Source organism: Amphiura filiformis, chromosome 3, assembly GCF_039555335.1.
Source record: "Amphiura filiformis chromosome 3, Afil_fr2py, whole genome shotgun sequence".
In the NCBI taxonomy this organism is placed as follows: domain Eukaryota; kingdom Metazoa; phylum Echinodermata; class Ophiuroidea; order Amphilepidida; family Amphiuridae; genus Amphiura; species Amphiura filiformis.
This window is the reverse complement of record NC_092630.1, coordinates 25,992,103-26,053,050: the sequence shown is the minus strand read 5'-3', so window position 1 is coordinate 26,053,050 and position 60,948 is coordinate 25,992,103. Positions and strand designations below refer to the sequence as shown.

The 60,948-nt window shown below is 37.1% G+C and overlaps 3 protein-coding genes across 3 annotated transcripts; 2 read left to right on the top strand and 1 right to left on the bottom strand.

The window, feature by feature from the left end:
* Positions 1 to 8,530: 8,530 nt before the first annotated feature.
* On the bottom strand, positions 8,531 to 14,082 carry LOC140148272 (uncharacterized). The gene is made up of 5 exons (XM_072170167.1): positions 13,161 to 14,082; positions 12,260 to 12,429; positions 11,346 to 11,429; positions 10,865 to 10,941; positions 8,531 to 9,733 (listed from the first exon to the last, which is right to left on the bottom strand). The coding sequence occupies exons 1-5, from the start codon at positions 13,909 to 13,911 to the stop codon at positions 9,685 to 9,687; spliced, it is 1,131 nt and encodes a 376-aa protein (XP_072026268.1). The 5' UTR covers positions 13,912 to 14,082; the 3' UTR covers positions 8,531 to 9,684.
* Positions 14,083 to 20,527: 6,445 nt separating this feature from the next.
* Positions 20,528 to 40,207, top strand: LOC140147150 (polynucleotide 5'-hydroxyl-kinase NOL9-like). Its single transcript, XM_072168930.1, has 13 exons — positions 20,528 to 20,543; positions 20,927 to 21,061; positions 21,979 to 22,468; positions 23,015 to 23,447; positions 23,677 to 23,906; positions 25,058 to 25,155; positions 25,480 to 25,513; positions 34,440 to 34,576; positions 35,986 to 36,211; positions 37,204 to 37,450; positions 38,148 to 38,226; positions 39,053 to 39,183; positions 40,025 to 40,207. Exons 1-13 carry the CDS (start codon positions 20,528 to 20,530, stop codon positions 40,127 to 40,129), a joined length of 2,361 nt encoding a protein of 786 aa, XP_072025031.1. The 3' UTR covers positions 40,130 to 40,207.
* Positions 29,251 to 33,876, top strand: LOC140147815 (fibrinogen C domain-containing protein 1-like). The gene is made up of 2 exons (XM_072169563.1): positions 29,251 to 29,425; positions 29,757 to 33,876. The coding sequence occupies exons 1-2, from the start codon at positions 29,251 to 29,253 to the stop codon at positions 30,494 to 30,496; spliced, it is 915 nt and encodes a 304-aa protein (XP_072025664.1). The 3' UTR covers positions 30,497 to 33,876.
* Positions 40,208 to 60,948: the final 20,741 nt, after the last annotated feature.

Below are 60,948 nucleotides of genomic sequence, written 5' to 3'. Positions count from 1 at the left end.
TTTAAGGAGGCACACAGGATCACTAATTATCCATTATTATTCACCTCATAACTCGAAAACTATTTATGTAAAGTATATAAAAGTATACATTTTTTGAACGGAAACGAGCTCATAAATCCATTTAAAATGTCAGTTTTGGGTCAAAAAGTACAATTTTAGAGAAAATCCCAAAAAACGGCTTTTTTGACCAAAAATTTTTGGTCCGCCATAAAAAAATTATTTGAAAATCAAAAACTGTAAAACATGAATTTTATTAATTTAGACAAATAAATCTAGAAAGTGTTTTTTTATTTTTTCGAAATTTTGCTTAGTTTTTAAAATATAGGCAAAAAATCAGTAAAAACTTGTGACCCGTATTAAAATTTTTGAATCATGGGTGATAAAAAAAGTTCTAGGCCCTAATTTAAAAAAATGAAAAAACACTATCTAGATTTTGGCCATATCTAAACGCTTGACTTAAAAACTTACCTCAGTGATGCTTCATTTAGACGCTGTGGCGGACCAAAAATGGTTAAAAGTGGTCAAAAGTGAACTTGCCGAAAATCGCGATTTAGAAAAATACAGCGGATTTTAGGTCCATTTTTGAAGATTATTCCATGAATATATAATCCGGTGACTTGTGACGGTTGGTCAAGTTAGAAAATGAGAAGGGGCGTCCAACTGCAGCAGATTGGCATTTTTTTGGTGATTTAGAAGGTAAAATATACAATATGAAAAAATTATCCGTGCACATTCGGCATATGTTTATCCACATGGTGTAGCCATTTTATTTACTGCAGTCTTGTTTCCATGGTGCAGCAGAGCTTCCGGCAAGGCCGCGACGTCGCGTCAGCGTTTGAGGAGCGACAGGGCGCGCGGACAGACAGACAGGTTACGCGAATAAGTTGCATAGTGCATGGTCGTGTTGCCGCGAACGAAACCATGATTATTTAAGTACAATTTTGTCCTGTTCTGTATAAAAAAAGATCATGCTCTGTAGTAAAATTTGCGGACATCAGAACATTAAAATTAAGATAGAATAACTGACAAGCAATTATTTTAGCAGATAATCAGGAAGTTTTATGAAATGAAGAATAAATTGAGACATAATCATGATAATTGCGATTTCTGTTTCGTACTAATTTTCATAATTTTGCTTTAAAAATGCAATGTTTTTAATTTATCGGTTTTGGAGATTTTCTTTTTTTTCTTTTTTTTTTTTTTTTTTTTTTTTTGGTGTTGACAAATATTGCATTTTTATGTTCATTGTCCTTTTCTGAACCGCAAATATGATGTTGTTATATACTACTCGTTGCTTTTTCTTTTTAGTTGGTGCTTGAGAGGCACCACAGCGGCCCGTCAGCGCCAAAGATAGGCATTTTAACGCCCGTTATAGCTAGGCCTACACCACAGGAATCCCAAGTAAAATTTTAAAAGATTCTGATGTGTCGCATTGCTCAATATTCCGTTTTTGTTATTGTAATTCTTTGTTCTTATCATATTTTATTTTAAACTTTTACGGAATATCAAACACGTACAAAAGTCATAGGCCTATTATAGGCCTAAAGCCACAATAAAGTTGTAAAATATTTTGTACCGCATAAAAAGTGAATAAAATACAACAACAAAAATTAAAAAAGTGTGTCTGTTGTTGTTTTCAATCAAATAAACGTGTAAAAAGTGGGGTAAAAGTTGTAATATGTCTTGAATAAACTTCTTGTAAAACGGACAAAAAGTAGGCCTATAGGCCTATATATGTTAAACGGGCAAAACACGGAGAGGTCACAAGAAAACTGAAAAACACGGAAATTTACATAGCCTAACAAAACCGAATTTCAAAAGTAGAAAACGAAACACTTATGGCTATAAATTAGATTGTGGTTTATGCAGTAGGCCTACCGTATATAGGCATCATGCTATAAAGAGCGTTTTAAAACACTACATGAAAACATTCACGAAAAATGCTTTAAAGCAATTAACCTTTTAAAGTATGCAGAAAACATTATAAACGTGAAAGTTGAAAGCCAGACAAACATTGCAAATAAAAAGGGATTCGGCCAAAACATTCGCAAAAAGTGTTGTAAAACCAAAAGCTTTGATCGCAATCATGGTATATGGTAGACCTAATAGGCCTACTAATGGAAATGTAGTTAAGATGGGTTATGATAAAAGCACGAATTTGCGTTTTCGATTATATTTCTCGTTTGAAATTATTATTTAGCATTAAAACATTCATGAAAATGCTTTCATAAACGCGTACTCGCTATGCCGATTTCAAATATCGACATTTTTGACATAGAGTTGTAGGCCTATGCCTAGATGGTCGATATGATGTATTGAAATGTCAACGTTTTTGACATTGCGTTAATAGCGGGGTTAATGGTCAATCAGGAGTATAGAGAACGTTTGAAAACGAATCTTAAATCCGTGTTTTAATAACACTTTGAACATTATTCAGGGCCTTAGGTATCTAATATAGGCCTACCGGTAGTAACTATATTTTTATGGTCTTCAAAATTAAGACGAGACTGAACGACCGCAGAGGCTCCCGAACCAAGGCTGGGACTGCATATAATATAAGCTAATATAGGTCTATATTCTTGTCCAACTACATCAACTTGGTAAATCAAATAATAACAATGAAACGAATGAATGAATGAATGAATGAATGAAATAAAACAAATTTTTAAACATAACATAATAAGCCTAATGATGTACTATACGGGCTAAGTCTAGCCTACTAGCAAAATATTTAGGGCCTACGTTTTCTATCGTATCTACCAGATTGCGTCATCATTACAGGGCTTCTTACGGGTAACTACTTCTTACAGATAAATTTCATCTTTTCAAGTTTAGAATGAAACTTGAAAAACAAAACAAAAACAAACAAAAAATTCACTATTATGTTCAAATAAAAAAAACCTATAATTTATACCACTATATCAGGACTTTTTTGGCGAAATTTATCGCGTGAGGCCTACTGATTCTGGGACGGGGACGGTGGTGGTCTGTCGGCCCGCAGTTTCGCAATGTAATGGTGCAAGCTTTACCTACCTTGGAAGAGATCAATACGATAAAATACGGTAGTGATCGCGATTGGCGACTCCAGCGCCTCAATCAATAATCACCTCGTCCATCCAGTTTACCATGTGTGCGTGTCTTTGCTAGCTGTACGCCGCAGTACGCGATACGAGAACGCGATCTATTGCGGGAAAACAATGATTTATTTGCTTTTGCATTTTGACTAATTTTTAATGAAAAAGGGTCTTTAAAATAGCTTTTCTTATGGTTCAAATTTTAAGATTTCTTTAAAATCTATTAATGACAAGATAAAATACGGTTTGAAGATGACATTAGTGATGAAAACTCAATTTTGGCCATGTAACACTTCAGTGATCCTGTGTGCATCCTTAGGGGGTACTACACCCCTCGATAAATTTGTGTCTATTTTTGCATTTTTCTCAAAAACTAATAACACATTGGTAACAAAAGTTATGCATATTATAGGGGCAAGGAATCGAATTACTGCACTGGAATTTTAGTCACCCAAGACAAGCGGTTCGTTATTTATGATAAGAAATAAGGTACCGCTAGGATGTACCTCATTTCCTATCATATATACTGACCTGCGTGTCTTGAGTCACTGAAATTTCAGTGTAGTAATTGGATACCTTACCCCAATAATATACATAACTTTTGTTACCAGTGTGTTATTATTTTTTGAGAAAAATGCAAAAATAGTCACAAATTTACCACAGGGGTGTTGTACCCCCTTAAACAAGTCCGAGTCAATGACCAAAACTTACTCAAGGTTTTGCTAAATAAAAGCCAAAATGGCAATTTTCTATACACATGTACCCTACATGTACATTGCATGATTGTATATTCTAGTACTTAATACTTTGAGCAACTATGAGCAACTTAATTATAGATATGCCACAAACATGCATAGACAGTACACTACTTCTGCATGCTTATTTTGGCCTTAGATCATTATTGATGAAACCATTTTATCATAATATATGAATGTTGTCCAAATATCAAGACAACTCTGAAAACAAGACAAGTGAATTTTAATCTGTAATTGATGCATATAATTATTGTAAATTGGAATGAAACATATCAGTTAAGTACTACAAAAAAGAGCAAGTAACAACAAACATGCTGAACATTGGTAGAAAGATATGTGTACATGTACCTTCAAGGCTTCAAGGAGTACCAACTTCCCTTAACAGTCACTTTTGTGGACTTCAAAAAAGCCTTCGACTCCATCAACAGGTCCGTCATGTTTTCAGTGCTGCGGCATTATGGAATACCAAAGGTTGTGGTCAATGCCATCCAGGTGCTCTACAAAGACTCCAATAGTGCCGTTATGGTAGATGGCAGTATCTCAGAGCCTTTCCAAGTAACAACTGGAGTGCTTCAGGGTGATGTGTTGGCACCATTCCTGTTTATTATCCTGGTAGACTACCTTCTGATGAAATCAACTTCTGGAATTGACGCTGGAATTGTTACCTACCCACGCCGGTCAAGCAGGTATCCTGCCAAGATGCTGAATGACCTGGATTTTGCTGATGATATTGCCCTGCTGGAATCTTCCATAGACCGGGCCCAGTCACAGCTTACTAGGACTGCAACTGCAGCAGCAGATCTAGGCCTTGTAATCAGCGCACCTAAGACAGAATATATGACTGCAAACTGTAACGCCCAACCAGCACTTGAAGTCTATGGTAGTACCATCAACCATGTCACAGACTTCAGGTATTTGGGTTCCAAGATGGGCTCTAGTGTTGGAGACCTAAAAAGAAGAAAAGCACTAGCCTGGGCAGCTTTCTGGAAACTGGAACGCCTTTGGAGAAGCCCGTCCCTGCCAATCGAAACAAAAATCAAGCTGTTTCAGACAACGTGTGTTACTGTCTTTCTGTACGGGTGCGAGTCATGGGTAATTACCAAGGACATGGAAAACAAGATCAATGCATTTGCAACATCTTGCTACAGAGTCATGTTAAACATCAAGCGTGTGGATCGGATTCCAAACGAAACCATCTACAACCTGACCAACACCACTCCACTGGTTGCCAGAGTCAAGATTCATCAACTCAAATTTCTCGGCCATATACTGCGTCTTGAAGATGGCGAGCCTGTGAAAGAATATGCGCTTTATATTCCACCACATGGGAAGAGGAAACCGGGACGGCGCACAAGACACTGTACTTACAGTATGTCCAGCACCTCCTGGGAGATACTGAAGGGATGCTGCAGCCAAACAAAATTGTTTCGCTTGCCCAAGATCGCATTAGTTGGAGAAAGCTTGTAGTCGCCTGCTCCGCAGCCGACTGATGATGATGATGATGACATGTACCTTTTTTCAGATGTCATATGAGTGGAACCTTAAATCCATTTTGAAAAATGGTCACAACAAACATAGACCACTGGTCAGACGTACATATGTGCGTCATCCGACCATCGTTTTCTTTACCATGGCCCGACTATAGTTGACTAAACAACACACGGTCACATGGCAGTGTATTACAGTCAGATAATGCTTTGCCACGCTTGCCTCACCCCACCCAGGTGCAATGGGAAGCTGTTAGGGGTAGTCACAGTCATTGTACTGATGGACCCTGCGCCACTTGTAGGCTGCAAACGTGGTTCCGACATATTCTAATGACGGCGGAATAAATGTAAAGAGCTTTGAGGCTGTTTACGGCATAAAGCGCTATATAAATATCTACATTTATTTTATTTTTTATTTATTAGAGCTTGAATTCATGCTAAAATGCATGATCGGATGATGCACTGTGCAGGTCACACGGTTGGTTGTGTGTACTAACTATAGTCCTGTTACCATCCCAGCATTTAAGAATGCCAATACCCATTTAATACACCTGGGTGGAGAGGAGTAATTGAGATAAAGTGCCTTACTCAAGGGCACAACACGATGGGGCCGCCGGGGCTCGAACCTGCAACCTTCCAATTATGAGTCGGCCACCGTGCTCATCCGCTAAATGGTTATCTAAATAATTTGTAATCACATATCAATGACTCTCTACTGAGTTTTTTTAGTTTTGTCCTGAAGAAGTCCAAGCTAATCATGACATAAGCTTGACAGTTTCATAGTTTGGCAGTAGTAACAAAAAGGTACTGTTGAGCAATACAATTTTCAAGTCCAGAGTTTTTACCCTGGCACAGTCACAATGTGAATAAGTCTGCTTAAAATACTCTCCTAATTAAAAGTATATAGAACTAGCTCTCCAAGCATGTTTGTGTGATGCATGCAAACAATTCCGGGGCAGATCCAGGAAAAATTCTGGGGAAGAAAGGGGAGGGGTAATAGGGAATGATTACATGTCATGCTAGCAGGGACTGTAACAGGCCCTCCCTGACATTAAAAAATGCACCAGTCTTGCATGCAAGCGCACTCAAAGGATGCTTTGTTAAACCCCTCTTGTGTGCAAGGAACTGTTCAAATAAGTTCTATGTTCTACCAGATATTGAGCTGATTTAGCATGATTGTACAGATTTGATGGGGATCACACATGCAAGCTACAAATCTCATAGACATGTTCATGTACCATTGGTCCTAATAAATGCATATGATCATATGTTATCAAGCCACAATTGGGTTACAATTCATAATTATAAGGAGTTCAATATTATAAAAATGTCCTGCTTCATAAGAGCTGATCAGTCTCAATTACACTAGCATGTACTTCCCACGATTTGCTTGCAATCTTGAAATTCGAGGTTTGGGAGGTAAATGTACAATGTAGAATGTGATTGAACATTTTACAAGTATTCAAACAAGGACCCTGTTCACAACAGGGAAATTGCTTCATTCGATGAGTGTAAAAAATATATTTTAATGCACATCTCTTCTTCATTCAAAAACTAATGAAGATCAAATGAAGCTGAGGAGGTTCATTGCTATTATTGAATGAAGTAATTTTGTAGGGTGAATGCATGCTTCATTCAATTAAGGGAAGTACTGTTTGTGTTTCCAGTTACAGTACTTCATCACTAGGCAAACACACATGCCTAAGCTTGATTTAATCTTCATTAAGTTCTGCTACATATTATGAGCGGGACTGTATCTTCATTTAGCATAATGTGAATGCAAACTTACTTGAAGTTTAACTACTCTTCATTGAATGAAGGCATTCTCTGGTGTGAACACGGTCTATCCATTGGTTCATTTTTGGGAAGTGACCTCTTCAAAATGGACTATTCCATTTGAATCCATACAGCCCTATGGAAGACATAACCTTTACAAAACAATGTATCTCCCACAATCTTCCAAAGTACATGTAGGTGTATAGATTTCAACTTGAATAGCCCATATGCATATGATGTTAAGAGATGTACCTTGCAAGGCTACTTCTGTATAATAAACTGGCCTCAAAAAGAAACTTTTAATATTGCACACTGTCATATCTTAAAATCCTCTCCATAAAAAATGAACAAAATTGCACACAGGATTACTTCAATACTCTACTCTAAACACATGTCAGTAACCAAGCAGTTGTCCAACTGACACAACAGCAAAATGCACTGACATGGAACACCTTTGTTGGGTTCCAATTATTTGCCTGTACATGAACAAAATTTACACACAGGATAACTTCAATACTCTACTCTAAACACATGTCAGTAACCAAGCAGTTGTCCAACTGACACAACAGTAAAATGCACTGACACGGAACAGTTTCCGGGACCACATTCACAAGCAAATTTTTATGGAGAAGATTTTAAGATATGACCTTGTGAAAAATTATAAGTTTCTTTTTGAGGCAAGTTTACAAGGAAAACTATACTTAAAACCTTGTTAAAACTATACCATTCATATTTCTAGACTTTCTAACCAGTACCTTTCTCTTCTACCTTTTTACTACACTCTCTAGATAGGCCTACCTAACAAGAAATTTGCAACTCAGTTTGAATACCATTAATTAACAAAAAGCCTCAGTCGCAAAGTCTGGTGGCATACAGTGCAATGTAAGAAAAATGAAATATAAATTTGATAGCTAATATACACTTGAGTATCTGTTTAATTCACAATCTAAGATTGGTTTCCTAGATGTTACAAAGCTTTCTTTACCAGTTTTCTTGTGGCAGTTTGCAAATGGCAGTGGTCTCATTGTCTTCCACACTCCACTGTTCCTATTATATTGATTCCATTGAGGCTACAAAGGTTGCCTGGTATTCTCCAAAGAAATGGAACAAGCAGGCTCCAACAATTTTTTTCAAAATAATTGTTTTGTCCTCGTGCCCATACATCAGTTGCCTGACTACATGTATACCCAAACTTGGCACCATTTTATTATATCTGGACCTATTTTCTTGTGTATAGTTCGGAAATATCTTATCAATATCAAAAAGATTTTTAAAAACTTGCTGCAAAACATTCCAACATAATGTTATTTAAGTGTTGACAAAATATTTTGCAAAAATGTTTGCCACAACATATTTTACAATTTAACATTTTAAAACATAGTTGTAGTGTTTTTTCATATAAAACGTTTTTAAGATGTTTTAATTACCTTTGTATAACACAACATTTAATTAAAACATTTTGACCCAAACCAAAACAAGTTTATAACACCTTGTAACGTTTTAATTAAAAACATTTGTGTGTTTGCTAGGCTCCTCCATAATTTTCTTACATGCCCTCTTTACTATTGCACATACATTTGCTGGTCTCAATCATACAAATAACATTTCCATTTAATGAACAAAAATCAAGTTATATATTGTAATAACACAGATAAACTGTACAATAAGAAATATGCTGTACATATCATATTGCAGTGCAGTGTCATTTGAAATTTGTACATGCAGAGCTAGCAACTGCAATTCAAAGCTCCACAATGTTGCAAAATATTACTCAAAACTTTGATTTGCTTTGCTCTCTCGCACTATATATATAACATTGCACCACAAAATGTTCCACTCAAATAGTATACAAATACTACATGGTTTGAAGGGAAATAGGGGAAACTATTTTTCCCGAGGGTTCGAAGTGGTAGGCCTGTAGCCAGTACCGAGGGTAAAATAGTGACCCTATTTCCCTGAAAATACCATAGTATTTGTTTTATTACACCTCATACATATTTATGAGAGAATGACACCAATTCATAACATTTTAATAAGAAAATAGGCACTAGGCTCTGTGGTCTTCATGAAGTTTGAGAGCTCCTCTAGGCTCTGCACACACGATTCCCTTCTCCTCACAATACGTCTTGAACAGCTTCACAGCTTTATGAATTATAAATTGGGCGTTTAGTGCATCCTTTTGCAGAAATAGTTTGGTAATCTCTAGCTGCTCAAACAGCAAGGACTTCTTTCCATGGACACTGACATTATTGTTGTAATTCCCGTTTAATCATACAGAGAACCATGATACAATAAAAAATGCCAAGTCCTACCTTCGCGGATCGCAAAACAAAGCTTACAAAAGGGAGTACGAATTTTTGTCTCTAAGGATGATGATATCGTGAATATGGGGAAAACTATCCGCCGGTAAGATAGGTCATATTGATGGGGATTGGGTTGTGTCAAGTTGTGACTTGCGATTGACCAATGAATTAGTGTCATTCTCTAATGAACATGTATGAGGTATAATAATGTAATATATCTTCTAGCATGATAAAGGTGAATAAATATAACAGACACTGGCAGGTATCATACTGTACATGTTGATGGCAATCATTTGCATACTGCTTCAAACTCATCAAGCTGCTTTTTGATGGATTTGCTGTGGAAAATCTGTTAAGGAAACAAATAATGTTTTGCATGGTTAAATCAATAAGCCATTCATTGTAAGGCCATAACATTTGCCCTTCTCAATGTTCTCAAGTACATAGGTACATATTTTTAAATACATATACCCCTACAAATATACACACATACTCTTTTATAGAACCCAAGTGTGGAGTTTCAACTGTGGAGTTCCATACAACCACACCTATGGAGTTAAACCGTGGAATTTTACACATACAAGTACATACTTGACTTACTGTGGAGGTCTTCGTATCACAAAATGTGGGGTGTTATACCCCTGGCTTAAAGACACTGTTTTTAAAGCTAAATCAACTGTGGAGCTCTGCAGTTGGATCAGGCTCCACAGTTGGTATGTATATAATATGAGAAACTCCAGTTTTTAATGCAGATATAAACATACACCCCCCCACACACACACACCTTCCGGCGTCAAAAAAAACCCCAAACGATAAGAGTATTTTACTATCCAACCAACTTTGAATTTTTTTTTTGCCTTACCATGGCTGTGGTTAAGTTTTTACCCTCCAAGTGCGGACTTACCTTATACCGGCCACTAGGTTCATTAGCTATGACACTTCCAAATGGTGTTTTACATACAGAAACACTGTCTAGGAGCTATGGACATCCAAAGTTACTTTTTGTCAAATGTTGTACAGAGATTTCTCATGTGTGTCCTTGTTTGCCGATGTTTAGAAACACACTGATTTTTTATTATTTACTATGTATTGTACAACCAACTTGCATTCTTTATCAGAAACCTGCAGACTGCTGCTACGTGTACACAATACACTTTATGTATATGATCAAAATTAGTCAGGTTTGTTTTGAAGGAGTAATAATTCTTTGTTAATATGTAACTGCACCCAAGACCCACTAAATTTCTATCAGAACCCCTTGATTTTAAGGGATAGGGACATGGGCCAATGGACAGTGAACAGTCCCCTTGTATATTTTGCAACCCCCTCATTGTATGAGCCCAAATTTAAGTGGAACTATGTCCTGTATTAAATGTGATTGTAGATCACACAAACACATACATATAGAAACACAGAATACACATTACACAAACATGCTGTAAGACAATGTACACAATGTCAAAGGATACATTTGTTTGGCAAGATCTTCTACCGGCACCATGGTCCTACTGAGTTCCTCACATTTGGCAATGAGAGCATACATAGCCTGAAATTAAAAAAACAAAACAAATCAGCTAACTTTCTTGATGGTTGATTTTAATAACTTTCTTGAAAAAAAATCAAAACACACATCAGATATGAACAATGGACATGGGCACATGGCATGAATAAACATATGTTTGAAATTACTAAGGACAGACCTTATGTGTTAAAAATGCTTTTTTTCTCAAATGCATTGCAAACTGTGTATGTTTTACACATTGTTCGCAAAATGGATAAGATAAATGTTAATTAATAGTGTAAAATGCATTTTTTCCTATTGCCATCATTTTACTAGCAGTATTTCCTTGTAAAATTTAGCTGAAAATGGCCAATGAATCATCAAAATAAGATCCAGGAATAAGATTCACTCTGTAAATTAATATTTGTACCTACATGTTAAGTACTTACTTTTACACTTTGGTCTACTGTTAGTCCAGCTTTATCTACTGCGTCCCTGTACGTTTGGATGTGGCCAACACTAATGGCAGACATCTAGCAACAAAACAAATTTAAAAACAAATAAATAGTTAGTAATCAGTCATTTTCTTTTTCCTTTCTTTCAAAATTTACAGTAACACTACAAAATAGTTAACACCCTCATCTTCAATCTATTTATGAAAAAGGGGTCAGAAGGCAATAAGTTAAAAGAGAATTCATACGGTACTGGTCAGTTATTCTGGTCAGTTATGAAAATGTCTGATTGTCTGTGATTTTTATGCTATGTAGATTGAACATTTTTACTAATTTTATAGCAAGTATGGGGTGTATTTTAAGATATCAGAACATTTTTTGAAAGTAAAATTGATAAAACAAAACACCCACACAGAAGTATGTACTTGGTAATTTAAGACCTAATACTTGTGTAAAATTATGCTGTTTGCATGTTACAATTTTTTTCCAAACCCCATCTTTTCTGAAACAATTTGAGGGTTAACATACACATCTGGCTTTTCATTTTCTTTTCACAATCCTTGAGAGTTTTAGGTGTTGAACTCCTAAGTATTGTGATCACTTACTGCTTAGAATATTAATGCCATCCTCACAGCTCACCTTTTAGTCTATTTGGACCATTCACCTGAGGCTTTCAAAGACAAGGATTGCATCTCAACGGCTCAGTGCCAAAAGTGGTTAAGTGCAAATAGCTGCCATGTGTTAGTAGATGTGTACAATATACTGTGTGTACTGTAAATTGCCAAATGCTCACAGGGTAGCTATTGCACTTACCCACTTCTGGCACTGAGCAGTTGATCTATCCTCAATAAAACACATTTCAATGATCTTTGTCAAACAGATCAGAAAATGGTAAAGAAAGTTAAACTTACATTATGTAGTGTGCTATTGAGATGTCCCATCATGAGATCAAGGCTATCAGCTACCCGTTTGGAATGTTTCTCTAAATCAGCCAAGGCTGTGGGATCAATTGGTGGTATTGCACTGGAAGCAAATGAACTACGCGAGGAAGATTGACTTGTGGTTGAAGGACTACTGGCACCTGATGTGAAACAAAATAAGTGTAAATAAAATATATACATGTACGTATGTACTAGGGTACTTTAATTTACAGTTTAATTACCAGTAACTATCAAGTGCATGTAATCTAGTAAAAGGAAATTGATTTATCTTAAATTCTTTATAGTTATACCACTAAAAACAAACCCATCAAAGTTTGATTGCAACTGGTACTCAAACTACAAGAGAAAAAAGTTTTAAAAAAATTAAACACATATTTATAATATAAAAAAATAACTCAACTGAACTGTTAAAACCAATTGTACATTGACAAATCAATCAATCTTTCCTAAAATGGAAAGTAAAATTATCAATAAAATTAAAAGTTAATAGTTTACAATGAAATACAAGCGTGACAAAACAAACTATTTAATGCAAACAATACGTAGCTAGTTATGGGTATGCCTAGAACAAGTTGCAATATCCAGGATGTCTTGATAAAAATAGGCCCTGAGGATTGGGGGACTTATCATATTGGCAGTAAATTTAAAAGTTCCATAAAGATTAAAGAAAGTTTTAATTTTACTCCTGATATTTTAAGTTTCAAGTCCCCAATCGGCCAATCCACAGAGCCTTGTTTTATTGAGGCACCCTGCACAGTAGAAGCTCCCAGTGGAAGCTTCATTTGAATTGTTTGCCTATCTTTAAAAATGTATTTCAATATTCTTCAGATGAAGGTTATTTGGCTTTTAAATTGCTGAACCTTTTGCTTACCCCTTACTCGAGGACTAGCACTCCTACGTATCTTTTCCAATAAATCATCGGCAACGTAAGAAACCATTTCCCCATCTCTTGTCACAGTTCCGTCAAATGGCAATGACCCCACTGAGCCAGTTGATCTTTGTTTTGATCCAGCACCTACAGATGAAGAAGTTAACCCCTCTGGCCATGTTGCATTTCTATGGTCTTTGGGCCGTACTGAAGGCTGTGGATAGCTGTGAGCATACTCAGGCCCTATACTCATCCCACTAGAAGTTGCACTAGAAGTGGGACTACTTGCTCCCGACCCTCCTAGACTATGAATAATGTCAGATTCCGATTCCGGATCGGGGCCTGATGTGGTAGGCGAGTCTATGTCTACACTACAAGTACTGCTTATAAAAGAATCTGGAGACAGAGGTGGCTGTGGAGGGGGACCCGCAGCAGCAGCATCCCCTTGACCTTGTCCGTCCATTGACATTGTCCTACCGAGTGCTAACGCATTCAATGAATCGTTTATGCTAATAATAGGACCTGTTGGTAAGCTTACAGGTACCTTAGTAGAAACTGTAGCCTCAGCACCAGAAGCTAATTTGTTAACAGAGTCGGTTCTTTCTGCTTCACCAAGACTGCTTGAACGAAAGTCTTTGGGTCTGCTCAATCTACCAACAGCTGTTGATGCCGTATTCTTCTCCGTTGGTAAGCTTACTTTTTCAACAGAAACTTCATCTTTTTGTTTTACAGTTTTCTTCTTATCCATGATCATCAAACGATTTCTGAATTTCCCAGTGGGAAATTAAGAAGGTAGTACTAACATCTATCGCATTTTGTACTTATAATTTATCTTGCTATCGCTGCAAACAGCGAGAGAAACCGATGTCCACAGGCACTAAAAATTGATCAAGATTGATGTTTTTCTCGCCTGACCTAGCAGATGACACAGGTCACGGAGTCTGCGCTTCGCAAGTCACATGGACCTGAGCACATTGCGGAATAATATTTAAACTTTTTAAAAGCTATTAAAAGTCCTTTCTTTTCACCACAACCGCCTTGTTTTCGTTACATAGTATTAGAAAATACTTAATTATTTGTCTTTCTGTTAGTTACTTTCCGTAAATTCGAGAAATATTTAGTTTTACAGTTCAGGAACTTTATAACGCGTGCATTTATAATTTTATTTTTGGCTGTGTTGCAAGGCCCAGGTATCAACAATCTCACGTGTACGTGTGGCAGTGTGCGAAAGTTGAGCTCAGAACTGGTAAGTAAATGTTTCGAAATTGATATGAAATAAATGATGTAAAATAGAAATTGGGGATTATTCAGTATAATTTCGTCACATAAGTTACAAAATGACACTACTGGAAAAATTATCTGCTGAGCAGAACAAGCAAATAATCGACTGACTCAGTGACTGCACTTGCCACTGGCACCACTGGCACTGCATGCAGCACATGTCATGAGCATCATATTCATTCATTGCATGAGCATGCAGTCGATGATTTCAGCACACTTCCCACATCATGACATGCTTCCTGTGTATATGTGTGACTATTGCATGATCAAGTATGTATAAAATGGTAATTTTCAAGAGGGTTTTATTTTTGCAAATGGAATTCAAATCGCGAAATCAACAGCGAAAATATGTATTGGAAGCATAAAATGATATGCACGATTGGGCAAGTGCAAAAATATCAATTTATTTTAAAATTAAATATAAATTCTGAAATAAATGTTTCTCTCAGATACAATTTACAAATCGCGAACAAAAATTACCGGTATATATATCGTTCCAACTCCCATCGGATGTGAGTCAGACACACTACTTGTGCAAGAGCTCAGTTCCTTCCGTTCCTTTTTATATCATGTAAATAGCCAGCATACAAACCATGCCAGTGCCTAGCCTAGAGACTACAGTCAAGTCATGCAGTGCAGCGAGTATATTAAAAAATGGGGTATTGGGCGAAGTTCTGACGAGGTGGTTGTCCAAGTTTTGCAATGAGGCCTATTGTGTCATTTTTGTCTTCTTTTTGGATGTTCTATTTTAATAAAACAAGGAAATACATTTAGATATTAAACGTTGCAATTTTGCATGTTTTGCAAAACACATGCCAGGCTAGCAGTAGCAGTTTCCCACTGGAAATGGCAACTGAGTTATCACTTTTTCAAAGAAATTCAATGGGCGCTCCACAAGAAAAATTGTTTTTTTTATTACAATTTTGTCATTGAATGAAACGGATATTAATTTTGGTCATAATTCTTGTAATTTCATGTTATGCATGCAAAGCAGGCCGAAAATTTCAATTTGAATTAATTTTTGGCCATGCAAAATTTTTAATTAGAAATGCCCCAAAATAATTTTTCCATGATGAAAATGCAAACATTTAATATTTAATAAATTTGTTAAAAGTAAAAAAAAGTGAAAAGGCCCATTTCAATTCTGTTTGCTAGGAGCTTAAGGGGGTACTACACCCATGTGGTAAATTTGTGACTATTTTTGCATTTTTCTCAAAAAATAATTACACACTGGTAACAAAAGTTATGTATATTTTTAATATGTAACTTTTGTTACCACTGTGTTATTAGTTTTTGAGAAAAATGCAAAAATAGACACAAATTTATCGAGGGGTGTAGTACCCCCTTAACTTAATATATAAATACCAAAACAAGTTTTTAAAACCTCATGTTTGAAACAGCTTGTTAATTAATGAATATACAAGAAACATGTAGCACACAACCTTCTGGCCTTTTTTGTGTTTTATTTGTACTTGTCCAACACAGGCGCTGTTTGTGCAGAAAGTATTTCAGCGCCGTTCTACTTCTTTGCCTTTGATAAGTCAAAGATCCTAAGGATGTACAAGTATATTGATAATAATAGTATGAAACTGCACAATAACGGATTCCCCATCTCCTCCTCTCTCTTCTCTCTCTCTCTTTCTTTTTTTCTGCCTCCTCTCTCTTCTTTTTCCTGCACTGGGGGGATGGGTGGCCCAAATAGGCTATTTTTGCCAGGGGGCAATTTCTCCCTGCTCCCCCGGCAGCTACGCCACTGTCTAACACCTTTGCAGACCCTTGTATTTCCGACATAAAACACTGACCTACTTCATGTGAAAATATCAACCCCAATTACAGACACAATTAAAGCACAATTTCTATTTACATAAAAATCAGTGCAAATGCACTTTTCATTTCTTAAAAAGAAAAAAGGTCTACTTTTTGGAAATCCCACACCCCAAAATAAATGGTGGGGGAATTTTAGTACCACTATCATTGAAATTTATTTATACAAATTTCTGATGGATACAGCACATACAATGTTCTTTATTTTATCATTACTACTACCCTAGGCACCGGAGTTTTGCGCGATTTAAAACAGCAAAATGCGCGTAAATGCGCCAAAAAATAGGTCAAAATGCGCTAAAATGTGTGATCCCCTGTTATCAATGCAAAACACGAAAAAACATCGGTAAAACGATGGCATGTCAATCAATTACGACCGACTTCCGGTTCATTTCCGGGTTCATTTCCAGTTTCTGGAAGAAAAAATTAATAAAGATGGCGACCATCACAAATCGTCGATCGAAATGTCGAAAGCAAGGGTAAATTTCCCCACATTATGCTTGGTTTAAGGGGTACTACACCCATTGATTTTTTTTGCATTTTTTGCATTTTGTGAAGAAATTACAAAAAAATTGGACAAAGTGGTATGCAAAATGAAGGGCAAATCTTCTCGTTTTATTGGTGGCATCGGTATCAATGTAGCTTACATGCTTTTGAAGATAGAAGCCAAAAGGAGGTACATCACTGATGATTTAAATTCACTTCATTTTGGAAAGCTTACTATCAACGGATTTCGTTAAAATTTTGGATATGTGTTGCTAACACATTAGGGAAATAATGTTGATATGTAAAATGGGAATAAGTGGTCCCTGATTTCTTTTATGAATTCATGAACTTGGTGCTCCACAACTATCAAAAAAACGAACCGGTTAAAATGCTTCTATTTTCAATGTCGAGCTATATTTTGAATTTTGAACTTGCGACACTATGTCACTGAAACTTAATTAAGCCATAGGTAACAGGTTACCACAACCACACTACAGCAATGTTGAAAAAGATTGTATTTTTGTCACCTATACCACCATATTAGGTAGTTTCCGTAAGCTTCATTTTTGTGATTTTGGTAACTATTTTATATTTATTTGCCCAATCCAACTCAACTAGGCAATCTAAATTGTACTCACCATTTACATCCCAAGGTATTTTAGTATATCCACCTCACATATTTCCATTATATATCCAGTAACAGACAAAATATCAAAATTGATGCCTCATTATGACATGTATGATATCCACAGACTATCACATGTATTCAAAATGGATGCCTGAATTTGACCTGAACCAATTGACCTATAACCTGACCTTTGATGACCTTATAGCCTTTTTAATCTCTTTTCCTAACAACATATTATAGGAGATACATACATGGTGTAGTATTGAATTATCTATGTGGAAGAGATTAGGGGGGATTTAATTTATTCAGTGTTATAATCAGTGACTACATTTCTATACATAGTATAACAAAGGATTTAATGTATTCTATTCATGTATTCTACTTGGACATGTTCAATAGAATAAATTATCTCAGTTACCAGGATACAGTAAACAAAAAACATATATAGGGCTAAAATGATTTTCTAAAATAGTTTAAAACCACTTTGTATGTAGAGATATTTTATAAGTTCAGGACATGAGATGATGAACATATTTATATACTTCATAAATTTGCAACAACAAAAAGAAGATGGGTACTGATGAAAATAAGGGTATTAAATCGCCTTAATGATCGTTATTTGTATTTTGATGTACAGTACATAAGTGAAGTTAGAACCAATATTGCGTGACTTTTCTTGTAAATGCTGCCGATTTGGGGCATAAAATCCGTAAAAATCGTAAGTTTTAACTTCAAGCTTATCGATGGGTCAAAATCGTGAACATTCTCGATGGAACCCAAAATGCGCTTTGGACACCCAAATGCGCGAAAATGTGCGCTTTTGCGCGAACCGCGCAAAACTCAGGTGCCTATACTACCCCTTCCATTTTTGTGGTGCCATCCCAGTCAACCAGGTCAGTTTTAAATATCCATCCAAGAACCAGAATTGACTATAAACCCTCAGTGTCAGTAATGTTTTGTGCCATTGCTTCTTTTGAATTTCACAGAATCTTCCGATAATTAACATAATTAACCATCATGGCGAGGAGGAAGAAGAAGCAGCAACAGGGTAACACTGAAAGTGAGCCAACTACTTCTACAGGAAGCAAGGGAAATCCACCAAAACCAAACTTGAAACAGGTTCAGAAGAGACAAAAACAGAAGGAATCCAGGCAGTACACACAGTTCATCAGAGAGATGAGAAAACAGGATGGAAAGTTACCTAGTACACCTAGTAGTACTAATAGGCAAGTTACTACAGTATTGCTTTTTAAAGCATTTAAAATGTTAGAAATTTGACTGCTCTGTGCCAGAAGTGGGTAAGTGGCAGTGCAATAGCTGCCCTGTGAATATTTGGCAATTTACACATACCGTCGTTTTATCTTTTCAGTTTCTGTTTCCGTATCCGTAATAGTTTTTGTAAGTCATTGTTATTCTGAAGTGGTAGTCTCCCAGGTATGACCAATGTTTTATTCTAGCCTTTTGTTAGTTACTGAAAATTTGAAGCTCGTGAATTTCAGTTTTCGTTTTGGTAAGTTATATTGATTTTTTACATAAAACCTTGAGATGTGCGGTTGGGTGCCAATCTAGACAAAAGAAGAGTCTAAATTTTACGGTCCTAAATTAGCGGTAAATTGTATGCGGCTTCAATTGACTTGTGTTTGGTGTATATGCACTTACGCCTAGACGTAAGTGGCTCGTAAAAAAGTCTTGCATTGAAATATATACTAACCATGTTGCCAAGTTATAAGCATATTGGCGATGAAACGAGCGTCTAAAATAGTCAAATATCTCCCAATGAGGCGCGTACAAGTGGTGATTTCGTAATCATGTTTTATATTGAAATGCAATACAAAAGAATTTGCATTGGAGCAAAGATAATGTATTCTATTCATGGCAAGCTAATCTGATAATTGGTTGGGCCTATAGGCAAGACTCGGGTTTATTTTAAATGTTTATTTTTGCAGAGCTTATTTTCAGTCATGGATCATACTGATAAATTTAGCGAGGGGGGAGGGAGGAGGAGATACTTAAGTTGAGACTGAACAAGCGAGAGTGGGAGGGGGTGAGGAAGAAAGAGAGGAGAGGGAGAGACGCAAAGACTAGAAAGAGGAGAATTCGAGAGGAGAGAGTAGGGACGGGGGGACGGGGAGGGAGCGGGGAGACTGATCATGGGGGGGGCAGGAGGAAGCAAAATAGGGAGATAGACATTGATACGAGGGAAGGGCGACACTGCGGCCCTGCACAGGTGCATTGGGGTGCGACATGCTCATAAGCGGACCTTTTGTGATTTTCAACGTTTTTACAGAAAAAGGTGGACCTTTTCATTCGGATTGGCATTTTGTCATTTAATGTGAATCAACTTAACAGTGTCAAACACGAGAGGGCGCTAGACCATTAAAACACCGGTCAGACATCGGTATTCCATAATCTTTTATCTCCAGCTGGCCTTTTAATATTGACACAGGCAATTACCTCTATTGAAATAAGCTGATTGGTACTTCAGAGTTAACAATGAAATCAGATTACAGTAAACTTACTGAATCCCTTGCGTTTTCGTATCTGAACAATAGACTTACGGAAACTGAAAAGATAAAAAGACCCATAGTATTGTACTCATCTACACAAGGCAGCTATATTATATTGCACTCACCCACTGATCACTGAGCAGTCAAATTTGTGTGAGGTAGTTAAGAACTTGGGGTTGATCAAAATTAATGGGGGGAGGAAGAACATTGTACACCAAAAATACATTGTAGTCTTCCAAAGGGCAATCTTTTTGAAATTGTTACTTTCAGGCTCTCACTATGTACTAAGGTCTCCTTGGACAGACCTTGGTCTCAAGGAGATATTTAAAAGGATGACACAGTTTTCAATAAAAACATTTAAACCTTGACTCTAAGTTAAGTGAACTTGTTTACATATATGATACATTTTGTGGGAAATTGAATTGCATGACAGTTATTTATCTAGCATATTTTTGATGTGTATGTTTATTTCGTAGGTTACCTGTATCAAGTGGTACATCTAGGGCAAAATCTAAATCACTGCAATCGTTCAGAACAATCGTAGACACGGTACAAGATGTTGCTGTGGTGGACATGAAACCAGGATGCACTGGAGTGGAATTTGCTTCTGAGAAAAAAAGCAGAAGAAGAAGGGCAAGACCACAATGAACAAAAAACAGGGTAAGTAACTAGCAGTCTTTATGGCTTGTTGGATAGGCTGTTACATCAGGAGTCATGGCATTGGCATTCATTTGGCCCAGGAAGTTGAGAAATTGGCCCAGAAGAATTTGAGAAAATTTGGTTATTTGTGGCTCATTGGGCCAGTTTTGAGGCACAATGTCCAATTTTACCCAAGCTGGATATCCTTAAAGGGAGCACAAATAAGTTAGTCCATATTCATTATATAGAGTTCAAATATTTAGTAGCCCCATTTCCTAGCCCACCCATTGGGCCTAATGTCCATATTTGTCAGAGGATTTGGTTTTTGGCTGATTTGCTCATTTTCTTTTAAAATAAATAGAATGCACGGTATTATTCAAGTATCTAACCCATTAATGTCCCAGATGCCGATTCGCCAGCACAGGTACTGCAGTTTCTTCCAGGAACAGTGATGGACGAGATGTTTGTGGATACCACCTCATCGGAGGATAACAAGTCAGATGATGTCTACATAGTGGATATCAATGGGAACAAAGGAGGTAATGACGCTGAAACAAAAATGACTAGAGTTGGATGCAGGGAAGTCTTGATGAGTTATCAAGTAAAAGTTTCTTTAATTTTGACATTGTTGAACCAGGGTACCTTGAGGTTTTGATATTTAGCCAGTAAAATAAATAAATAAAATGTCGGTTGTTTTAATGTGCACTTCACCTAAGCATCTGCACACTTCAACAATTATTCCGCTGCTATTAGGATACATCGGAACCATTTCCGCTTCACCAAATCCGCAACCGATGCGCAGGTACTCTCAGCGACTTAGATTGTAATTACCCCAGCAGCTCCCCATTTTACACCTGGGTGGAGTGAAGGAATTGGGAATTAAGCTATCTTGCTCAAGGACACAACACACTGGCCGTGGTGGGGCTCGAACCCGCAACCTTTCGATTATGAAGCTCGCGCCCTAACCACTAGGCCACTGTGTTTCCAGTACAGGGCAGGTAACCAATTTAAAGGTCACCAGCCTGACAGAAACTTTTTTACAGCCCATTATACTGGGGTGCAGTGGTATAACTAGGTGGGGAACAGGTGCCCCTCTAAAAATATTATTATGTAAAATCAAGACGTAAAGAATGAAAATTTCTGTTACATCAGCTCTTTTTAGATGCTCTCTCCCTCTAATCAGGACCAAATTCTCAGTAGCTAAGCTTTTGCAACCTTAGAACACCAAGACTGGTTATGCGCCTGTACTGAGCAAGTAAATTGCTACAATCTAAGTTGATTGCCAACTGCAAATCATGCTAGAACATTGCATTTGTTTTGTATTGCAAGAATCATATGCAAGCATTTATAATACTCTTGAAAAAAAATCTAGCCTGGTAGGGCATAGTAATTGTCATGCTTTATAGTATGCTTAGGTGCACCTTGAATTAATCAGTGATTTCTCATCTCTTTGAAGGTAAAACAAATAGAATTACAAAGACTAGAAACCAACTCAAATCAAGGCACCCTGAAGGTTCTTCGCCAAGTCCACGTCATCAAAATAATGCTGCAAGATCATCATCATCTCATCTAAAATCAAAACAGCAGATGCCTAAAAGCTATGAAAAACCATCTCCATCCGATCTACGAAATCAACATAAAAAGCAGACACCTGCTGATGTACCATCAGTATCCCGGCAAAGGGAAGAGGATGCAGCATCCAGGCAGCCACACCCAACACCTCCACAGTTGTCAAGGTTACAACTGGAGGATCAGGCAGCGTTATCTAGCGGCATATCAAGCGAGATGGAGACTGATTTCTCGGAGGCGGATTTGATGAGCGCAGAGAGTGGTGATGATGAAGGAGAGGATTTGGAGGAAGGAGAGGATTTGGAGGAAGAAGAGGACTCAAAGGAAGAGGATAAACCTGTGGCTTATTTTGCTCCGTACAATAAGAAAGGATACAGGTTAGTGGTAATGCTCTGTTAGTTCATGAATATATAAAGTGTTGGTGTATATCAGTTTGTGATGTCTATGACTTGCTCAGCTTTTTCAAGGGACACTTATGCTTAAGATGTTTGTTAAAAATATAAACGGTATTTGAAAGACCATAGCTCAAAAATGTCTGAACACAACTTTCATTCACATGTAAGTTGAAGAGGAACAGATGATCAGTTGGAAAGATATAGTGCATTGGAAGGGTAAAATCAATCACTGGAGATTTTTTAATTAGAAATGTTCAATGAGTTTTCTATTTGATGCATAGATCAAATTGTGAATCAAAATGATCAGGTTTTATAAATGGTAAAGGTACTCGGATTACCTAAGATGCTTTGGCACAGCCTTGACAGTAAATTATATGGATTGTTCAAATAGCATATAGTGAAATGAGCAACTTTATAATTTTAGAAGGCAACGTAAGCTGAGTAGTGATCGGTCCGTCTATGTTGAACAAAGTAATGTTATTATATCGTTAGAATTTGCAAATATTCTGCCATTTTCTCTTTCATCAGGGTTCTGCATCACACCATTCCTACACACTGTGTAACCGTAATACACCCACACTCAGCGCTCCCATTCCACGGCCAAGTGAAGATGTCCGTCTTACACGGAGAGGTCAGAGTTCACGGATGTGTCGCCAATAGCAACTCTTCCCCACTGGTGCTCTACTCTCCTAAATCCACAGCAGCTCTAAGTATAGAAACAACTGATAGACTTTTCAGATTGGAAAAGGAAGATACTGGAGGTCGGCAGGCGCTTAAACACAATTTGGGGCAGTATTTCATGAGTGATCGCGCAGAGAAAATGACGGAAGAAGTTTTGGGAATGATACAAGAACATGGCGTGTCAGTAATTGCAGTGGAATCGCACTGGTCTGATAGGACGGACTACATCACCAGTTTTCCTCCCTATTCAGATTTGTTTCAAAAGCAAGTTTACAAACAGGTAAGTAGATGTGGTCCTGGGTTCGATTCCCGGGCGGGATCACTTTTTCTGCTTGTCTCCTTTATTATTCGCAACGGCGAACCTGGTGAAAAATTATGTTTATTTATATAATTCCTGTCAATCATACCACTGTGGTATTTTTTTACAAGGATAAGATGATTTGTAAAGGCTAAGCTTCTCTCTTTATTTACAAAGTTCTTTCTTTGTTTGTTCGATTTTTATCCTGCAGAAGTGGAAATCTTCAGAAGAAGCAGTAGATATTGGTTTCGTCCCCATAAAACCAAACTCCAATGCAAAGATACTGACAACTCCACCGTTCTATCACACCGTCACTGAGACCGTCATGCAAGCTTTGAGGCAGTCTGGGCCAGGCAGGCCACCTGTTGTCCTGGTGTGTGGATGGAGGACTGTGGGCAAGTCTACCCTGGTTAGATATCTCATCAATTCCATGTTGAGCAGGTAAGTACTTGCTTTTGGAGATCAATCTAGTTTAAAAAAGCGGGAGGGCTAGAAGAGGCTTGACCTCATATATCACTGCGCATAATACAATGTACTTTTGTACTTGATACAAAAATAAAACAAGATCAAAACTACTTCTCAATCAACTGTTGACGTTTATTATTTGTTTTAAAGTAACATCACATCGTTATATAGAAACAACTTAACTTAGGTGAATACATATTACATACATGGATGTCATCCACATAGCATGATTTTTTATTCAGCACTATGAGCATGTGTTAGCGCATGTGACTCCCAAGTCCACTCAGTTGACAGTGAGACAATTAAAGCCTGTGACATCATCCACACAGTGCATCCATAGCAGAGAAATTTATAGAGAAATTTGCATTTTGGTTGATAGTGACTCGTTCTGTCACATTTTTTGGTTCAAATTGCCATTGTGTATTCAACATGTTCAGTAGCAAAAAACAAGGTTGAAATGTGATAGCAATTTTTTAGCATACATACATGTGTTTTTTTTATGAAGCTATTTCATCAAGATCACAGTGCTGCTGTGTACTGGTGCCTCCTCCCCAACCACTGACTTGGCACAGATCATGCCTGTACTTAGATTGTGAACATCATAAGAGCCCCAGAATTGTTTGGGCCAGTCAGATGTTTACCCTACTCTTTTCAAAACTGACTGCAAGCTACATGTACGGGTATGTCTCTCTGTACGTGGGCATAACATCCCCTCCAAGGGACGGGGGTACTCTTATGCTTCATTAACTAATGCTAAATGCGCCATGGTAGGATTGAAGTCCGAAATTAATTAATGTCAGATTTTTTCCAAGTTGCAATTGCTGGGAATTCAACACAACCTCATGCACCAAAGACAAACATCTGAACCATTATACCATGATATCTCATAGTATGGTGAAATAAAGTTAAAACTTTGCTCTATTATAGAGAATGTTGCATTTGGGATATAATGGATTGCTTTTGTCACACATAATTGGTTCAAATTGCCATCAATATCAATAATGGTCAACATGTTATGTTCTGGATATCAGTAGAGTAGATTTAAGAAATATGTTCTCAAAACAAAGTACTTTCTATACAAAATTGTTAATATTGATCATATTAACCCATCATATTTTTTTCTACAGTATTGATGCAGTGTGCGTGTTAGATTGTGATGTTGGACAGACAGAGTTCAATCCTCCAACAATGCTGGGTGTTACCAAGGTTACACAACCAGTGTTAGGTAAGATTTGAAGGGCGTATAAAGCAAAACATATGAATAGTATGGTAGTGATTCTGTGTGATAGTTATATGAGGACTTTGATAATATTGAATTTAAACAGCTTAAACGAGATGTTTTGTCTAACTGCACTACCAACAATCAACAAATAATTATTATTACAAATGTATACAACATGTAAATAACTCCCTCTGATTGGGGCTCTGATTTTACCCAATTTATGCTAAAAGTGCACTGAACCGTTAAGTTAGAAAACTTCACAGGGTGCTATTTTTTTTGCTTTAAACATTCTACGGCACTGATGAAAATATCTTTATCTCTTTACAGGGCCACCATTTACACATGAAGTGAAGCCAGAAAGGTAGGTAATCAATACTTGAAAATAGGCATGCCATGGGACCAGTCACAACAGAGCCACTTAAACACTCTCCCTTTGTGCCTACTGTGACCCATGTCAATAAGCGATCTTTTAACCTTATTCAGACCCATGTCCTTATCTTTATGAATCTTGATGACAAATGGAATCTATTCTATTCTCTTCTTTAGTACCCACCTGAAATCCTAAATGTGTCAAATAAGGAGATCAGGCTTTCTAAGATGGATGGAGTCTATAGTATATCAGATATAAGGCGACGAAAAAAAACCCTGTTCTTACGGGCGGACGTACCTTTCAAGTAGGGTCGGTCGGTTGAGCATTTGTTTTGGGGTGTTTTTTTTTGGAAGCAAACATTTCACCAAAATCCGACAAATCTGAAAAAAATCTGAAGATTTTTTGCAAACATGTGTGATGGATCAAGCAAAATGAGTCGGATGTCAGGAATATTGATTTTGAGATACAGCCAATAATGGTATTCAACTTTATTTTATTGTTCTGAGCAACACTAAAATGGCCATATCGCTGGAACCATAAATCATGATGGGGTTTTCAGCAAAATAAAGCTCTGAGAATGGCTCATGTAATAAAATTGAAAACTACAGTTTGATTTTGATCGACATCAGACTCATTTTGCTTGATCGTATCACATATTTTCTGAACATTGTCAGTAAAAATTAATAAATTGTGGCCCCAAAACGTCTATTTTAGATGATTTTAGCAAAAGTAAAACTAAATTCTTCAAAACATAAATTCTGGTTTGGTTGGTTCTGTAGAACAGGGGTTTTTTGTAGCCTAAGGGTACAAATTGCTCTTAAATGGTTTATTTCAATCCCTGTAGGTGACACAATCATGCTGACAAATGGTAAATAAAACTATCATAAGAATGATTGTTTACAGTATTTTGCAAAGACCTTTCGCCCTGGCAGACCAATCGCATAAAAAGAACTATACTAGAAATTTAAATTGAATGAACATAGCCTGACACAGTGTGATGATTTTTTGCGTACATTGCGTGATGTATGCCAGCCTGTGCGACTGTGTACGTAACACAGAAGTGAACCATGCCAACACACTCCTGATTGGTTAATATTTTGATTATTGTATCCAAGGTTGCGCATTTGTGTTCTAGTTTGAAATATGCGATATACGACCACGGTTGGATCGTGCACAGCTGTTGAAAACTGTGTTCATTCCGTTGAAATTTCTAATAGAGGACACACCTGTGTCGCGCGATGCTACACAGATTGTTCAGCAAATGCGGTGATGATGACATTATTAAATCAGAACCCAACTTTGTGTTTACGGTGTAAACTGCGCCAAATCGGGCAGTAGGAGAGGTCTTTGCAAATATACTGCGCCAAAAAGTATCCTTACACTTGGAAAAATAATCACAATTTCCAAACTGAACCATATTGGGGTAAATTTGTTTTTTTGATAGATACACTATCTAATCCTGCACATTATGACACCACGTTGAATCCAATCAAGAAGTAAAGTTACAAGCAATTGAATAGACAAAGGTCCAGTTTTAAAAGTGACAAACTGGCCTATACAAGGCACAAAAAGATTCCAACAAGCGTAATTTTAATAGACAACACAGTTTCTTCAATGAAGCTTTATTTAAAGCAGTTTTTACTTCTCTATACTTTTCATAACTTTCATTTTATTGTCAGCTGTTTTGTTTCAGTTTTCTTTTGTTCCTTTTGTTTTAAATTAAAGGGTGCGCACAAATTAGCCATTCACCACTCTCAAACCAGATGTCTAGTCCATGGAATTATGAATAGACCAGTGTGTCACTTTTAAAACTGGACCTTTGTCTAATCAAATGCTTGTAACTTTGCTTCTTGAAGTCACATTGGATTCAATGGGGTGTCATAATGTACCGGATTAGATAGTGCATCGGTCAAAAAAAAATTTACCCCAATATGGTTCAGTTTTGAAATTGTGATTATTTTTCCAAGTGTAAAGATACTTTTTGGCGCAGTATAGGTGTAGTGTACAGTCTGAACACATCATCAAAAAGTCACCCAAAATTTATCTTTACTATTGGTTTTTATAGGACAGAAAACTACTGAAAGTCACAGGGACAAGTGTTGAAAAGTTGCTTAATTTTTTATTCACCGTTAGTTTCTACAGGATAGGTAACAGTCAAAAAGTCTGTGAATAATCTTCAAAATTAGTAGTAGGTATTAACAAAAAAAATTGAAAGAAATTATTTGGTGCCCTGGTGGGAATAAAAGGGTCAACAATTCAGTGAAATTGAGATGAGACACACATTGTTGAAAAAGTCTTTCAAAAAAACAACAACAACCTACTGGGCAATGGGTTCACAATTGAAAGGGTAAAAAAAAATTGAATGTACTTCAGCAAAATGCTTAAAGAAAACCCCAGCTATTAATCATCAATCGTGTCCTACAAAATAGTCTCGGAATAAAATAGTCTCAAAATAAATCCAGACCGCTTTCTTGTGCTACTTTGCCACTTAAAAGAAACATGCATCTGGGATTGTATTTTTAAATCTAGATAAACAAACTTTGAAAAGTTTGTTTACGTAGATACTCATTTTAAAAGGAAGTATAAAATCAAAGTCAATGTACTATATAAACAGATGTGATTATTCCACACTAGTTCCCTCGACATAGCCATAGTTTTGTCTTTACTTGGATTTCATTTCAAGTTTGTTTACTACCTATATCCATTCAAAAGAAAGAATTTGAAATCCATACACCCCTTATAGAAGACATGACCTCCACCACACAGGGAGTGCAGATTTCAAATGGAGTCGCCCATTCAGGTAAACACCGTGTGAAATTCACACTCCTTCTGTGTGAGATTAAGCTCATGTCTTCCACAGGGGTGTATGGATTTCATCTGGAATAGCCCAGTTTCCTCTATAGCCATCAAACAGAAGTATGGCTATGTGATAGTTAATTTATTTACTTCCAGTATAAACAAACCAACAAAGGTCAGAGTTTATTTCCTATTTGCAAGTGTAAGTTTATGTAGCATTTACGCAAACGGAAATGTCAATACTTGTAGTTAACTTCCCCTACGTGAATGTTGTATATTATACTGCCAGTCAAAAAATCCCACATGTCCCATAGGGTCTATTCACCTAATAATAAGCATGATAAGCAAAATAAACTGAAACTGAAACTGAAAAGCATGATAAGGGACAAAATCTCATCTAAATTGGTGCTAGTGATGATCAATTTTAAAAGTTAAAAGATTCTGCACGTTTGTCAATGTGGGTCATCACAACTAATTATGATTGCTTCATCTGATGGTAACAAATGTCAATTAAACATTGCAACATCAACTAATCATTGAAACTACACCCAGTCTGAGTCAATTTTTAAGCACACTACATTCATTGTGGAGTGGTTGTTTTTTTTTGACAGGGAGTATATTACACACAGCAAATGATGCTGCATGTGTCCCAATTATACCATGTAGAGCATATAAAAGTTCGAAGCCCCGTGCATTTTAGAATCAAAGCGGCTAGCTAGCTAGTACATGGTCATTGTGCACCTGTGTATCACTGCTCAGGAGTAATAACACTAAAACACAGACTGTTACAATTCTATAAATCTGCCTATGAGTAAATAGCACTGTGTCGGATTAAAGCAAGGCGAAAAACAAGGATTGTATTATTTCCTCAATCAGCACCACTGCAATTTCTTTGCAACTTTTTAATTATCAACCCAGCATCGGACATTATCATGGCTGTGTCTATGATCAAGCTTGTGCTCATCTTCTCCATTACCATGGTAACACTAGATAATGTTAATTGTCAACTGACAATCAATGTAAATGGAATTCAACAGATTATCTCACTCCTGGAAAATGTCAACGATACTTCAGTAACCTCATCTTCTGTTCTTCCACAAATGCAAAGTTTGTTGAAGAATCACAAATATTGCAGAATTTGACCAATGGCTTGCTTAAGAACAACACCGACACTACAGATGAGATGGTGGATATTCTGCGACAAATTCAGGAGTTCTTGCAACACGAAATGGCAGTGCTTCAGTTTCAAACAGTAGCAGCTCAAACTCAATCTTCAGACACCCTGAGTCAGATGGCTGCTACTGAGACTCGGATGGAAAACACCCTGAATCAAATCAGCCAAACGCAGATTCAGATGGCAAATACATTCAGTCAAGTTGCGACACTCCTGGATAGGCAGAGTCAACAACTGCACAATGTCACATCAACCATGAATAAGGTAGTGTCTGTACTGGAAAACCAGCAAGAGACTCTTCAGAACATCTTCCATGCTTTACCAATAACCACCAAAGCACCTCTCTCCACAACAGCTTTGTCCATACAAGACTGCTCCCATCTGCTTACTCATGGCAATTACCCTTCTACGAAATCAATATCGGTGACGGCTTATTATTTGATGTATACTGTGAAATGGACACAGATGGGGGTAATTGGACTGTATTCCAGCGCAGATTTGATGGCTCTGTGGACTTCTACCGTAATTGGACTGATTACGAGGAAGGCTTTGGCAGCTTAGATGGCGAGTTTTGGGCGGGACTAGAATTGGTACATCAACTAACAAGCTCTGGATCTTGGGAGTTACAGGTCCAACTAGAGGATTTCACTGGTGGTACGGCGTATGCAAATTATCCGTCCTTTAGCATTGGTGATGCTGCATCAAACTACACACTTCACTATGGGTCATACAGTGGCACTGCTGGTACATATGGCTCATTATATTATACTAGTAACAATAGACCTTTCTCTACCAAAGATAGAGATAACGATGCCAAAAGTAGTGGTCACTGTGCTCAAGACAGACAAGGTGCCTGGTGGTATGGTAACTGTGCTTACGCCAACCTCAATGGTAAATATCTTGGCGCAACAGGAAACGGTCCCACAGCAATGTACTGGTACCACTGGAAATCATCAAGGCAATCCCTGAAGTCATCCACCATGATGATTAGACCTGTTCAATAGATTAAACATGACACTAATAATAATTATATGCAGTCATTTATACTTTGCTAAATATGTAGTATTTTGATGCAATCTAATCATCTTGAAGTATATACATTGGGCTATTCCAGATTAAATCCATACACCCCCTATGGAAGACATGACCTTTAACTTCCACACAGGGGGTGTGAATTCAAATGGGGTTACTGAATGAATGGGTGACTCCATTTGAAATCTACACTCCCTGTGTGGGAGATTAAGGTCATGTCTGCCATAGGAGGTGTATGGATGTTATCTGGTATAGCCCATCATAAGAATTTAGGGGAAACAAATCAAGGGCTTAAAACCAACACTGGATATGCCCAAAATAGATGCTTTGTGAGTTTCAAAGTTTGATTCTTTCTGAAACATTTTAAAGTTCATGTGCACACAAAAAGTTAGACCAGGTCTAACTCTAAACCTGGTCTAAATATGGAGATTAGTCCTATGGAGAAGGAACTTTTTGGTGCTTAGATACATTATAATATTGGAGATCCTGTTAATAGCAAATGCATGTAGCTTAATATTAGAAAGCTGCAGTTTAATTTTTGGACTGCTAGGAGTAAAAAAGGAAAAGAAAAGATAAAGGGATCCTTCCCTTAGTCTAACCTCCATAGTTTAATCAGGTCTAAAGTTAGGGTCTAACTTGTTTTGTGCATACTTACCTAAGGGAACAAACCAAAAGTTAAATGATGTTCTATACATGTAAACATTTCATTAGGAGGCCGACCCCTCTCTGAAACAGGGTCATTGTAGTTTTCCTCTAATATAATGACTTCAAACTTTCAAATGAAATATTATTGTGACTTTCTTTCATCTACCAATTATTTTGTTAGGATAAAGGATAATGCTGCACCCTTTATTTCTATTCTATTACCACAAAATAGTGCGATTTTAAAGAGAAAATGTCACCTTTTTGCCCTAGTATTTGAAGTTGTTTACCTCAAAGTGGAGCACATACGCGTATCCAAAGCGTAAGTGACAGCGAGCATTGCGGAAATATTGAACGCATAAACAAGCGTAAGGCTTTGCGTAAAATGTGTAACAGCGCTAGTATTCTGCATCGCACTTTGCTGTGCGCTGTTATGCAAGAAGAACATGAAGTTCGTTACCCTGGCCACTTTATTGTTAATTAATGGTCTTTCACGTGATGCATTTCAACAAATCACAGTGCGCGATTTTGAATAATGGGTCGTGGAGGTAATAGAATTTGAGATAAAGGTCAAATATAACGAGAATAATAAGAAAAATGTGCTCCTTTGATCATTGTTACAAAAATTTTACCTTGTAATGTTTAAAATAGGGTGTTAATTTAAAGCCAGTAATATAAGGCAAATGTCGGTGGGCTTAACTCAGAAAGTACAAAAATGGCATTACTGGCTTTTACATCTGAACTTTTCATATACCCCAACTATAGATGAGTTAACCTCAATGTTTATCAACAAAGACAAGGGACTGGTATATCGATATACTTGAGGGAACCCCATGCAACCACTACACTGTTCAATAGCCATATTGTGATGTGGCGGGAGTTTTAAAAACATGAGCCCTGATAGCGCATGCATACTGCCAGTCAAAAAACAATGGAAATTGTGATGATGTGTGCGCACGCATACAGCCAGGCATTGAAGTCAGATGTCAACTCATCTATACTTTTATACCACGTACTGTTTCTATGTGGACATTTGTAGTCTTTTTCACCATTATATGAGGACCCTCTAGCTCTATGTGGACATTTGGGAGTATGTGGACATCATTTATGGGAACAAAAATATATTTAGTGTGAACTTAAAATTATGTGGCCCTATATATATAAATTTGTCCACAAAAATATATATATTCTCTTTCTCACTAGATGGCACTATACCTACTATATAAAGTCTGCACAAAAAGTAACTCAGCTGTTATATATGCGCCTATAGATTCGGAACTAATAATTGTTTTCACAATATTTCAACATAAAAAGAAGGATGATTTATTTACGCGCATTTTGATACCCCATTTGTCCAATTTTGTTCAATATTGACAATACAGCAGTGTTTTGAAAGAAAAATACCCCAATTTAAAAGTTGCAGTTATTTGTATTGATTTGAAGTAACCGCGAAGATAATGGCGGGCTTTTCATGTTTACAGTGCTGGCATTATAACCATTGATCGCTGTAAACTGCAACTTTTAAATTCGGGTATTTTTCTGTAAAAGCACTACTGTGTTGTTAATATTGAACGACATTTGAAGAATGGGGTATCAAAATGCGTGTAAATAAATCATCCTTCTCTCTATGTTGAAATATTGTGAAAACAATTATTTGTTCTGAATCTATAGGCGTATTTATAACAGCTGAGTTACTTTTTGTGCAGACTTTATATAGATAGGGTAGCGGTAGCCCTATCTATAGTGACATATACATGTATAACTAAAGGATATCATTGTCCCCACAAATACAGAGATATATAGTGTCCACATAATTATTGGTATTTTTGAAATGTCTACATAGAAACAGTGGTATGTGTATATGTACATAAAAAACAGTTGTCGGTCTTCGTTTAATTTAATTGGTGCTTGCCTGTGTTATATGAGACAATAGAGTACAGCTGGGTGCATGCTGGGTTGTGTGTATCGATTGCATTGCATGTAACATGTATAATATTCTCAATCATCCAGGAAGATAAATCTTTGGAATAAATTATAAATCTTTGCTGGATATGATGTGATACTGTCATGACTGTACATGTGTAGCCATCAAAAACAGGAAGTCCAGGGGCAAAGATTTTTTATAAATTCCAATTGCGTGTAACATGGTATGCACCCAGTGATCTTGCTCTGCAGTATTTTGTGAAGGACTCCATGATTGAACTTAAAATGGACATAAAATGTGGATGTAAAATAAATCCAAACATGATTTTACAGTTGATCTGGTTAATAATAAAAGTATTGTGTATCTATCACCTGATAGAACATGGAGATACTATTATTTGTACATGGAACAATGAGGCGGAGTCTGCTTCCTGTGTTCTATCCGGTAATAGTTAACATGGCTGGGTGTCACAACAATACTTCTCTAATTGTTACTTGTATTTACATTTGTATCTGTCTAATCACACATCCTGTGTTCTATCAAGCAATAGATACACAGATATACATACTTTTCCGAAAATATTCTTTTTGGATAGTGAAAAGGTTGTTGGATCATTTGTGAAATCTATAATATATTTCAATACAATAATGTATTTTCCAAGTCAATTGCCAAAACTGGCAAAAAATAAAAACCACAACAAATGCAAATGTTTTATTTGAAATTTGTTTTTCCTATATTATTCAGCGGTGTCTGTGTGCTCTTTCTGATTATCGTGTAAAAAGAACTAGGTCATGCGATGATGCACAGCTTGACTAGCGAATGAGGTGCCGATGTGATAATGATGTGATTCAATTAACCAATCATGATCAGAACCCCACTTCAGTGTGTGTGTGTGTGTCCGGAACTGTATCTGGGGATTTGTTAGACCTACAGGGACGCTACTTGGTGGGAGGAATGATATCCAACTGTGCTCTGTGACAGTCTATTTTTGGTGAAAAATATGCAAATTAACATAGCTAATTTGCATAATTTATGCAATAATCATCGCAAATTGATAGTGGAGTTTGTGGACAGATTATCTCAAGATCCGTCAGGCATATGGTAACAAAACCTGGTTGCAGGAACGATACACACTCATCTTTTTAATAAGTACTTTCAAGGATTTGAAAGTCCACTTAGTCCCACAGTCAAATACCATGAACTTAAGAATTCCAAAATTCTGATCAAAATGACTTATTTGGACACATTTTTCAATCTGTGAAGCAAGGTAACAACTATTTTATGCAGAAAATGAGTGCCTTATACTATGGTGCCTTTACTTAACCTTGAATACTCTTGTGATTTTGTAGGATGTGTTTCTTTGGTGATAGCAGCCCTGCCAGTTCACCATATGTATACCTGAGTGCAATCAAGTATCTCTACCAATATTATGTCAATCATTTACAAGACTTGCCGCTCATTATCAACTGTATGGGATGGATGAAAGGTAAATGACCAATCTAGTCAATTAATGACAGGGCCCCAATGATTTGTATGGAAAAAATGGCAGACTGTGAGGGGGGAAAATGGCAAATTGAGCCATTTGCACAGAAAAAGAATGAATTGTGCAGAGGAAAAAAGATATTGTACAGACCACATAACACCGTGAAAATCATTGGGTCCTACAATGTACTTACCGATCAATGGAATAGCCATCAGCTTTATATCATGTAGGCTATACTCCAGTGCTGTGATGTGTGTAATGTGCAAGTATGGATGTTTTTATATCCTAGATAATGAAAACGGTTGTGTCAAAGTGAGTTATTAGAAATGAATGATATTCTCATGTGTGTTTCAATATGTATATATTTTGAAATAATTTGGAGACTGTATTGGAAGAAGTACTCAAGTGTTCAATGATATTTCTACTAATAAAATCAGGGAATAAATAAAGATTGGGAAGTGTCACTCTATATAAAAAGTAATACAACTATGGAAGCCGCCATTACCTTGCCATCGCGTAGGCCTGGAACACTACCAGCGATTTCTACCGGCTGTATCGCGCCCGTGCTCCGCATTGCAGTAATGAAAATATCCCGTAAAATCGTTGCTTGCTGCATCCACGGTTAGACTTTTTCAAGCCTGCTACAGTGCATTTTTTTCAAATGTTGAACAGCTTTTTTAATACTTTTAACTATATTTTTAGTGCATCCATGAACCTAATTTATCAAATACATTAAATCAACCAACAATCCCGCTATCCGGGCCAAGATTTATAAAAGAAAAATACTGTTTCAATCACCAAAATTAACCTAAATTTCGCGCATACACATAAGACTTGTCGATAGTCTATTCAGATATCGTTGTCAAGCTTGAGGTGATTGACCCCCAATGATTGACAGTTGGGAACGCGTACTGTACGCAATGCTGAACGCGTAGCCATGGTAGCCGGGTACTTAAGTGGGTGCTAAAACCTCAAATGGCTATCTCCATGCGTGTACCGGGGTTGTTAAAGTGGAACCAAAACAACAGCGGGAATCGTGTGTTAAATCGACATAGGAAAAAAGCAGGAGGGATCAGTGAAATTTACTGTCAGCCCTCTGATTAAATGGTCCAATCTTTTGAAAAAATTTATGAGTCGCAAACATTTTTGTCTTCAAATATACTTGCAAGTCCAGATGACACAAAAGGAGTGAAGTTTCTGATCTACATATATTATTTTTAAATAAACATTGGTTACATTTTCTGAGAACATAAGTTTTGCACATTAACTTCTTCTATTGCAGTCTTTAAGTGTGCTTTATTATAATTTCAATTTTCACAGAGCCTAAACTCCATTACATTAGAGACATGTTCCATATACGTATAGTTTCATCAAACTTAACCAATCTGTACCCAATGCTTGTCCACATTAAGGTCTAGGCCTGAATCTTCTCGTGGACACCATGCGACTCATAGAGCCATCACACGTCATACAACTCCTACCAACCCCAGAGCCAAAGAAACCGCCAATATTAGACAAGAAGTATGTACAACAAGCCCGGGGATGGTCAAGAAAAGGCATCACAGCACTTATCAAGAAGGGAGAATGGAACCCGGAGTACATGCTGATTCATACACCATGGAATGCTGTTGAAAAACAGTAAGGAACTTACAATATCCTACTTAAAAAAAAAAAAAAATAATGGTTTGTCTCAAAGCTCAAGTTTGAAAACAAATGCGAAATGCGATTTTTTTACATACACATTTTTTTATTCCCGACTTTTTTCATGGTATGTGGAGAAAAAAATCTGATTTTCACCAAGTTTTTCCGGAAAAACTTAAAATTTTTTTTTTTTTAAATAAAAAAAATTCCTCATTTCTTTTTTCCCAATCTCACGATTTTACAAATGCACGAGCGAGCTTTGAGACAAACCTTCTTTTTTTTTTGGCCTTAGTGTATTCGGGGGTGGGGGTACTTCTATCAGTGATATTCTAATTTTGATTTCAGACTCCACATGCTGTGTTTTAAAATCAGAGCCAACGATTTTTGGCTTCCATTGTATAACGCCGCTTGACGTTCAGTCAATTAAACTCGGATACGGCTTGTTTACGATTTGTCATAATTGAAATTTCTAGAAACACAGCGTGCCCAATGGTTAGGTTTCACCTTTAAACTTACAAACCACCTCGACAGTTAGCTCTTTGTAATAGGAAACTTTCCTGGTTTCTGCAGTGTAAAAGTACCAACATCATTCACCATTTCTTGCAATTTCCTTTATTCCAACGAAAGAACCACATGAATCGGCCTCCCTGTTATATACTACAATCAGGAAGAGCCATTGGGAGATTGATGGACATGATCATCAGTTGTAAACTATAGAGGCTGTTAGCGTGACGTCATATGCCGCCATCTTGTGGGTACACGCTGCGATGGTCGTTCGATCTCCATGCATGATGATGAGTGATAACGGCTGCGTGGCAAGCTGCACCCTGTGCGTAGTGTCCGACGCGTGAACACGCGTATCATTTGTACCCACAAGATGGCGAAAGGCTGACGGCCTCTATTAACCTTAATTCTGACACACACAACTATAAATTCATGACTGAAACAAAGAATTAATCAAGGTGTATATTTGTATTTCTTGTGTACAGCGGCAAATACAAAGCGGCAAATCGTCGTGAGCTCTCACTGCTTGGCTATCTAAGTCAATTCATGCCTCCCAAGCTGAAATTCCTCAACCCACAAGCAATGTTTGACCCCTTGCCAGCAGTGGAACCCTACTCTATATCATGGGGATGTGTTGCAGTTCATGTGTGTAATGCAGATGTACCACCAAGCCAGCTGATGTATGCATTGAATGGTAGTGTAGTAGGCTTATGCAAAGCCGATAGGAGACAGGTTAGTTGAAGTAATTCAATTTTTGGCCATTTGTTCTTGGCTTATATATAGTGTTTTACTTAATAAGATCCTGGTGGTGGATTTTTGGAATGAAACAGGCATCACATATCGTAACTCTAAAGCTGAATTTATACTCCATCGCTAAGCGATGAGAGATTGGCCATTGAAGTAGCACGCTTTTCCCAACACAACAAAAAGCCCTCCACCTCATTAACTAAAAACCAATCGCTGAGTATGTAGTATAAATTCAGCTTTACATTGAATTCCTATGAAAGAGTTACAACGGGTTGAGGACTTACAATAAAAGAATTATAATGGGTCGATGGATGGTAACTCTTTCTGAAATTACCATATTGTAAAAATTTGGTAATAAGCATATGTGCCTATTAACGGGTTGCTCGGACAAGAACAAATTTTTGGGGTAGTTTGTTTAACTTTTTGATTTCTTTTCTTTTAATTTACAAACTACCCAAAAATTTGTTCTTGTCCGGGCAACTTGTTAATAGGCACATATGTGACACGATCAAGGGGAATGAGTCACATGTCGATCTTGGTCGAAAATGAGTTTTACATGTTTCTTCATGATTGCCTAATTGAATCACATTGTGACATCTGAACCTTTTTTTGCTGAGCAAGGAAAATCGCAATCATATGGAGTGTTCATTGTTCTATTTTGTTTTTGTACTTATATCTTCAGATGGTGTCACTCAGTAGTTATGCAGAAAATCTCCCGAAAGTCTTCCGATCAACTCCAGTTTGTGAATGCCTTGGACTTGGTAAGTATATACGTAGCAAACATTGCACTTCCTTAGCTGGGATTTTACTGCAAACTCTCTACATACATATCATGATGATTGGTAAATATTGTAATCATTGATTTTATAGATGTGAAAAGGGCCGGTGGCCTATATTTACAATGTAATAAAACTCTCCTTTTGGGGAGGCTGAACTGAACTGAAATATCATGATGATGGAGCTAGGGCCAAAGCACTCATCCACAGAGGAGAGAGAAAACAGGCTGTACCACCAGTCAAAGTCTCTGCATCACCCGATAATGAGGGCCGATTGTTCCATGAAATGCAACAGACGAGACTGCTGCACAATTTCCGCGTATTTTCATGGTCTATCGCGAAAGCACGCAACGCTCTATCGCATATACGCAAAGGCACACAGCGCTGTCGTGATTGTTAGACACGGCACGATCGAACAATCTGCCCTCATGAATATGCGAGAAATCGCACTATACAATACACGGGGACTTTGACTGTTGATATATGGTCTGTAGTAGTCTGTGCACTCATCCCACCCACACCCATAAAGACTGAAAGAACTGGACCACAGGATGTAGTATAACCTGGGTTTTGATAAATCCTAACATCATCAAGACTGCACCCATCCTGTACAAATGAAGATGCAGTTCAAGCCAGGTAGCGGCCACACCCGGATATGGTTTTCAATCTCAGTGCACCAGTCAATCTGGTGTAAAGGCAATAAGGAGTAGGTCAAGTTGTCATCAGTCGTCTTTGTTTCCAGACTTGCACTGAAACAATATTTTGGGCTCATTGAAAATAGCACACTTACCTTTTTATTGTTAACTTTTAGGTATTATACGAGGGATAGATCCGGTCAGCAAGAGGTTCTTCATTCTTACCCATCTGCCAGAGACTACACTCATAGATGTCAACACGTTATTGAAAGGGTCACTGGTGCTCCCAAAATTTGTACTTCAACAGGTAGGTCTGTTTACTTGAAAATGCACAAGCATACTGACCAGGTGGTGATGGTCAGTGCTGCATTAATAAAGCTTCCAAGTAACTCATTTTTGTAAATCTATAAGCCATCAAAGACCAAGCATATGGGTGGTTTACACACATTGACCAAAGAAATTACCCGATTAGGTGGATTAATGCCCCCAATACCAAGTTTTTGGGTGGTTTTATACACATTGACCAAAGAAATCACCCAATTAGATGGAATAAAGCACCTAAGACCAAGTTTTGGGTGGTTTTACACATATTGACCAAAGAAATCATATCACCGAATTAGGCCAAAAAAAAATATGTTTGTTTGTCCACGTCCGACCGACCGTGTACCCTGGTCCCGACCGTGTCTTTTTTTTTTTTTTTTTTTTTTTTTGGCCTTAGGTGGAATAAAGCACCCAAGATTTCAAATGGAGTCCCCCAGTGAGGTAACCCAATTCACACTCCCTGTGAGGCCGGTCGAGTGCAGATCCGTCGGAACACGCTTTTCAATACGGGATAAATGCTAACCTCATCGTGATATCATCCAAGCAGCAAAGTTAATTTCCCATTGAAAAACCGTTATCCGACGGATCTGCAGTTGACCATTCTGCTGTATAGAAGAAGATTAAGGTCATGTCATCATAGGGTGTATGGATTTCAGCTGGAATATCCCATTTTGAAATGGCTCCCAATGATTTTGGCTCTGACATCATGGTGTAAAAAATACTATGTATATGCATGTGTCAAAACAACCACCTTGCAATCTACCAATGATTACTGGAGAAGGAGCTTACAGTAGTTTTTTTCTTTGCTCTTTCTTTCTTATTTTTAGGGTCAGAGGAAGGGAGTCGTGCCGTATGTGACATCTGAATTCCCACATGATGTGACGGGGACCGGATCTATTAAAGTGAAGTACATGAAGCCACCGACAAAGTGATAAGCAGTATTTACACATGTAGCATTACATTGCCATTATTAATATTGGCCAAAAAAAAAAGGTTTGTCTCAAAGCTCGCTCGCGCATTTGTAAAATCGTGAGATTTGGAAAAAAACAAATGCAGAATTTTTTTTTTATTTCAAAATTTTTTATTTTTTTAAATATTTTTTCCAGAAAAATTCGGCGAAAATCAGATTTTTTTCTCCAAATACTATGAAAAAAGTCAGAAATAAATTTTTTTTAAATCGCATTTCGCATTTGTTTTCAAACCACTCGTGAGCTTTGAGACAAACCATTATTTTTTTTTTTGCCTAATAGTACCATGTTACTGTAAACCATCACTATAGAAATCTGTGATGCAATTTCGCAGCCATTGCAAAGAGGTATTTTGCACTGCAAGCAATATTAGAGGTGCCCTCTATAATCAGTATAATATAAAGGGATGGTTTTTAGTTATATGCTGTTCATCAGTATGGAAAACCTGTCAACCATATGATAATGCTGCATAAGTCAACATTATTATAGAAGTGTATATCAAAGAACAAATGGGCACTATATGGTGTCCAAACAGTTATGCATGTAATGAATGTGGTGCTATTTAAAATGTTCTTAAGAGCAAAGGTTGTTTGTTTACATAATTATGTATAAATTGGGCACATCTTTTAGCTATCATTAGCAAAAGACATAAGTTTGTTTGATGAAATAGTATACAAATAATTAAAACTTATGAGTGCATAGGTTAGAATATTTTCATGAGGTGAAAGATGGAGTGCCATGTTGAATGGAATATTCCATCTTTCATCAAAAATATTCTTTCCATTGCACATTTCTTACTTTTTATTTTAAGTGGGCTTACAGCGAATTTTCAGCGAACGAAATTTGACAATGTCCTTGAGATTCCCTTTAAGGGGGTCACTCTTTTATCAAAATGTGCTCTACAATTTGATGAGTTTGCCATATCAAGTATCAAATTTGGCCTAAAATAATCATCAGAAAAATGTCCATGTGCACAGGAAAGTTTACAGATTATTATTTTCTCATTGCATAATCAGATTCTCACTGAGATACAGAGAGTGTATTAATTGGGTCATCGATTTTGGCACTTGGTTTTTTTTTTACTATTGATTTCATAGATTTCCTTCGGGCCAATTTCGGTATCGAATTGCAGGCATGTATCAAACACCCAAAATTATATTTTTGCTATTCAATTTTGATATTTGTACCGTGAAATATAAATTACACAATATCTAGAAAGACAAAGCTATCACACTGATGGATGGGGGATGGATTAAGGTTGGTAATACAGCACAGGATATGTCTCTTGATTGATTATAAACTTGCCTGTCGATGTGTCGATATGAAATTTGGCATGGTCCCAGGTGGAATACTAGTTACATCTTATTATATATTTTGTTTTTATGATTGTGAAGTCCAATACGTGAAGCTGTATAAATTTCCCTAGAAGTAATCTTCAAACCTGTATCCTTGACACTTGGATACGTATAGCTTTAGGTTTATAATATGTTTTCAGTTGTTCAGATAATGAACTTAACAATGTTCTTCTGATTTCTTGCGCATATTATCAGCTATATTTTTGATTAACTTAAAGGAGTTGATGAAGGTTATCTCCCCTTTCTCTTGTGCAGGCATCACGTCCTGTAAGTGCAGAAATGTCTTCTCTCTGTGTATGCCTTTGCTACTTTATCCTGTCCTCGTCTACAATTTCGCCACTTTGATATCCATTGGATATGGAACTTAAGTTATAACCTGCTCTAGAGCATTTATCCTGTCCTCCTCGTCATCAAATTCGCCACTTGGATATCCATTGGATATAGAACTTAAGTTATAACCTGCTCTAGAGCATTTATCCTGTCCTCCTCGTCTTCAAATTTGCCACTTTGATATCCATTGGATATGGAACTTAAGTTATAACCTGCTCTAGAGCATTTATCCTGTCCTCCTCGTCATCAATTTCGCCACTTTGATATCCATTGGATATGGAACTTAAGTTATAACCTGCTCTAGAGCATTTATCCTGTCCTCCTCGTCATCTATTTCGCCACTTTGATATCCATTGGATATGGAACTTAAGTTATAACCTGCTCTAGAGCATTTATCCTGTCCTCCTTGTCATCAATTTCGCCACTTTGATATTCATTGGATATGGAACTTAAGTTATAACCTGCTCTAGAGCATTTATCCTGTCCTCCTCGTCTTCAAATTCGCCACTTTGATATCCATTGGATATGGAACTTAAGTTATAACCTGCTCTAGAGCATTTATCCTGTCCTCCTCGTCTTCAAATTCGCCACTTTGATATCCATTGGATATGGAACTTAAGTTATAACCTGCTCTAGAGCATTTATCCTGTCCTCGTCGTCTTCAAATTCGCCACTTTGATATCCATTGGATATGGAACTTAAGTTATAACCTGCTCTAGAGCATTTATCCTGTCCTCCTCGTCATCAATTTCGCCACTTTGATATCCATTGGATATGGAACTTAAGTTATAACCTGCTCTAGAGCATTTATCCTGTCCTCCTCGTCATCTATTTCGCCACTTTGATATCCATTGGATATGCAACTTAAGTTATAACCTGCTCTAGAGCATTTATCCTGTCCTCCTCGTCATCAATTTCGCCACTTTGATATCCATTGGATATGGAACTTAAGTTATAACCTGCTCTAGAGCATTTATCCTGTCCTCCTCGTCTTCAAATTTGCCACTTTGATATCCATTGGATATGGAACTTAAGTTATAACCTGCTCTAGAGCATTTATCCTGTCCTCCTCGTCTTCAAATTCGCCACTTTGATATCCATTGGATATGGAACTTAAGTTATAACCAGCTCTAGAGCATTTATCCTGTCCTCCTCGTCTTTAAATTCGCCACTTTGATATCCATTGGATATGGAACTTAAGTTTTAACCTGCTCTAGAGCATTTATCCTGTCCTCGTCGTCTTCAAATTCGCCACTTTGATATCCATTGGATATGGAACTTAAGTTATAACCTGCTCTAGAGCATTTATCCTGTCCTCCTCGTCATCAATTTCGCCACTTTGATATCCATTGGATATGGAACTTAAGTTATAACCTGCTCTAGAGCATTTATCCTGTCCTCGTCGTCTTCAAATTCGCCACTTTGATATCCATTGGATATGGAACTTAAGTTATAACCTGCTCTAGAGCATTTATCCTGTCCTCCTCGTCATCAATTTCGCCACTTTGATATCCATTGGATATGGAACTTAAGTTATAACCTGCTCTAGAGCATTTATCCTGTCCTCCTCGTCATCTATTTCGCCACTTTGATATCCATTGGATATGGAACTTAAGTTATAACCTGCTCTAGAGCATTTATCCTGTCCTCCTCGTCTTCAAATTTGCCACTTTGATATCCATTGGATATGGAACTTAAGTTATAACCTGCTCTAGAGCATTTATCCTGTCCTCGTCGTCATCAATTTCGCCACTTTGATATCCATTGGATATGGAACTTAAGTTATAACCTGCTCTAGAGCATTTATCCTGTCCTCCTCGTCATCAATTTCGCCACTTTGATATCCATTGGATATGGAACTTAAGTTATAACCTGCTCTAGAGCATTTATCCTGTCCTCCTCGTCATCAATTTCGCCACTTTGATATCCATTGGATATGGAACTTAAGTTATAACCTGCTCTAGAGCATTTATCCTGTCCTCCTCGTCATCTATTTCGCCACTTTGATATCCATTGGATATGGAACTTAAGTTATAACCTGCTCTAGAGCATTTATCCTGTCCTCCTCGTCATCAATTTCGCCACTTTGATATCCATTGGATATGGAACTTAAGTTATAACCTGCTCTAGAGCATTTATCCTGTCCTCCTCGTCATCAATTTCGCCACTTTGATATCCATTGGATATGGAACTTAAGTTATAACCTGCTCTAGAGCATTTATCCTGTCCTCCTCGTCATCTATTTCGCCACTTTGATATCCATTGGATATGGAACTTAAGTTATAACCTGCTCTAGAGCATTTATCCTGTCCTCCTCGTCTTCAAATTTGCCACTTTGATATCCATTGGATATGGAACTTAAGTTATAACCTGCTCTAGAGCATTTATCCTGTCCTCCTCGTCATCAATTTCGCCACTTTGATATCCATTGGATATGGAACTTAAGTTATAACCTGCTCTAGAGCATTTATCCTGTCCTCCTCGTCATCAATTTCGCCACTTTGATATCCATTGGATATGGAACTTAAGTTATAACCTGCTCTAGAGCATTTATCCTGTCCTCCTCGTCATCAATTTCGCCACTTTGATATCCATTGGATATGGAACTTAAGTTATAACCTGCTCTAGAGCATTTATCCTGTCCTCCTCATCAAATTCGCCACTTTGATATCCATTGGATATGGAACTTAAGTTATAACCTGCTCTTGTTTTGTTTGTTTTCGGTGTTGTAGAAAACAAACTTTTAATACAGAACATCAGCATTAAAACCACTTAAGATGATAGTTTTGTTGCTGATGAAACTTTCATTTTGTAAACAAACTTGTTGCAAGACTCTAATTGTATTGTATTGGGGGGTAACATATCCCAGTTGCGATTAGTTTTGAATTTGGCATCATGATGTCAATCCAAATGGCCTCAAAATCCTTAGTATCAAATATCATCTACTTGGATTTTGTGGATGAAATATGACTTGTGGCTGCATACTTGATAAGGTGCTTGTCGTTCTCAGAAGAGGCCAACTTCTGTAGACAAGCCATTTTTTCCTGCTGATTGCTGATATGTTCATATGAAGCTATATCGCTAGAGCCACATAAGTTACCGACAATAAATAGGTATAAAATTAAATAAAATTTTAACAAAATGGGTCAAATTATACATCAAATTAAGCTCTTGATGAGACGAATTCATTGGTGAACGGAAAAATTGTATCTTGTTCCGTCACAGAGAAATTTTGCAGTTAAATAATGGAAAATTGCGGTTTTTGCTCTTTTTTTTTTTTTTCTTTTTTACGCTTCGGCGATTTACAGCCTAATGAAAAGGTCAACTATATCATGTGTCATTTCTTGGATTATATATTTTAAATTTGACTTCAATTCAAAAACACTTTGTTGGTGCCCTTTTGTAGAAAAGTTGTAGAGTTTGGCATCTGAAAGCACCTGTTTCAGCACATTCTTTCTGAATCTCATCTGGCACTTGATTGCTTCCATTTTGTCCCATCGGAAAGTTCTTGTAATGTTTCATCTACTCATGGGCTTTAGTTTGCCATAAACCCCAGTGAACAATGTTCCTTGATCCTGTCATCCATTTTCTTTTGCTCTGCTTTTGCTGCCTTTAATTGTTTTTCTTTCAGTTGTGTAGCCTTTTCTTTCTCAATAAATTGTCGACGTCTTTTATAAATTGTGCACGAGTAGCTGACACTTGTCTGTATGATGCATCCAAAAGTTTCTTCTCTTCGGGTATTTTTGCTGCCAACCAGTCACTAGTTTTGTTAAATGTAAACATTATTTTGGCCTCTGCCGTGAGTGTACCGATGATAGATTCAGAACTATCACTATCAGAACCACTAGTACTCACTGATCCACTTCCTTGATAAAATAGACTGCGACATGCTCAGGGATATGGTAGAAGAAGTAGAAAATAAATCAGATTCTATTCTGAAAACAAAAAAAGGACATTTCATGGAAATGATACAATAATTGTAATTTGTTTCACATGTTATACTTTTTCTTCAAATTCAATTTATTTATTTCAGTGATTTTCTTAACCTATTTCTTTTGTTAAATGGTTAAAACCAGCAGCAGAAGGTAAAGAAGTAAGTTGGTTAAATTTAAACATAGATGGTGAATCGTGATAATAGTTGGAAAGACTTTATTTCCTTTTTTCGTTGAAAAATTTGCATAATAAAACATAATAATATTCGTCCCCAATGTCATTGAGATCACATTTGTCACAAATTCTATACGAGTAACTAATGTCTGTATAGCATCCAACTTCAACAGGCAATTTACTTACATTTCTACATCTAAATTTAATAAAAGTCATTCTTAATTTTGGAGATAAATCATTGATATAATTTTCATAACACAACTCAGTTTTAAACACTCTATAATTAAAACATTTGCTTGAATCAAAAATATTTGATTGCCACTCTTGAGAAACCTTAATTTTCAACCAACACTTATTTACACCATAACCTTGAGTCATCCAGACAAATCCAAGACCAATATTATTTAAAATAGATTTGACATTCTGGATCCAATTACAATTAAGAATGTGATTTTGACATGACTTGAGCATAACTCTATAAACAATTGAAGATAGCTTTGAGTTATTACCTGAGACTATCTTGAACCAATATTGAATCATTTTTGAATTAATTGCAACGGATAATGGTTTGCGGCCCAGTTCACCATAAACATTTGAAGGAGTGCATTTTTTAACTTTTAAAAGAATTTTACACATTTTCAAGTGCAACTTTTCAACTAAATCGATATTTGAGAATCCCCAAACCTCACAGCCATACAGCATGATTGGTACAACAACTGAGTCAAAAAGTTTAAGCTGAATATCAATATCCAGATTCATTGATCTGCCCTTTTTAAGGATAACAAACATTGCTCTACTTGCAATGTCATGAAGGTACTTGATTGCTACATTAAAGGAACCATTGTAATTAAATGTTATACCCAAGTAAACATAATGATCAACTACTTCCAAAACATGATTATTGAAGGTGATAACCGGTTTGTTTCTGATTTTACCTCTGAAAACAACTAAAACTTTGGATTTAGAAGCATTTATCTGCAAGCCTGAAACCTTACAATACTCATTCATACCATTAATTATAAGCTGCAGTTGCTTTTCATTTTCTGAAAGAATAATTGTATCATCTGCATATAATAAAACAAATAAATTACAAAATAAAGATGCATTTTTTTCATTCGGTAATGAATGAGCACTTTCCTTGAAATTTGGTAACCCTTCATAATTAGTTGAAATGAATGATTCCAAATCACTTAGAAACATTGAAAAAAGAAGGGGAGATAAGTTTTCTCCTTGTCTAACGCCAGTCATACAATTAAAATAAGATGATTTGGTACCATTTATCTTGATACATGATTTTTATGTGCTTATACAAATTGTAAACAATATTAAACAGTTTTCCATGTACATTATAATTAAAGTTTTTTCCATAATTTCAGTCTATCAACATTGTCAAAAGCCTTACTATAATCAATAAATGCACAGTACAGTCTCTTTTTTTGACCTAAATAAAAATCCAGTAATAATTTGAAAGTAAAAATATGATCAAAAGTAGAGAACCCTTCCCTAAAACCTGCTTGCTCAGGACCAATGATATCATATCACAGCTTTCCAAAACAACTTAAAATGGTGATGCCTCTATAATTATCGGCATCTTTCCTATCACCCTTATTTTTATATAGAGGGATGATAAAACCATTGAGCCAACTTTGAGGCACAATTCCTTTGTCTAAAATCAAATTGAATAACTTCACATAAACATCAATAAGGATATGACTAGTTGATTTAAGGAATTCATTCAAAATCTGATCATCTGGGTCTCCCGCTAGTAAAATATAATTTATGTGGCATTCTGTACTTTTTAAAAATGGGCTCTGTTTCTGTGCCTACCCTTTTTAGAACACCACTCCACCTCAATAAATCCGAGGATTTAGGTTCAAACTTTCCTTTAGTAGGAGGCTGGTTAAAGCCTCGTTTAACTGCAGGTTTCTTAACTGATTTTAAAAATGCTGCTGTCTCTTCTTGGGCTAGTTTGGTATCAGAAAGATATAACAGCCGTGACGCGACAATTAAAGACATGCTATAATTGAAAGTATAGAAATGGAAGCGATTCCACCATTGCCATCATGTTTTGAATCATCTTGTAACCATGGCAGCTATCATGAGGTAAATTGATATCCTGAGGTCCCTTTTTCAAATCATCATGCCACAAGTTACAGATCAATTGTGACGTGTCATGTCAAAAGGAGACACTTTTGGGCAGGTTATCAATTTTGAGGTTTTTACATATCTGAAATATAGAGATATTTTGCTCCACAACGCTGTTTTTCCCCAATGAAATTGGACATTTCTAAGCGAAGATATTGAGTTCGTAAGTTATGGTATTATAAAATTGGAATTTGAGATATCGGCCTTTAAAAATATTATTGACAATGTTGGGAGTAGGAATTGCCTTGCAAAATGTCTCAAAAAATACAAGATGCCAGTTATATTCCGGTCTGAAACTCTCAGACAATATTTTAAACATTAATAACATCACAAATTCGCAAAAAACCCAAATAGTGAAAAAATCATCCCCGGGCAGATTTTTGGCTATTTCTCCATTTATGATCCTGCCCAAAAGTGTCTCCTTTTGACATGACACGTCACAATTGTGTCCTACAGACTCTTCATAGAAATTAATCATCTCCACATTGATAAGCTGGGTCAAAAATCTTCACAAAATCATGCAGCCACACAGTTAGCCATCATCGTTGAAATAAAAGCAGAATCCTTGCTGGTGGTACTATATAACGCACTGACTATCGAACACTGCATCTTCTGGGAATACGCAACTTGTCTCCAGCTTAGGTGCACATTTTCTTCATTTATGGATAAACGTATGTTTCAAAGTCGTCTTTGCTGTTGCTTCTTATTTCATTTAGTTCATCCTGCACTTCTTTTAAATCGTTGTAGGCAGATATTATGTCTTTTGTACTTCCCTGCAGCTGGGTGCTCAGTCCTTTGGTGTAGCCATATACATATCTGCACACCTGGAATGCAGCAATAAACACAGAACTTCTTATGGTGGTTGACAAACCAGATGCCATGGTTCGCAGTTTCTGTATCCCACCCTTGTTCACATTGAATTTCATTTAATGCTTGTAGAATGGGCTCGTATAAAGCATCGCAGTTGTTGAAAACAATGTGCCTCTCCACCCATCTTGTTTGCAAAGACTTATTTGAGGAGAATTTAGAGTGGATGTTTTTGTCCATAGCCTGAAAAATGCCATCTATGAAAGAAATTCAATCATCTTCCACAGTGGAAGAAGTTTCAGCTGTGATTTTGGAGCTGAGTTTAGCTAAATCATCTTTTAGCCCTTCATTATTGGCTTTATCAAATTTGTAAATTTTCCTTGGCTTAGTTTTTAGGATTTTTGGTGAAGTTATCATGTCAATCATGGGTATAGCATCGTGGTCGCTAACCCCTGGGGTAGACATAACTCTGTCAACCAATGTTGGGTTAGAGGTCAGAAACAGATCCAGTATTCTGTCCTCTCTTTTTGGTTTGGTGACCATTTGTGTTAGATTGAATTGCTCAGCTATCTCAATCATGACTTCAAATAGTCTACATTCCTAGCACTAGGAGTGAATGTATGGTTACCCCAGTTGATTAGTTAATTATTCCCATAGATCTGATGCCTCCAATTATGATGGGATCTTGTAGGTGGTATTTAACTGATCGAGAAAGTTGGTTGTTTTGCTTGTGTGTAGGTAGATATGCATGTGTGTCATTAATGTGATTGTGATGGTGGTGGAAATACTCTGCTGCTCCATTTTCAAATGGAATATTAAAGCGGTTGCCTCTGTATGCTTTAAGTTGACTGTGATCACCTTTATCTGCCAAATGCCCAGTAAGCGAATCAGCTTGGGCATTTGCATCAGATTTGTATGCCACTGTGTGTTTTCTTGTTAACAATGTAGCATCAGATTTGTATGTCACTGTGTGTTTTCTTGTTAACAATGTAGCATCAGATTTGTATGCCACTGTGTTTTCTTGTTAACAATGTAGCATCAGATTTGTATGTCACTGTGTGTTTTCTTGTTAACAATGTAGCATCAGATTTGTATGTCACTGTGTGTTTTCTTGTTAACAATGTAGCATCAGATTTGTATGTCACTGTGTGTATTCTTGTTAACAATGTAGCATCAGATTTGTATGTCACTGTGTGTTTTCTTGTTAACAATGTAGCATCAGATTTGTATGTCACTGTGTGTTTTCTTGTTAACAATGTAGCATCAGATTTGTATGCCACGGTGTGTTTTCTTGTTAACAATGTAGCATCAGATTTGTATGCCACTGTGTGTTTTCTTGTTAACAATGTAGCATCAGATTTGTATGCCACTGTGTGTTTTCTTGTTAACAATGTAGCATCAGATTTGTATGCCACTGTGTGTTTTCTTGTTAACAATGTAGCATCATAGATGTATGCCACTGTGTGTTTTCTTGTTAACAATGTAGCATCAGATTTGTATGTCACTGTGTGTTTTCTTGTTAACAATGTAGCATCAGATTTGTATGTCACTGTGTGTTTTCTTGTTAACAATGTAGCATCAGATTTGTATGTCACTGTGTGTTTTCTTGTTAACAATGTAGCATCAGATTTGTATGCCACTGTGTGTTTTCTTGTTAACAATGTAGCATCAGATTTGTATGCCACTGTGTGTTTTCTTGTTAACAATGTAGCATCAGATTTGTATGCCACTGTGTGTTTTCTTGTTAACAATGTAGCATCAGATTTGTATGCCGCTGTGTGTTTTCTTGTTAACAATGTAGCATCAGATTTGTATGCCACTGTGTGTTTTCTTGTTAACAATGTAGCATCAGATTTGTATGCCACTGTGTGTTTTCTTGTTAACAATGTAGCATCAGATTTGTATGCCACTGTGTGTTTTCTTGTTAACAATGTAGCATCAGATTTGTATGCCACTGTGTGTTTTCTTGTTAACAATGTAGCATCAGATTTGTATGCCGCTGTGTGTTTTCTTGTTAACAATGTAGCATCAGATTTGTATGCCACTGTGTGTTTTCTTGTTAACAATGTAGCATCAGATTTGTATGCCACTGTGTGTTTTCTTGTTAACAATGTAGCATCAGATTTGTATGCCACTGTGTGTTTTCTTGTTAACAATGTAGCATCAGATTTGTATGCCACTGTGTGTTTTCTTGTTAACAATGTAGCATCAGATTTGTATGCCACTGTGTGTTTTCTTGTTAACAATGTAGCATCAGATTTGTATGTCACTGTGTGTTTTCTTGTTAACAATGTAGCATCAGATTTGTATGCCACTGTGTGTTTTCTTGTTAACAATGTAGCATCAGATTTGTATGTCACTGTGTGTATTCTTGTTAACAATGTAGCATCAGATTTGTATGCCACTGTGAGTGTACATATTACCCTTGTTTGCTCAATTATTTATAAGCAGCATGGGTCTGTTGAAATTTTGGTGTGACTCCCTACTTTGGTGGATGGAGCCGAATCCAACTGACTTTGGCTTTTATGGTTTTGAGTGGCAGTTTCCAAATGTCACCACCTCTTTCTTTGCTCTTTGTTTTGGCTGCAGCTACCGCCTTCTCCCCTGGTGTCTTCTCTGCTTCAAAATACTCCTTGAAAAGTAGCCGTAGTTCCTCTCGCCCAGCGTCGGTCCATTTGTGCCGTGTTTGCTCTGTCTTGTTCTTTGACCGCTGGCGCTTGGGCTTGGCTAAAAATACACAATTAAGCATAGGCTTCACATATTGTTCTTACGGCGAGATAAGTTCAGCACAAGGTGCATGCCGTAGCACAAGTCGTTAATGGATGTCATAGCATCCTTGGCTTCCTCACTTATAGACCATCCCAAAAGGTTAATCAACAGGGGATTGGTGATTGGAAGTTTGTTCAGCAGGTATTTGGCCGTTTCCTGATGAGCCTTCCTCATTGTCTTCATGAATCTATCCCGAAACAGGTTTGGTAACCTGGTTTTCCCAGGATCTTCTTCGCCTTACTTCCAACAAAGATACTGTCCGAGTCCAGCTGCATGTTGCTAGCTTCCACATCCAGTTTCAGACAGAACCGACTTCTAATACAACACAGTAACTTGTTACAGTTCAAGTCCATGATCAAAATCCAGCTCGTGTATGCTAATACAGGATGCTATTTTATGAATTCCATATGGAACTGGCCATATTCAGTGGACTTGTTATCATCAGTGACTAACAGCATCCACCAAATCAGAGCTCCAAAAAATTGTACCGCTGGATAAGGAAGACTGGGTCTGCTATTCAGCTCCTCTTCGGTAAACTAGACACGCTTGGGGCAGCTATCTTTCTTAACTGCAATGATAAGTTTGCGCAATAACAGCTTGTCATCTCCTTGAATCCCCGGAAATTTTAAGAGCAGTGCTTGCGCCAACTGCTCAGCCTTTGATTCCATTTCTGCCATTTCAAAATTTGCAGGCCTAAAATTGACTTGGCTGTTGCTGGTAAAGGAAAAAGTAAATATTTGACAACAAGAGTGTTGAACTCTATTTCTTCATCCACCATGGGTGTTTCTAGTTCAAATACCACTCCTTGCAAAAGCTCCCAAACTGCTCTACATTGCTGCTGATATTGTAAGCCTAACACAAAATGTGCTTTGAAGATGCATATCATCTTTTAGTTGGACAAAATCCTCAAACAATAGTGCACTATCATCTAATAATGGTTGAGGATCAACCATCCATGCCCTGACAGATTCCTGAAGGCAAGTGTAGTATTTACAAGTTTGCATAACAGTAATCTTACTGGAATCTTCATTTAGCATGCGCATGAAGGGCTTAGTTATGTGCAAGTGAATTATTCCCATAGATCTGATGTCTCCAATTATGATGGGATCGTGTAAGTTATATTTTACTGATCGAGAAAGTTGGTTGTTTTGCTTGTGTGCTTGTACTGTAGAGATGCATGTGTGTCATTAATGTGATTGTGATGGTAGTGAAAAAAATACACTGCTGCTCCATTTTCAAATGGAATATTAAAGCGATTTCCTCTGTATGCTTTGAGTCAACTGTGATCATCTTTATCACCCAAATACCCAGTACGCTCATTGGGCGAACCAGCTCGGGCATTTGCATCAGGGCCATAGGCTTCACATACTGTTCTTATGGAGAGATATGTTGCCGATTCTTTTCTACCCCAATGCAAATGTTTCTCTCTGCCAAATTTACCTGCAGTCGATTCCCATTCTTTTAATGCAACACCAGCATATTCCTGTAAGTTCAGCAAAAAAAGGTGCATGCCGTAGTACAAGTCATCAATGGATGTCATCGCATCCTGTTAAGGTTAGTTTTAGTTGCTGAATACATTCCTTTACTTGGTGAGAACTTTTTGAACGTAAAATAAAATAAAATAAAATGGTTAAGAAAAGAAACATATGAAAACTTTGAAGAATCATTCCGTTACGATACGGTGTTGCAGGCATATGTACATCCGAAGAGTTAGCTGAAGCATTGTGTAGATGAATAGAAATGATATGTAGTCGAAATGTGATGAATCCAATTAAATACAGTTGTGAGCAAAATGAACAATGATATAATGATGATGACAAAATTGCGTATGCATGTGTGCGTGATGTGAAGCAATGCTATAATAGACAACATGTTAACCAAATAAAAACTCGATGACATACGAAGACAAAATACTATAAGAGATGCTACTTGATTTCCTATGTCCGTTTCAAATTGAGAGATACAAATAATAAAAGTACTAAGAATTGCACAGATCCCGGCGATAATAAGTATATATAAAACAGTTGCTATCCTCCCCACATAATGCACAATTTGTTGTTGCTGGTAAAGGAAAAAATAAATATTTGACAACAAGAGTGTTGAACTATATTTCTTCATCCACCATGGGTGTTTCTAGTTCAAATACCACTCCTTGCAAAATCTCCCAAACTGCTCTACATTGCTGCTGATATTGTAAGCCTAACACAAAATGTGCTTTGAAGATGCACATCATCTTTTAGTTGGACAAAATCCTCAAACAATAGTGCACTATCATCTAATAATGGTTGAGGATCAACCATCCATGCCCTGACAGATTCCTGAAGGCAAGTGTAGTATTTACAAGTTTGCATAACAGTAATCTTACTGGAATCTTCATTTAGCATGCGCATGAAGGGCTTAGTTATGTGCAAGTGAATTATTCCCATAGATCTGATGTCTCCAATTATGATGGGATCGTGTAAGTTATATTTTACTGATCGAGAAAGTTGGTTGTTTTGCTTGTGTGCTTGTACTGTTGAGATGCATGTGTGTCATTAATGTGATTGTGATGGTAGTGAAAAAAATACACTGCTGCTCCATTTTCAAATGGAATATTAAAGCGATTTCCTCTGTATGCTTTGAGTCAACTGTGATCATCTTTATCACCCAAATACCCAGTACGCTCATTGGGCGAACCAGCTCGGGCATTTGCATCAGGGCCATAGGCTTCACATACTGTTCTTATGGAGAGATATGTTGCCGATTCTTTTCTACCCCAATGCAAATGTTTCTCTCTGCCAAATTTACCTGCAGTCGATTCCCATTCTTTTAATGCAACACCAGCATATTCCTGTAAGTTCAGCAAAAAAGGTGCATGCCGAGTACAAGTCATCAATGGATGTCATCGCATCCTGTTAAGGTTAGTTTTAGTTGCTGAATACATTCCTTTACTTGGTGAGAACTTTTTGAACGTAAAATAAAATAAAATAAAATGGTTAAGAAAAGAAACATATGAAAACTTTGAAGAATCATTCCGTTACGATACGGTGTTGCAGGCATATGTACATCCGAAGAGTTAGCTGAAGCATTGTGTAGATGAATAGAAATGATATGTAGTCGAAATGTGATGAATCCAATAAATACAGTTGTGAGCAAAATGAACAATGATATAATGATGATGACAAAATTGCGTATGCATGTGTGCGTGATGTGAAGCAATGCTATAATAGACAACATGTTAACCAAATAAAAACTCGATGACATACGAAGACAAAATACTATAAGAGATGCTACTTGATTTCCTATGTCCGTTTCAAATTGAGAGATACAAATAATAAAAGTACTAAGAATTGCACAGATCCAGGCGGTAATAAGTATATATAAAACAGTTGCTATCCTCCCACATAATGCACAATTTGTTGTTGCTGGTAAAGGAAAAAATAAATATTTGACAACAAGAGTGTTGAACTATATTTCTTCATCCACCATGGGTGTTTCTAGTTCAAATACCACTCCTTGCAAAATCTCCCAAACTGCTCTACATTGCTGCTGATATTGTAAGCCTAACACAAAATGTGCTTTGAAGATGCACATCATCTTTTAGTTGGACAAAATCCTCAAACAATAGTGCACTATCATCTAATAATGGTTGAGGATCAACCATCCATGCCCTGACAGATTCCTGGAGGCAAGTGTAGTATTTACTAGTTTGCATAACAGTAATCTTTACTGGAATCTTCATTTATCATGCGCGTGATGGGCTTAGTTATGTGCGAGTTAATTATTCCCATAGATCTGATGCCTCCAATTATGATGGGATCTTGTAAGTCATATTTTACTGATCCAGAAAGGTGGTTGTTTTGCTTTTGTGCTTGTAGAGATGCATGTGTGTCATTAATGTGATTGTGATGGTGGTGAAAATACACTGCTGCTTCATTTTCAAATGGAATATTAAAGCGATTTCCTCTGTGCTTTGAGTCGACTGCGATCATCTTTATCTGCCAAATACCCAGCAAGCTCATTGTGCGAACCAGCTTAGGCATTCGCATCAGGGCCATAGGCTTCACATACTGTTCTTATGGCGATATATATTGCCGACTCTTTTCTACCCCATTGCAAATGTTTCTCTCTGCCAAATTTACCTGCAGTCCATTCCCCTTCTTTTAATGCAACACCGGCATATTCCTGTAAGTTCAGCACAAGGTGCATGCCGTAGTACAAGTCATTAATGGATGTCATAGCATCCTGTTAAGGTTAGTTTTAGTTGCTGAATACATTCCTTTACTTGGTGAGAACTTTTTGAACGTAAAATCAAATAAAATAAAACGCTTAAGAAAAGAAACATATGAAAACTTTGAAGAATCATTCTGTTACGATACGGTGTTGCAGGCATATGTACATCCGAAGAGTTAGCTGAAGCATTGTGTGGATGAATAGAAATGATATGTAGTCGAAATGTGATGAATCCAATGCATGTGTGTCATTAATGTGATTGTGATAGTGGTGAAAATACACTGCTGCTCCATTTTCAAATGGAATATTAAAGCGATTTTCTCTGTATGCTTTAAGTTGACTGTGATGGTGGTGAAAATACACTGCTGCTCCATTTTCATATGGAATATTAAAGCGGTTTCCTCTGTATGCTTTAAGTTGACTGTGATGGTGGTGAAAATACACTGCTGCTCCATTTTCATATGGAATATTAAAGCGGTTTCCTCTGTATGCTTCAAGTCGATGGCAATCGCCTTTATCTGCCTAATACCCAGTAAGCTCATTGTGTGAACCAGCTTAGGCATTCGCATCAGGGCCATAAGCTTCACATACTGTTCTTATGGCGAGTTATGTTGCCGACTCTTTTCGACCCCATTGCAAATGTTTCTCTCTGCCAAATTTACCTGTAGTCGATTCCCATTCTTTTAATGCAACACCGGCGCAGCTTACTTTTATGATTATTGGCACATTTTAAGACTAGGGACAACAAATTCTGTGACATGAGGGGCATTTGATGCAACCTATTGTGGGAGCAGGTCACATATTATTTACACACAAGTTATGACAAAATTATAGTTCAGAAATGCGTTTCATCCTTTCAATCTCTTCCTTCTCCAACACCCTCTTCCAGCTCTCCTCCTGCATCTGATTGTTGGTTAGATTGTTGTAAACACGCCAAAAGTAAAAACTGGTCCAGAAACCTGCTGCTGGTTTTTCTGCAATCCTAGTCCACTTCGTCCAAAAGTACAATCTCTGGTTAAATGAAAGAATGATTACATATTAGAGGAATAATTTGGTAAGGTTTTTAAGCCAGCATATTAAATCAAATAGCTAATGTTTTTGCACTTTGTACAATTTCTCAACAAAATGATCAACATATCATTAAAGCTTGTAAATAATGTTGCTTCATGGAATGAGTATATTTAATTGCTACACATTTTGTGTTATTCAGCCCATTTTGAGGAAAAAACCAGAGTTGTGCATGTAAATTTTATTTTCTAAATCGAACCCTAAACTTTTACCTAGCTGAGCTACATTAGACTTGTTCATGTTTGCTTGTGTTTCTCTGTGTGTGGGAGTCCCAACTCCCATGATGTACATAGCAACAGATTCTACAGTTGGACGGATGAATGTAGTATAGAGCGATTCTTTGACATTGTGACTGCAGTGGCTAAGTTTCTGGAGAAGAAGGATCTGGTACTGATGGCTTTTTTCTTGATGATGTCAAAATAAGTGTTGAAGCTCAAACAAGAATCGAGGCGGACTTTAAAGTACTTGGCAGAGTTGACAAGATTGTGGCTATGGTTATGGATGGTATAATTGGCTGGAATTGGTCGACGCATGATGGTGGTGAAAATACATTTGTACACTGCTGCTCCATTTTCATATGGAATATTAAAGCGATTTCCTCTGTATGCTTTAAGTTGACTGTGATGGTGGTGAAAATACACTGCTGCTCCATTTTCATATGGAATATTAAAGCGGTTTCCTCTGTATGCTTTAAGTTGACTGTGATGGTGGTGAAAATACACTGCTGCTCCATTTTCAAATGGAATATTAAAGCGATTTCCTCTGTATGCTTCAAGTCGACTGCAATCATCTTTATCTGCCAAATACCCAGTAAGCTCATTGGGCGAACCAGCTTAGGCATTCGCATCAGGGCCATAGGCTTCACATACTGTTCTTATGACGAGATATGTTTCTACCCCAATGCAAATGTTTCTCTCTGCCAAATTTACCTGTAGTGTATTCCCATTCTTTTAATGCAACACTGGCATATTCCTGTAAGTTCAGCGCAAGGTGCATGCCGTAGTACAAGTCGTTAATGGATGTCATCGCATCCTTGGCTTCCTCACTTAGACCATCCCAAAAAGTTATTGTACTAAGTGGTTTTTTTTCACACCAGTCTTCTGGCAACTTCATAAATTTCTTATTTACCACACAACGATCTGTCATTGTGTTCTTTATTTTCAATAGGAGTTCTGTTACTTGCTTTTGAGTGTCTGCATTGGTAAGTTTATTCACTGCGGATATAACCTCTTCAAGTAAGGATTCTCCTGTCTCTGTGATTACATCACTAAGGCCTATGCCGTAAGTTCCAGTATCAGTTGATGCGAGCATAGTCATATAGGACTGATGTTTTTTGCTTGTCCCATCAGTCTGAAGAGTGACAGGTGTTTGGCTTTTTTCAATGGCTTCTTTAGCAACATACTTAAAGAAGAGCCTCTTCAAATGCCATGTATCTAACAGTTGTTGGTTTGGGCAGTTTGCCACAGTCTATTCCTGCTACACGTTTGAATGATTCCAGACACCTATTTTGAGCCAACACCTCTTGCTAGAAATTCATAACAACAATTACTTTGTTACGTTCATCGTCTTCTATTTCAAGCTGTTATAACTTCTCTTTCAGCGATGCATTTTCTTGTTCTAACTTTACCTCCAGCTCAGATCTTTTCTTAACATTGTACCTAACTTGTTCAGTTCTGTACGCATAATTTGTTGCTTAAAATGTTCAAAAGTTTCATTTTCTATACGCTTGGTATATAGCATCCTTGTTTGTCAGATGAAAAATGTTCTTTATTGGATTCATATCTGGGTTTCGTTGGATTTATATATCTGTGTTTTGTGCAGGAATACTTAGAAGATTACAATTAACATGTTTCATAGCTACTCTAGCCACCAAGCTGTTTTGGGACGGATCTCATTATCTTGGATCCATGTTCTATCAGCATTCAAGGCTCGCAGATCTACAATAATATCAGGATCATGATCATCCAATGCGTACTGTAGGCGAATATCCATCGCAGTATCTACCATACAGTTGCTAGCTGCTGCATCGTTAATCAGCTCGCAGGGAGTGTTTATTGGTGAATTCTCCGTACCGCTTGATGAATTGTCGTTTCAGTGCTTGTGGATGTTATGTAGGCATATTGCAGGAACTCTGTGCTCTGCTGCAGAGTTTCACCATCATCATCTTAAAACCTACCAGATTAAATGATAAGCGGGGATATCCCCACTACAGCTGTATGTGAGAAGTACCAATTTCACTGGCGGAACATGTTCAAATTCGGTTAGATATTGGTGTCTCTCCATTCGCTTCTCTGGTGGTGCGTATTCATTTACATCAATGAATGTTGATTCCTCCTGTAGTTTACTTGTCAGTGGAGGTACTTAAGTAGTGGCACTGCATTTATTGGAAGCACCTTAATGCAGTATTTATCCTCATTAATGATTGTTTTGGCATGGTGGTCTTGCATCCGCTTTCTCTTGTTGTTTCAGGAATGCCGCATACCCAGTCTGCCCCTGTATGAGTTCTTCAACTGCGATTCTAAGCATTTCATCAGTCTCCAATTCTTTGTCATAAACTTTAACAAGTCTTTGGAAAGTTCTTGGAGCTTTACAGCGCTAAGAATTGTTTGCGCTTTCAAAGTTTGGACTTCTCTGGTGCATTGTATCTGAAAGTTAAGACACATGGTGTCAATGTGTGGAACTGAGAGATGACAAGGTAAGTCAGATTCCACTCCAGATACTGGCATAAGTACATTTTGTCTATAAATAACCCTTGCAGTTTTCTTGAAATTTTGGTTGAGGTTGGTTGTCCATCTTGAGTCGCACCACTCCTCCATCAAAGCATTGCTTGGCTTGTTAACATATCTTCTGGAGTGATTTCCATTATTTTGGCAAATTATACTTTATTGGCGCTGATGTAGCACTGTGACACAAGGAATGCGAGAGCTTCTTTGATTTTCTTCTTCCTACTAAGTGGTAAAACATGGAACCACCTCGTGCTATAGTTGAATTATACAAAGGCAATCTTTCAGCGAATATCTTCAATTTTAAAACCACTAACCATTTCCAATTTCATCAGTTTCAAATACCACTCCATTATTACAATTCCATTATGACTTATTCATCATACACTTACACATTCACTTTACATGTATATGTGTTAGTTACCATCACCTTTACAACCACTTATATATATAACATAAACATTGAAACATAATTTATTATAAATAATTTTACATAATATCTTGTGACTGTGATACAGACAAAATACAATTCACTATCAATTATGCTCAATTAATTCTAATTAAATTGGCTATGTGCTTCTCATGGCATGAAATTCAAATTTTCAAAGTGATATCCCCATTATTCCAATATTACTTTAAAATGGAAATCTTTATTTTTCTGGAGGTTTCACTAATCTACCCGACCGAGTATGCACAGGAACTTGAGGATTTTGGAAAAGTTACCATTATTTGCGACTCTCAGCATAAAATTGATTATGGCACGGATTTTGTTGTAATTCATTATTCATTGTTACTGACAAAAAAAACCAAAAAAAAAAACAAATCAAACAAAATAATGTAAGCTTGAATTTGATATTCATTATCTAAGAATTTAATAATCTCCCTGATAACACTGGCACAAAACAGGTTTTGAAACTTGGTGCTTATGATAGGGATCGCAAAAGTTAACAAAGACTGGATTCCAAGGAGTATGATGCCTGTGAACATGGTGAAAGGAATGGAATTACAGTGGTGTACTTGTTTATGGAGATTTACTTGCGTCTCAAAAACATGTCGCTCTATCTATGTGGAACGTGTTTAGGCACCAGGTGCGACGAACTCGACACAGCCTTAAAAGTACCAACGATGACTCTCGAAACCAGGACTTTCATTCGCTGAAATAATTTTGTGAAGGTACTCGAAGTTGGCAAGATTTCTTTCTCCAAACCTGACGCCTTCTTGTTTAAATATAAGTATGTTAAATATTTATTGTAAATATTGTAAAGAT

Coding starts and splice junctions, on each gene's coding strand:
- LOC140147150 (XM_072168930.1), top strand. Junction 23,907..25,057: donor ATCAATTCCATGTTGAGCAG/GTAAGTACTTGC, acceptor TTTTTTCTACAG/TATTGATGCAGTGTGCGTGT. Junction 39,184..40,024: donor CAAAATTTGTACTTCAACAG/GTAGGTCTGTTT, acceptor TCTTATTTTTAG/GGTCAGAGGAAGGGAGTCGT.
- LOC140147815 (XM_072169563.1), top strand. CDS start 29,251: ATGGCTGTGTCTATGATCAAGCTTGTGCTCATCTTCTCCATTACCATG. Junction 29,426..29,756: donor TGTTCTTCCACAAATGCAAA/GTTTGTTGAAGA, acceptor ACCATGAATAAG/GTAGTGTCTGTACTGGAAAA.
- LOC140148272 (XM_072170167.1), bottom strand. CDS start 13,911: ATGATCATGGATAAGAAGAAAACTGTAAAACAAAAAGATGAAGTTTCT. Junction 10,942..11,345: donor CAGTAGACCAAAGTGTAAAA/GTAAGTACTTAA, acceptor TTTTAATTTCAG/GCTATGTATGCTCTCATTGC. Junction 9,734..10,864: donor GAAGATCTTGCCAAACAAAT/GTATCCTTTGAC, acceptor GATTTTCCACAG/CAAATCCATCAAAAAGCAGC.